This window comes from Ptychodera flava, chromosome 3 (assembly GCF_041260155.1).
Source record: "Ptychodera flava strain L36383 chromosome 3, AS_Pfla_20210202, whole genome shotgun sequence".
Lineage (NCBI taxonomy): Eukaryota > Metazoa > Hemichordata > Enteropneusta > Ptychoderidae > Ptychodera > Ptychodera flava.
Genome location: NC_091930.1, coordinates 44,572,554 through 44,644,642, shown reverse-complemented (window position 1 = coordinate 44,644,642; position 72,089 = coordinate 44,572,554). Strand labels below are relative to the sequence as shown.

General features: G+C 37.1%; 1 protein-coding gene across 1 annotated transcript; it reads right to left on the bottom strand.

Moving 5' to 3' along the window:
- Positions 1–34,638: 34,638 nt before the first annotated feature.
- Positions 34,639–63,059, bottom strand: LOC139126872 (QRFP-like peptide receptor). Its single transcript, XM_070692798.1, has 4 exons — positions 62,121–63,059; positions 42,616–43,020; positions 36,164–36,379; positions 34,639–35,694 (listed from the first exon to the last, which is right to left on the bottom strand). The coding sequence occupies exons 1-4, from the start codon at positions 62,586–62,588 to the stop codon at positions 35,527–35,529; spliced, it is 1,257 nt and encodes a 418-aa protein (XP_070548899.1). The 5' UTR covers positions 62,589–63,059; the 3' UTR covers positions 34,639–35,526.
- Between the last annotated feature and the right edge of the window lie 9,030 nt (positions 63,060–72,089).

Below are 72,089 nucleotides of genomic sequence, written 5' to 3'. Positions count from 1 at the left end.
GCTCATCTGTTATCCTAATCGCTTTAAAGGAAACAGTCTGACAAGACAATTTCTTTTCATATTTCAAGGACATGACAAAGACGATGTAATGTTAAAAGGTGAGAGAACAAAAGCAAACGAATTATCTTAGTGAAATAAAGTCACTGTGAGAATTATCCTAATACTATTACAATAAATGAATGGAAGGGCTTTTTAATTGTACTTTTTCTTTGCTATATAACAAGGCTTACTTCAGATTACGTTTTTAGTGTCTAAGAACTTTACATTATAATTCTTTTGAAACTCACTTCAGTGCCATCTTACAATAATCAGAGCTGTCATTTGCCCTTCTCAAGTAGCTTTTCTGCTCGATGGAATTTTTATGTCAAGCTTGGCGCCATTATGCGGGTGTAACCCATGATTTTTTTCTTACAGCTGTGGCATCATTTTGCCAGGGGAGGGAAGTATATTATCGTTGGAAAATCTCGTCTATTGCCAATTGCCACCAGTGCGGTTCATGAGATCCCAAGGAGACATTAAACACGGTAAAGAGAACAGATGAATAAAAGGCATGTCTGTACATGATTATTGATAGTAACAACTACAGCTTGTATACAGCAAAAGTGGAAAAACTATTCATAACATTGTAACAATAAGCAATTAAGTAAGATACCGACAGAGGGACTGTAGAAGCAAACGTGTACTTTTTTTTGCTTCTTCGATTTCTGAGACACAGGAAAATTTCATTAACTTCATTTAGTGGCATCGCCTGTTAAATCGTATTTGTACATGAGAATCAGATTATGGGGCAGGTACGGAAGAGACTTAACAGCCTTTATAAGGCGATTCTGTGAGGTGAATCGGTAGAATTTGATGGAAAGTGTCAACTTTTGTTCATGTCATTTAGTCGACGCAGTCATGGTGAATAATTTGACAAGTTCAGCTCATCAACATCATGATGAATATAGATTATTCCACGAAAGGAACCTAGCAAAATCTACCTGGTGAGATTTAGCAATGACGCAGACATAAGATACAGTTTTCCTGTGAATATCAATCGGGGTTACTGTTGTCAACTGAGGGTCATTTTATATCAAATTATCGGTTTGAAATCCTTAGCCTGTCCGTCTTGAATAAAGCAAGCCTTCCAGCTCTACAGAACCTTTTGTAATCCGGAGACATATACGGTTACATCGAACTGTGCTGCTTGTGGCAAGACTGGTATCCAATTCCTCTCACTGGGCTGTAGTACTCCACAAACACAAAACCTCGCACTTTACGAGTAACAAGAACTTTATATGTGAGGCTATTTCTGCCCGAATTTTGTTAATTGCATATAACATTACCTCAATCATTTGACACATAATATGTTTTACAGTTTTCTCACAGGATATGCAGAAATTACAAAACCGTAAACTTTGAGTGTTGAGAATTGCAAAAATAAGCTTCAGTTCGTGTCTTCCTGTTTTGTTGGCTGTCGCATCATCTCAATGGCACTTCTGCAATGAAAACATTGTCAGATATCAGACTGTGATGTATATAAATGTAAATGTTGCTTCAGTAAAGGCGCACTCTTATTCTCCAATGGCCTGATAGTGACGTGTTCTTGTATTAGACAGCCCTCAAGATGGTACATGTTACAATATAATGTATTTCAAATTACCTTGATCTTCTCCTACATTTTATAACTAAGCGACTTGTACAATGAAAGAAGAACTGATTATGCAGATGCTAAGAAAATGGTATTGCATGCGGTTCATTCCAAATTCTCCCCACAAATAAACTTAACAGGTTGGACCAGTCAAAATATTCTCAATGTTTATCTCGTCAATATATCTATCGCACGCCTTAGGCACCTTTCCTCAGGTTCTTGAATCTGGTTGGCCAAAATTTGCGGTTCGGGCGATCTTAATCACCCCTTTATTGAGTAAGTGAGTGATCGAGTAAGAAAATATTTTCAAAATTAAAGGAGATTCGCAGGTCAAGTCGTGTACTTCATAAAAAGAAAGATGTTTACGTAGGAAAGATCAGGTTAGGATACTCTCGGTCTTTTCCAATAACAGCAAGCTATCGTTATGTGTTAGCAGATTGCGGGGAGGGGGAGAGAATGCATACAATGATCTCTTTTAAATAATTCCTAGCAGCCTATTATGGAAAGACAAGGTCGCGTCAAAGTACCCGAAAAAATACACTTCATTATACAAGGAGTGGTTGGTCCTTGGCTCCATATTTTCATTTTATCTTTCAAAAATACAAGTGTCCTTTTTCCATTGTCTTAAATCAATCAAGAAATTCGTATCAAACCAGCAGTTGTTGCTGCAATTCATATAGTGTAGGTCCCAATAGCCCTTACCATATTATCCCAAGTGTTTACTGAAATGAAAGTATGAAAATAAGGCTAGTTATAGCACAGAATATACAACAATAAAAGTACGTCATAATTTAGAGAGAAACACGTTGTCCTATATTCGTGTGAGGGCTTTTTATCTCTAGACAGAATGCCAACGAGATTCAAAGCAAAATGAAAATGACATATTTCAATAATATTTTAAACTACAAAACTGAGAAGGAATTAGTCCACAACTGACACTATGAATGAGCCTGTTGGATTCCAGATAGTTATTTGTCACATGGGCTGCACAGATAAACTATGCCCTTTTCTAGAGGATTTAGGTAGGTGTTAGAAGCAAAATCTTCACATTGGTGATATTTCCCTTGTGGCAGAACCGCAACAATCAGATTTTAGGGTCTCCTGTCATTTCAAGCTTGTCACCAAGAATTTTCTACTGACAATGACTCCCCCATCTCACATTCCTGGAGCTGTTTGAAACCTTTCATCTCACCATTTCTTTTTCAGCCTCTTCAATCTGAATCTTGAGTGACTGATCTGTTTAAAGTGAACATAACCTGTACCGGTAATTAAACCGTGCCCTTTTCTAAGAGATTCAGGTGGATGTGCAAAATCATCCTTAACTGTCTGTTTTGAATGACTTTCCTTCTATTATAACTGCCAATAAAGGTTTTGATGCTGTGGACTTTTTACAGCTACCAATAAAATAAAAAATGGAATGCCATTCACTTTATAGTCCTCAGCTTAATGAATACTTTCTTGTTTAACGGAGGAACCTACAAGTTTGCAACTTTGCACCTTGTCCTCCCATGTTAAGTGTAGAAAGAGTGCAATAAACTCTTAGGCTCGTACAACGACCATGGTAGCTATGTAACGCAATCATATGTATTATGTATCCGAGTCTGATTTCAGGTAAATCCTGTGTGACGGAATACATTCTTTTGTTTCTCCAGCTAAGGTTATAAAGCATCTAGGGTAGCAGTACGGTTGATAGAGGTGATGACTTTTGAAAAGTCGCCAAAAAAACAGAGAAACAAAACGAAAAAAACAAAACATTTAAACATTAGTGTGCAATAATATCGTAGCAAAAAATACTCAATCATACCTGTCGGAGTGGCCGCACATTGGCTCTGGCTGGAGATGGTAGTATATTTGTTGACTAATTCTTGGTGTTATCGATGTCAGCGTAACTGCCATAGCTTGCATTATACAATATGCATCCCACTGGCATTAAAGGTATACAGTTACCTGTTATCTAAATATACCCATATATGGCCAAAGGGGCGTTCCTTGGTATTCAAAATGCCCATATGAGGGCGCTGTTTTTAAAAAGCGGCTACCCGCTTAAAATCTGTGATTGCTTAGATTTTCTCTTTCCATGGTAACAGTGGCAAAATTGAAATAGGTGATAGTATACCTTTAATAGAGAACACAACATCGAAGCAGCAAGGGACTGTGTCATGCAACTACCCATTTGCACCGCATACATGCAAGTGGAGCTAACCTGCGCAGCTGTAGAATTAATATAGTTTTGCATTTGCATCCAAAGATTGCCTCAGGCAGAACAAATGTGCATTCTAGTATTTTATATAACGACAATTTTAAACTAATGCTCGTTGCGAAAGCGGCTGAATGTTTTACTTAAAAATTGTCAGGATATTGTTGTGAAACAGGAAGGGCTGCCTATGACAAATATCATCAAGCAAAATTTTCTAGGCATAACAAAGTGTCAGGAGCAGTTTCATTCCATTTCTATGTAGCTTGTGGATTTTAGAAAGTACCGTTTTAAACTTATGTATTCAGGAAATAAACAAATTACTGGCAATGTTGTTGTTTAATTCACTTTTCGCTCAAAATTTTAAGTAAGAATTCATCTTGATAGTGAAAGATTGCTCATATTATCCTCAATGAAACTTTCCACTATTCTCTTTTGAAATCAAGAATAAAAAAAAAAACTTTTTTAACCTTGACAAGATATAAACTAGAGAAGCAAGTACCGTTATCTGACATTTAAGTTGGCAGCCGTCACTATGTTAATCCCATTCTAATTTTGGATTTTCAAGAAATAAGGACGATGAAATGTTTTCTTACTCCCAGAATTTTGAAAATTAGTTCCTGCAAGTGACAGATTAGTAAAGTATTTAGATAATGTGAGCGTCATTATATCTGTCTACGAGACACATTTCATCTTTTACATCAGTCCGTTTCGATTTCTTTAAATAGCAGCAATATTTCGCTTTCCAGTCCAGCATTATTTCTTTCAACCCCTTCATGTAATCGTATTTTTCAAGTTCCCCTTAAATCTCAACAGGGCATTAAATCATACACGCTTTTAAAGTCTGTACTTACAAGCGAATACTGATTAACTTATCGTGGATTTGAAGCAAAAGAACGATTATATGTGATCCACTGCATAAAGCATTTATAGGGATCAGTAAAGGTCGTAACCTACGTTAAATTAAAAACATTGTCACCTATTTTATTGGAGTGGCGACGATCATAGACCACTTTCCCGGAAGTGGAAGATCGCGGTTTTTAGATGCGCGCGCAGGGTATTTACATCAACATACGACGTACGCTAGGGTGTTCGATCGACGGTAAATTCTACACTATACTAACAAATGATACTGACAAGTTCTTACGGACAAATACTGCTAATTTAATTAAAATAAATATACATTAGGCATTCCGTATTTGTATTATTTGATGAAATACATTTGTCATGCAATCTGCACTAATTCTTGATCGTAAGCGCTGGGCAAGTAGTTTTTAGTCAGTGTGACTTGTTTCATACAACTTGCATGCTTTCATAGCATTGAACACTCGTAGTGTTAGAATTTATGTAATATTCTTTGGCGATTATGATGAAAATGACCGGTATGTCAGCCTTATATTTTGACATGATTATCATTTGATTTTTGAAAAGTGTAAACTTTTTTTCCTCCAACTCCCTCCGAAAAGCAGGTTTTTTCCACCTCAGACCACAGCAGCGCATACACCGGAACACCCCGGTGCGCGTAGTCTCGTTTTGAAGTCTACTTCCGGGAAAGTGGTCTATTGAGTTCGTCGGGTTTACCTGGGAACTGCCTCATCTGCATGACGTTCACAACGACAAAATATGCGTAGGAAATGACGGCAAGCGGCCCAATATACGTAAAAAGTATAATGAATAGCTCATAGATAATCTTGTGCTTTCGATTTGGCCATACGTTGTCACATATATAATAGATGTCACCAGATTGTATTACAAATTCTCGTCGTTTGACCCTGAAAAGCTGGACTAAACCAAGAAGGAAGGATACTGCACAAACGGTAACATTAACAAATGCAGGGCGCATACTTCTTAGCTCTCAGCGAATGGACCACAGCTAAGTAACGGTCCATTGCAGTTGCCGTTAACGTATAAACTCTGGCAGTCACAGCAACCAGAAAATAACGAGGTGATATCAGAGACCATAAGAAAAACCATACTTTTATAACCGCATAAATACGTCATTGAAGAAAACACAAGCACTCAACGTCTGCAATGTATACTGATGTGAGTCAAAACCGTTTTCATACCAATAACAATGCATACATAGTTAACGTTTGCTGAATATAGAACCATTGAAAAGCTACCAAAATATTTGCTACTAAAGCAAAACGCAGTTTTTTCATTGCCAATAAATTGTGATCCAGGATCGATAAATCTAAGCTCTATTGAATGACAACGATAGGCAAGTTGATTTTTTGAATGCGAAATTCAAAGTGCTTCACAATAAAAATCCACATGTCCTTTACAACTTTATTCCTTTTCATAATTTTCATTTTTGTCAATTGCAAAGAAGCCAGATCAGGCATAGCTATAATCATCGGTATAATTAGGAATGCACACACATGTACCTATTGAGCATTTGCTAATAAGATTTTCTTTGTAATGATGACTTTGTCATGTGTTTACAGTACCAATCGACAAGACTTAAAGCTGGCTGTGCAATTTATCCTATTTAAGGTGTCTTTTCGAAAGACAAGAACGCCGTGTGTCTTCGCGACATTGAAATTCGATACAATATATAATGGAATATGGATAAACGACGCCACTCTGTAGATATTTTGGATGGAATATGAGAGAGTGCAACGGCATCAGACAACAGTGTGTAATCGTTATTCTGTACTTGAGTTCAAAAAATGTCAACAGCGTAACAGATCACAATATAGGGAGAGGTCTGTGTTTCCATTATGGGATCGCTATTAATCATCTAAATAGCAGTAGCTGTATGTGACAAAGGCATAATTATATAGTGGGCGAACATATCAGGATATTTTTTTCCGAACTGGTTTAAATTGGATCAATACATAGGCACGTACCAGGTACTATGTTGTACTAACGTGTGACTAAATGCTTATACGCTGGTCTATACTGCGACATTACTTCATAAGGGTTACATTTTTAGTACATTTCTATCTGCCTGAGAGTAAACCTTACTTCTTGTACTGTGCATTACATCGGAAATAATCTCATTGAGCTTTACAGTAAACACAAATGGAAGAATGAAACAAAATAGTTTTTAAAATCAAAGTACAAAGCAAAGGACAAAAAAAGATAAAAAACGCTGCATTTTGAAGCACATGAAAAAAGCAAAAATTACGAATAAAGAGACGTAAAGGGTTAGTTTTCAGTCTACTTTTAAAAACATCAAACTCTTGAACCGCTCGAATATATAACGGTAGAGAATTCCATAAGCGAGTTGCACAAATTGAAAAAGCCCTATAAACGTCATAAGCTGTATTTCAAATAGGCTGATACAAATTAACAGCATCCATATATCAAGAGTCTATATTCAGACATCCCGCAGTGTATTTCACAGCTTATTACGAAATCTCCTCTTACTACATTCCCCCGTAAGATAATTGGACAGTGTTATTTACTGATACTGGGAATAAGGCATTACCACTAAGATGGAAATAACCTTTTGAGTGAAAGGTTCTCATTTTGAGCTGCCTGTTTTTATATGCAATCCCTGGTGTGAATCTTCGGTGATGTCTTTGATGTGTTGATGTTCATTATACTTTTTACTGCTTTCAAAAGTCGTAAACAGCTTGTAGTAATTAATCACTAAAATTGCCCGAAGCGAAACGATCAATTCTCATAAGTTACAATGCCTGTGGGGATTCCTCAGTCGTTTGTTCAAATTTTGCGACTGTTGAATACCCTCTTTTGCGACAGTGTTTTTACGTCTAAGATTGTAAGTGTCATAGAAGGGTTCAAGATAGGGTACTTTCCTTCTGTCTTTTGTCTGAACAATTGTCATTTTTTCAATACTACATAAGATACCTTATGTTGCATACAGTGTGGACATTTTGGAAGGAAACATTGTGAACGCACTTAAACATCAAGTATGAAACTACATGTATTATATCTAACTAACAGCAGCCTATCGCGATCGCGACTTTCTTGTCTTGTTAGCACGTTACTGTGTCGCTCATAATATACCATTGTAGTTTGGGAACTTTGAAGCATCTTCTGAAAAATTAAAACGGAGAGGATATCTGTCGAATTTTATAACATTTATACATGTTAAAGACGAGTAAATGTTCATAGTGTTTTGTTCACATGCCAAACTACACTATTTTTTTTTCTCAAACTAAACGCAAAAGTTGTTTTGTCAGAATTTTGATTCCGCTTAAGTCAGTGCAACAGTTACATAGGAATGTTTAAACTGCCGAATACTCTGCAAGACGTTTACTTGCATTTTGCTGTTGGCCATGTGCCAGTGAATGCCTTAGGCAGGGTATAGTCGATTTTAATCTTCAACCCTCTTTAACAGTGGTTATCAAGGCAATAAGAATAACATTAAGACCCATTTTTGGATAATTTTAAAGTCAAAATTATATATAAGATTTTATATTGATGTTGGGAAGAGCGTGCAGCAAACCCACGTGTACAACCTTTTACGAAAATACACTCACTTCTTTGTGCGTTTGTATGCGTGCGTCTGTTTGTACTGTTGTCCGTTTGAATTCCGGGTGAGACCCATTGTGCAATGTCGTTATTTTTTCAGTAACTCTCCACCTTTTTATCGCTGATTCTAATGGACAATGACCGAGAAAATCAGTCGTATATGCATTCCCGTTACCTCCATTGTGGTTTAAGTCGGTGAAAACTCACACCCAGACGGAACAGTTTATTCTTCTTGCCTCTCCTTTGATCACCTTAGCTTAATTTGATATGTTGAATCTCATTAAGCGGTAAACAAATAATTCAAACAATTCAATGAATAACTTGATTAAATGAGAGGTCACTTCAAATGACTTAAACTTTTTAAACCTTTTATTGTCAGATTAGCAAAAGCTGCATGGTTTAATTCCATTACTTTCAGTTATCAAATACTTTATCAAATACGCCATGAATGTTTTTCCCTTTTACAGTGCATGCTGTTTGGCAATGTTGTTTTGCCGTGCCGAATCAAAGAGTCAAAAATAACAACTCTATTGCCTAAACCGTAGGATCACCTGTTAAACAATCGGAGGGATACTGTACAACATGCTGAGAGTAAGCGTATGACATTCTCAATGTTTTCATTTATTATTTTAAATTTGTTTGCAGGGTTAAGGTTATGACCTTCACCAAACGGTTGAAGAACAATCATAATTAATTCTTGGTAATGAACACGTCATTGCGTAGCTGGCATTTCGATGGCAACTTGGCTCTAGCAAAAATGCTGCAGGCAGTTTAGTCATCGACAGCTGAGATGACGCTGGTGCCTTTGACGGCTCTGCGCGAATTAATTATCCGCGAAGAAGACTGTCTAGGAGTGAATTCCGATCGATCATTGTGAAAGAAAAAAAAACCCGAAAAATCAGCAAGTCAAAATATGCGACTTGTTCCTACCTGGCTCTCAAACATTAGAGGTGAAATTTGCCAAAGAGCTAGGCTGTTAAAGGCTTAACGGAAATTTCTGCCTCGGGGGAACGATGATGGCGACACTACGACTCGATAAATGATACACCTTCGGGTGAGTTGGATATAAAGTGACACGAGGAACGTAAATATGATGATGTGCATCAAATCACATCTTCTTTTAAACTGGGATTTTCTTTAACATGAGAGTGCCTCGACGGTGTATCGGTTGGGCTAAGATTAAGGTTAAAATGGACAAAAAACTACCACGCTTGAAACCTGTGAAATATTAGTACACATCCCGATGCAGCAAATCACTGTAAAACATTCTGTTGCTAAAAATCATTAAAACTAGGGGTCACATTGCCAATCCTTAGATTGTAGAAATCTCTCAATTTTAACAACTTGAATAGGAACATTTACATTTGTATTGCATTCTCGCAAATCGTACTTTTGGTAGGATCACGTAAGCGGCAGGCATTTATAAAAGTAGTCGAGTTAGACGAACGCTGCCTGCGTTACACCATCTGATGCTCGAAGTGTAATATAGTATTACCTTTTGTACAAAGTCAGGCAATTGGAATTAATACACTTCAGGTATACTTAATTTTTTTCACTTCGATTACGTAATATAATGTGTTTGAGGATACCATTAACAGATAGCTTCACAGAACATCGTGTCATGATCTTCAAAATTGGCGCAAAGAAAATCAATATTCCACGATCACAATACATAAGCGTCCTTTGACGCGATTTATCAAGCTGCAACCTTTCTATGTTTGGACTCTAACAATGCTGGCGCCACAAAATACCAGCACAGTCTCGACGACATGGTCTTGATCGTTTACACATTTAAAGTAATTACCAAGCAACTAATTTTTCTCATGAAGGTATTCTGCGTACTAACCCCATGTTCTATAATAGTTTTCAACCAATCATAATATGGAGCTGTTATTATCATTTTAATTTATTCATAGCATGGGTTTGAAACAAAAGAATGGTAGCATGCCATCCGGGAAAGTGTTAAGTTATACTTTTGTAACTTTTCTAATGTCGGCAAATCAAAGTATTGTCTTATTGTATTCGGCATCCGACATAGCCAAGATACGGTATAAATGGACACACTAACTCACATGAGAAACGAACTAGGACCGTTACTAGAAACTAGGACCAACTAGGACCCAGGCAGAGTCACTCACTGATGTGGCTGGGCCATGAGGCTTAGCGAAGGTTTCGTATTCAAAAATAAGTTCCAGTTCTAAGTCACCACTCGTCGTCAGTTGAAGTTTCTCTCTATAAGATATGACAATTGCATGAAAAATGTTTTCGAATGACCACATTCTTTTCTGCTTATTCGATCGACGGTATTGAAAATGAAAATATGTATTCACTCTTCTCCCTGAACTAAACCATGGTTATTTTATTCCACTGTTTTAAAACGTCTCACCACTGCTATCTATCCACAAATATTGCCTTACTAAGAAGATTAAGATAGAATGTCTCTCGGGGACAGAAAGTCGAACTCTCAAATTTCTCATTTCTTTTCTTATCCACCACCTGGGGGCGCTTATTTTAAAGCTTTTGGAGAAATAAAAACTTACACCGTCTTAGTTTTTCGAAAATCTATAATGTAATTTCCCCCATAGAGATAACACAGGAATGAAGGTCATTTTGAAATTCAAATATTGCAAATGTTGAATTTTGGGCGATTTGTTTTAAAATTACTTCTTCCAAACCTTTCAAGGTGACTCTCGGTTTTTACTATTGATTTAGTAAAAGAATGGTTGAAAGTTTTATTCAGGAAAGTTTTGAGTACAAGTTTAGGTCGTTCACTTTTGAGACGTATACTACCTTAAAGGGGAAGGTTACGGTAACCACGGCTGATTTTTACAATATGTGCTTGCTTTTTGGTCGCTTATTCCGGAAAAGCCATTTCTAGTCATTTATTACTCGCACGACTTTTTGCAAAAAAACGGATTAAAATAGTGGAAGAATTTGCAGTTTAGAGATCCATCTATTCAATGTATTTTGAATTATGGGAGAAAAGCGCAAAGCTTGGCGCTTTCATTACTTGATATGGTAAGGACCATTTTCTAATGGGTATGGTATTGTCATTCACGTTCACACCAGGCAGTGCGTGTTTGCATAACTAGTGTTTATGTTATGCAAATACTCACGGCCTGGCGTAAACGTGAGTAAGTTGAAAGTGAGAATCCTGTCTTGCTTCTCAGATTTTAGTTTAAACACGTTTAGGTGTGGTGATCGGAAAATGGAGCCATTCATGACTCATTATCCGCGACTATGATCTGTTCGTTAACTATACGCAAAGGAGCGATTAAATACAGTTTTCTTCTGTAAGTTAAAACAAATGGCGAGTGACAAAACATCTTCAGCATCAATATATCCATCGATCATAGCGATCACTGACCCCGGAAAAGGCAAAAATTATGGTATTGCCTTTGCCATCATATGCTAACGCTTAATTATTTCTCTCCGGAAGTAGGCGCTGAGACATTATCAGTTCTAAATTCAAATTTAAAGGGGATTGTAATTGTAAGCCAGTACCTTCAATATGCGGACTGTAAACCGTCGATACCTTTTCAGGGGAATTTGTTCGTCTATCCCTTACCAGCTTAGAATGATATCGCATTGCACAAAGGCTTAACACTAATTAAGCCAGGCAGATATGGTTTCCTGGGAACAAAATTTTTGCACATGAAGGAAAATTTACTTTATTTAGATTCAAGGCGCTGGCTTACAATTATACATGCGTTCTTGTTCTGATACTCACCATATGACATTTACTAGTATATCTGAGGGCAAAACTTAATATGTTTGTTTGCAGGCATAGCTGCTATAATTACGTCGGTGCATGCTGTCATTATAACGATAGATATTGCCCTTGTTTATTATGGTTCTGTATAAAAGAATGTCAACTCGTAATGTTGCAATGAAAGCACGTTGAGTCGATGCCGTTGTGTTAATGACGCTTTCACTGTGAAAAAAATGCAAAACAATCTTCAACGTGTAATACGCAAATAATTTAGGTATTCAAAGTATATAATTATTCAGTAATTTTAGTCCGTTAAAGTATCCTTCATTTCTATCGTTTTTATTAATTTTAATAGATTTCAATTAATTATACTTTGCCAAATTCTAAGTACCTGAGACTTGACATTATTAACAGTATATACTGCCAGTTATGGTACACCATCGTTTCAAGGGTTATGTCTCTTAATTCAAGGGCGTTTCCTTGAACACGAAGGCACCAGTCCCATTTTGATGAGCCATATTGGTACGGCATATAGGAAGCGGGCATTGCAAGAGGATATGTGTTTCCTTTGGGAGGTACGATTATTGGTTGTTGGTAACAGAAAGACACACGCGTAAAAGGCAATCCCCCGGAACTTTCTAAAATATAGTAGTTTTCTATCGTCATAGATGATATGGGAAACGCCAGGCGTTTACAAAAAAAGTGCGAGACGACTTAAATCGTTTTATTTTATTAGTATGCGAGGATACTTATTCTTTAAGCAGAAAGTTGGCACATTGTGCACGTCCATGATAGCCCGGATCAAATATTTCCTTGCGTGATAAACACCACTGAAAGATTTCAGCAAACAGTAATTTTGCTTAAGGTAGCACTAAATGTCACCATTAGATAACTGAACTATGATATTTATGGCCCCGATACGGGTTTTATTGATCATTTTTGCACGTTAGCAGAGCCCGTATGCACAACCGAGGTCCGTAAACCTCGTGTCAGGGCCGTAATGGTTTTATCATATGCCTCGTGGAATGACAATTGAGGTTAAAATAATGTTCTACAGAGTTTTTTTTTTGACGGTAACGGAATTGCGCTTACAATTATATTGCCTTCTAACTTTATATGGTGATTATTAGAGATGCCACACACTATAAACTTCATACATGTATGTCACTCAGTCACGCACTCTGAAGCCTGTAGTACAGCTGGTGTGTCAATTTTTCTTGCTAGACCACAATTACTCACATCATTACTTGTGAGTTTTGACAAGCAGGAAATTCAAACTATATTAGTTATTACTTCAACCATACAAATGACTCTCCGAAACCTTCCACAGCTTGTCTTTACAGTTGATTCAAGTGAAATCCTTAATGTGGTATTTCTTACAAATATAGTGTATTATCATACATTCATACTCTTTGCGAATCACGTTGCAATATGTATTAACGGCGCTGTAAATTGCACTTAAGCTAATAAAAATGCACGAGGCCTCTTCTTAAGGTGTATTAGCGTAATTGTATTAATTAGTTATAATGCAAAGAGTATCCCGGGATTTGCACAGGCTAGTTAAATACAAATAACTTCATTTTGGATGAAAGTAGCATTATCTTATGTTCTTAGGTTTCTGGAAGAAAAAAAGAGACAATGGTTAGAACAGAGAAGACATACACGTACTTGCAACTTGTTTTAAATACAATAGTCATGGGCCATATATTCACATGGGGATGCGAAAGGTGGATTGTAAAACATTTTCGTCATCGGAGTGCAGACTAGCTTAGATTTCATTGATGTCAAACCTTGCCGCCACACACGATGGCTTATGATTTTGAGATCTTATTATAAGGAGACATAAGGAGATTATTAGTGAGACAAGCTCAGTTGATTGATGGCACACACCCTCTGTAAAGAAACGATATCCCATTTTGCTTCAATCGGAAATCCTCCTAAACGTGATAAAAAATGTTAATCATATACCCATGCCCATCTCGTTCAAACCTGGTGACGTTTACTGTAAAATGCCAGCAGTTTTATTTTACGGTGAGCGTCGAGATATACCTGATAAACGTCATCGATTTCGGAGTATTCTCGAACAACATTTGCTGTTTGATAGTCAACGGCATAGAGTCAAACAAAATCACTTCCATTTTCCGCCAAAGATGCGATGTTGTCGACATAAACATATGAAGGGCTTTGAGGAACAAGGGTATTTGGTGGAATGAAATGCGGGAATATGATGTTCAATATTTTAATATTTTCCGGTAATTACTCAATTGAGTTTTGGTTTTCTAAGATAAGCTCTGGCACAAATTCTATATTTAGCACGGTCTAACTCCGAACTCGAACAGGTAAAGAGCACGTGGCGTGATGTCGATGTCACGCGCGCGACACATGTTGACATGGCAACTCTCAATGTAAACAAAGAAAGTGGCCGCCGCTCTCTACGACGATCGAGCACGATCGAAAAGTTATTCCCTTACGAATATTTTTGAGTATTGGTATCTTTTCTTATGGTGTTCAATGAGATATGAAGGGTTTCTTGTCTCTGAATGAAGCCTGTTTACACTAATACTTCCATATTTATGCGCATAGCTCTCCTATCCTTTGGAAATTCTTGACATCATAAGGTATATAATAAATTGCTATCGTTCGCGTCATTTGTGCTGCGTCAGCCTCTCTACTTCGTATCGTGTATGACGCAGCACAAACGGCGCTCATGCTGATACGACACTGGAAGAGATAATATTTATGGTAATTACGAACACGAAGTTTAGGCGATAGCGCGTCATACTTGAGTGATGTGTCAATTATTAATGCAAGTCAAATGCGGACAAATTACGAGAATAGCGACGAAATCAACTGAACTCGACCTTGCTTGCTCGTCGCTTACTCATAAAAAGTTGATTGCTAAGGAGTGATGGCAACCTTGTCTTTCTTGATATTATTATATCGCTGTTGGACCATTCCACTTCAAGGGAGGGTTTATGGTACACGTTTAAAGCGAACAGTTTAAATATTCACAGGTTTTCCAAACTTAAAAAAAATGTTTATTTTAAAGTTAGAATGGCGGTGGATGCATGTAAACTGAGTGTGTTTTCGTTTTTGAAACATAACGTCTTCCCTTCGCGAAAGTTATGAGTCCCTCTAAAAATCAGGTCAAAATACTCGAGCCGCGCCAGCGTTCGATTTCAAGCTCGATCGAGTATGAACAGCTGATCTGAGAGCATAGAGCAAGCAGCTCTGCGACATACATGAATGCCAAGTGGATATAACAGCTGTATAAGTCAGTTTATCTCCAAGAATTACACATGTCCTTAGAATCCTTAGACGTCAAATATGCCGAATTTGCCATCTTAGAAAGGGATTTGTGAGCGGACTAGGGTAAACGTGAAGTGAGTACACTGTACGCTGTATCAGAGCGTCGTAACTCATTGAATGTACATTTTGCTGCTGTACGTATAAACCATTTGAACGGTATTTCCATCGTCTGCTCGTATATTTTCATGACTGGCTTGACTAAATACAATTAGACTTCTTTTAACAACCTAAATGAAAAATTGACTTCCTAAGTATCTTAAATTGTATATAAAACCCACACCGGACATTATCATGACCTCCGAATTTCGCTGTACAGATCGAAAATATAATACATGGTCCTTCTCTGTCGCAAGTATTTTTAGTGCGGTTGGATTTTTTGGAACTAATTTATGGCTGTAAACATTGTAATTTACCACCTAGTTACTTAATTTCGTCAATAGGAAACTTGTCTATAGAGATTATATCATGATGCACTGTCGACTGGGACCGTAATCGTCAGCAGAGTAGACGACATGAAAACGCTGCATCGTACGTGTACCGTATGTGACCGGCCGATAACGATGACGGGTGTCTGTTGCGAAAGATACACATTTTCAATGCGTTCGTTTGTATGTTTTTGGTACAACTGTACTTGTACCTAAGTGCAATGCCCATGAACTGATTGCAAACAACAAAATTGTAAACATAATTATCAGTTACGTTTCGGAGTGTCATAATCCCATTCGCTCAGCTGTGTTATGTACGTATGAACATACCACTACCAGCGCCGGTAACGCGTTCGCGTCCCTGACAGTAGTTCGGTTACAGTGGAAATATAATTCGTATTTTATCATTTTAAAATACGGGTTCATTTCAGTACCGTCTAAAAAAATTAAAGGAGAGTGGCTATATGGGCATAGCATGTATGATAATGGGTAATATTTAGGGGTTATTACACGAAATACCGCGTCGTATTCAAGTGATGTGTCCGTATTTTGACGAGTTGCGCAGCAACTAGTCAAAATTGGGACACATCAAGAGAATACGACGCGGTTTTGCCCAAACTTCGTGTAATAACCCCTTTATCATACATGAATGCTTTGCTTATGACTGCTTTCCTACGGACGATCCGAAATTAGCGACGAAATCAAGTGAACTCGACCTTGCTTGCTCGTCGCTTTACTCATAAAAAGTTGATTGCTAAGGAGTGATGGCAACCGTGTCTCTTCTTGATATTATTATATTTCTGTTGGACCATTCCACTTCAAGGGAGGGTTTATGGTACACTTTTAAAGCGAACAATTTAAATATTGAGATGTCGACACAGGTTTTCACAATTTGACAAATGTTTATTTTAAGGTTAGAATGGCGGTGGATGTAAATAATAGGCTGCAGTGCGTAAAATGAGTGTGTTTGTGTTTTGAAACATAACGTCATCCCTTCGCGAAAGTTATGAGGCCCGCCAAAAATCTGTCAAAATACTTGCGCGCGCCAGCGTTCGATTGGAAACCCGATTGAGTAGCTGAGAGCATAGAGCAAGCAGCTTAGCGACATCTATGAATACATAGTGGATGTAATAGCCGTACCAGTCAGTTTATCTCCAAGAATTATGCCTGTCCTAAGTCGTCAAATATGCCGAATTTACCACCTTAGAAAGGAATTTGTGAGCGGATTAGGTAAAAGGTGAAATGAGTACACTGTAAGCTGTAGCGTCGTAACTCTTTCGTGATTTTGATGCTGAACAAATAAAACATTTCAAAGGTATTTACATCGTCTGCTCGTATATTTTTATTACTGACTTGCCTAGAACTAAAAGTCTTTTAACAACCTAAACGAAATTTTGACTTTCTCTAGTATCTTACATCGTATGGGAAACCCGCACCGATGCCATCGCACACGATCATGACCTGTGAATCTCACTGACAGATACAAATCGGAAATATAATATGTGCACCTTGTCTGTCGCGAGTATTTTCAGTGCTGTTGGATTTTTGTGGGTTATTTACGGCTGTAAACGATGTAATTCACAACCTAGATACTTAACTCGTCAACAGGAAACTTTTCGTATAGCGATTCTATCATGATACACTGTTAACCTGGACCGTAATCTTCAGCAGCGTAGACGACATCAAAACACTTTACCGTATGGGACCGGCCGTAAACGATGACAGGTGTAGGGTCGGCAAAACATACAAATATCCAATGCGTCCGCTTGTATGTTTTGCTACAACTCTCCTTGTACCAAAGAGCAATGCCCATGATGAAATTACTGCAAACAACAAAATTTTGACCAAAATCACAATGACGTTTCGGAGTGTCATGTCTTATTCGCTCAGCTGTTTATTTACATGTACATGAAGATACTAACAAAGGTCACGCGTAGCTGTAAGTAGTTCGGTTACAGTGAAAATATAATTTGTATTTTAACATGTTAAAATACGGATTTATATCAGTACCGTCTACACAATAGGAGAATGGCAATACAGGCATAGCATGTATGATAATCTCTAAATATCGCACTCATAGTGCAATCATAGAAAAACGATATAATATATCTATATATATATATATATATATATATATATATATATATATATATATATATATATATATATATATATATATATATATATATATATATATATATATATATATATATATATATATATATATATATATATATATATATATATATATATAATCCTTTTACCGAGAGAAGACAAAATAAACGAGTCTGTAATTGCCAGACGGTAAGAAGAAGAATCAGAGTTATTTGGAGGGAATAGGCACGTTGAGCTGAAGATGTACAATCTCTATATTCTATATGTATCTGCACTACACACCATAGATGTTAGATGTACCTTTACATATGTACATCTTTGTGGCTGATACAATCACGGAGCAATATTGAAAAAAACGCGTAATGCTAATTACTATTTGCAGGGGAAATCAAATGCTGCCTGCAATTAGATGGACTCTCGTGTGCATAACGATAGGTTCACATTGACGTTTGAAAATAAATGCTACACGTTCTTAAAATTGTACCCATAAACATGATTGAGTCTTTCAGTAGGCCCGTTTTAAAATACATAGTTTTATTTCAATTACAGCCACAGCTAGTCAACATTCACAATTGCACTGAATTTCGACGATGCCCTCTTACAGATAATAGCCCTCATAACGAAAGCTTGGGGTATTCAATATCCTTTTCAATTCAGTTTATTCAGTATTTTTGGCCTCTAGCGAATACGTACAAACAGTAACAGATGTATTGATAACAGATCGCTAGTCAATGCAATAATTGCATCCACAAAAGGAGAAAAAACAAGTTATCTACGAGTAAGTAAGCGTCAGCGAAAAAAAACCCCAAATCTATGCTCAACTTACGCATCGATTGTAAGTTCCCGCCTTCTTGTTGTTGCTACGAAAATATATTTACTCGGGTTGCAGTGTCGACCAAGGTACGAATTTGTTGGTGCCAAAGGAGAACTAGCGGCCACACTAGCAGAGATGGATGAGGAAAAGATCAGAAAGGAGTTTCTGAAAGATAACTGCGATTGGAAAAAAAATTGAGACGAACATTTCACACTCCAGTCATATGGGAGTTGTGTGGGAAAGAATGATTAGGATGTTTTGATCTTATTGCTGCTGTAAATTTGAGAAAGGATTTTTGATAAAGTTTAGCAAATACTGTGTACTCGGAAATCGTACAAATAGGAGCAGCAATTGTACTAGAACGTTTTCCGGGAATTTAACCTCGTTACAAACACATAACAAAACAATCTTCTTAACACTTCACGATAAAACAACACCTCAGAAACCCCTCAAATTGTAAATCAAGGATATCGTTACAGCATTGGCTAAGTATTGTGCTTAATGATTATTGCAAGCCCGCCATACTCACTTTGCCATTTGCGACTTCCAAATAGTGTGTCGTCACTGATCTAAACCCCGTTGCATTTGTTGTTATTTGTACACATAGCCAGAACTTATAAAGTAGATTATTTAGACATTCGGTAAAGACAAAATTCACATCACATTTTTTTTCCTTTGAAAGTTCGACAACAAGTGACACACTACTGAAAACGGAAGCCTTCCTTATATCAGCACTAAACTAAACTGTCTTTTAATACCAAATAGAGCTAACAAGATTGGAACTAATTTGGGATAATTGGACGGTGAAGCAATCTCGATTTCATCTACAAATGTAACCTCATCTGTTTTAGTTTTTACGTTACACACTTGTTGTTATGAGTAATTTGTAATATTGCAACATTCAACTATAGCGCACCTGAAAATTTTAAGAAATTTGAAAAATATGAAGATCCAATTATCCCAAATTAGTTCCAATCGTGCTAGCTCTTAAATGATTGGTGATGAAATGAACTGGTGTATATCCCTGTAGTCGTCATAACACAATGGACAGATTTATAACTTACTTATAAATTTAGATAACCAATGGCATATGTGGTTTAATTTTCTAAACGGAAATGTAAATCAAATACAGATGATTGTATAATTAGAAAATGTGTATGCAACTCAGACTTGTTAACTTCTTAAACTCTGCAACCAATAAAATACAGATTTATGATATCCTTTACACAATATTGATCTCTGTTAGATGTTTTACGTCCGACAGCCTTTGAGATGAAGCTCTTCACAACATTCGTTTTAAATAAATCTCAGAATGTTATCGGCTCTCATCACTTCATTAAAGCAGTGTTCACAACCCCGATGATATTTTCATGTAGTTTCCTCACATTACAGAAAAAACCGAACTTATTAGGTTTTTCGTGTGCGACCTCACGAAGCATTCAAAACAATTGTGGAAAAGCCTATTATATCTTTCGTGAAGTAGAAATTAATCAACATATACATCACATCACATTTATTTGCTTTTGTCGTGCGCGTCACTGATATCCAGCGTAGTAACCTCCATTATGTGAGGCCGGCATTTAGTATATTTGCCACATTGCAACAAGAACTATCAGGTTGATTCTGAGTCCCAAAGAGATTTCATTTTAATAAGAGAAGAGAAAAAATTCTTGTTATAGACAACAAAAATTGACTAAAAAATTCAGCGTCAGTAAGTATCCCTGATGGATACAAGGCACTTCGTCTATCTATCTATCTATCTATCTATCTATCTATCTATCTATCTATCTATCTATCTATCTATCTATCTATCTATCTATCTATCTATCTATCTATCTATCTATCTGTCTGTCTGTCTGTCTGTCTGTCTATCTGTCTGTCTGTCTGTCTGTCTGTCTGTCTGTCTGTCTGTCTGTCTGTCTATCTATCTATCTATCTATCTATCTATCTATCTATCTATCTATCTATCTATCTATCTATCTGTCTGTCTGTCTGTCTGTCTGTCTATCTATCTGTCTGTCTATCTGTCTGTCTGTCTGTCTGTCTGTCTATCTATCTATCTATCTATCTATCTATCTATCTATCTATCTATCTATCTATCTATCTATCTATCTATCTATCTATCTATCTATCTATTGCTTTCACGGAGTAAACTGATTGATATACGTCCAGTATATGGACATGTATAAAACGCAAAATTAGTAGTATACTTAACGTATATAACGTAACGTATATAGAAAATATCACTCTGTAAATATATGTAATGCATAACTACGTAGAACAAGCGTATATGTAACGCAGATCCTTGCACACCATGTGTACATGTGTAGTTAAGGAAACCAGATAAAAATATTGATGGACAGCTTCAAATGCTAAAATTGTGGTGACAGTATCCGACCCAGGAGTTTACATTTCCCGGAACCCGATAAAAGTCTCCTTTTTCTTAACAATAATATTATCCATGGTTATCATATATGATGATTAACCTTACCCCTAATTTAACTTATTCAACATTCGGATGAGCATGATCTTTACTTAAAGATGTTGTTAAGAATCCATATTGCTCTGATAGGCGTATATATATATATATATATATATATATATATATATATATATATATATATATATATATATATATATATATATATATATATATATATATATACATACATATATTATATATATATATATATATATATATATATATATATATATATATATATATATATATATATATATATATCATATGAACTTACCGTATCTCCACCTGTGTGACGTACACCAGCACAGTTAAGAAATCTATACTACCCCTGTTGTACGTCATCAACCGGAACTTTTTTCCTGCAATGGTACCATTCGTACGTGCACGTCGCGACACAGACCGATTTGTCATGATCGATGCCGTGCTCTCATGGCATTTTGACAAAAAGGTGACCCGACAAATCCAGATACGGAAACATAGAAGGCATGCCCAACGAAATTTCGAGTCGCTAAAGCTTTAGCTATTCCCAAGAATCGAATGAGGATACCGTCGAACGTTTGGCTCAGTAACGTCACCGCTCCAGTCGAAAGGCTCAATATGGACGTCGTCGTACCTGGCGATTGCCAAGCGACGTCGTATCTAGCGATCCCGGTTGGCGATAAACCCGAAAGATAAACCTCAACGAAAGTTCAACTTAATAAATGAATACCGTAAAAACTTCGGGAAAGCGACATAGAAGGCACAAGTATCGACGAACAACGATGGATTTCGCACAAATTATTCCGTTGTTTCTCGATCGGAATCAAACCTAAGTTTACAGCGCTGCAGCCTGTTAGGCTGTAGTGAAGACATAAGCTGTCGACCTGCAGTGCAGCGCTGTAGAATCAGATGCATTTCGAAAGTTGACTCGGACAACACTCACAACAGAACAGAGTTGCCGTCAAGTAACAAAATTGGAAGTACCTACGGACGATATGTACAAATATATAAATGAGGCTAACCCCAAAGTTTCAAACAGTATGAACTCTAGCTGAGAACGCAATCGATCAAGCGATCTTCGTATCGCGTACTGCATCACACTCCACGACATATATTTATTTTCACAGATGCATAAATAATCGACAACAACAACGTGGTGTTCAGTTTAATTGCGGTTTTATTCACATGTTGTACCCAAAATCAAAGTTTGACATAATTTTGAAAGGGCATTGACAAGCCGACAACTTCATGAGAGAGTATTCGATCCTTCGGATTCGATCGTGCAGTACTGTATAACTAGCTAGGGTAGATAAATCGCCGCTATGTATGGCACGGCCACTATAAATTTCGAAGCATTTTTTGACAGTATCCCTTTACCTTTACATAAATGCCGCACCTTACGATACTAATCATCTCCCTTTCACCTATCCTTCGTTCATAACGGCTATATCCATTCAAATTTTGCAAGAATATCCGACGGAGAAAGACCGTTTGGAAATACTACTTCCGCACTCTGACTGAGAGCGCGTGTCCGTGACCCGAATCAGCTGGAACCGAAAAACTTACACCACCACGCTGACACAATAAAGTCGAAATTACATCGCATGGAACAGTAATTTTTATCAGGAATAAAAATAAGTGGGTCTATGTATGTGATAAAGATATGATCTCCCAGTATTCCTCGACTCGTGTTTCCCCTAACATACCTGAATCCCTCCGAGCCGGAAGGCTCGGAGGGATACCGCCACTATGTAACGGGAAACCCTCGTCTTCGATGACGTCACACTCGTTCGCAATACCGGGAGATTATATATATATATATATATATATATATATATATATATATATATATATATATATATATATATATATATATATATATATATATATATATATATATATATATATATATTATATCTATATATTATATATATACTATATCTCTCTCTCTCTCTCTCTCTCTCTCTCTCTCTCTCTCTCTCTCTCTCTCTCTCTCTCTCTCTCTCTCTTCTATATATATATATATATATATATATATATATATATATATATATATATATATATATATATATATATATATATATATATATATATATATATATATAATTGCAGCAGTGGTAACTGCACCAGTTACTAACAGAGATTTTCGAGACCAGAAAACTTTTATTTGAAATAGTCTAGATGTATAGTTATACTGGAAGTATGGGATCAGTAATGGCTATTAGGCACAATGTTAAAAGCCTTTCACACTGACATGAAATTCTTTTCTTAGACAAAATTGTTGCTCAGGTCGAAATGAGGAATGGAAAGGAAAGGATTACAAAACGGAAGATGATATTAAAAAATACCATGAACAACAACGGGGCGTTTATGATTGGAAACACAAGAGGCTTTGCCTAGCACAAGTGGCAGAGAGGGAACTCACTCAGACAGGTAGTGACATGCGGTTCTATGTTTATTGTCAAAATAACTTGAGTAGACGCAGCACCACTGATGATGAAGCCGGAATTATGCAGATTATTCAAGTTTTACTCATTCTTCGAAAATAACATTTTCAATGCTAAAAAATGGCTTCTTGTTACTTCTAAATGATATGATATAAATGCATTTTAGGGATGATATGCGTACCCTGCATGAGATAGTATACATTACAAAACGCGTAATAGTTTATTGGTGCATGGCATGCTTGTCATATGTCCTTGAAATTTCAAACGCTATCGAATTGGTGATGAAGTTTCCAGACATTTCTGCGGAGACGCTCTATCAGTGTCTTGTATCCATACAGGTGCCCGTCTTGCAAACGCTCAAGGGCACTCGTGTAACAACCAGTGAATTTTTTGTAGGCATTAAACAGGAACAAAAGTGTTCTATTTTACAGCTTACAAGGCAGTGGTCCCTGTTTCACTTATCAAACATTAAAATTAGTCAATCTTGGTACCGTCAAAGCCTCTTAACAATGTCAGACGTTCCCGTGATTGCTTCTCGAGAAAAAAAAATATACGTTTCTATTTTACCACGGCTGGCGCGAGCTCTCGTGTTTTCAGAACAATCAGTTGGCGTACTTGACGCACGTATTTGATGAAAGTATAATCTCTTTTTTCTCGCGACACATTTTAAACTGCTCCAGCGTCATTTACAGATGGCAACACGGTCAAACTTTCACGAGGCACAGCTCCATATCGAAAAAACAATAACAATGTCACCTGAATATATGTGCGAGTTAACGATATATTTTATCAATACATATCGCTACACTAAAGGAATCTTATTCACAAAGATTGCTAAATGGTAACGAAAGCATTTTTTTTAATTTCAAGAGGAAACCGTAAAACTCAGCTGCACCTAAGTAAAGATAATACGTAGTTAATTCTGCGGGCACTCAAATATCACCTTTTCATCAATTTTGCATTGCCAAAGACGTGTTGAATTTCAAAGAGCTCGCTGACCTCCGAGCGAAATCCTCTGCAAAATTACATACATGATCAAAGAACGCTTATCTTTGCGATAAAGGTATTTGAACTTTGGCGATTGTGTTTTAATACCGATTATAAATATTTGAGTCCCACGCCTTATTCGCATTTGTAAAAATGCTGATAATATAACTAAGGGTCGAGCAATGGGAATACATAACCTGCTTCAATTTGGTTTTTTGAAACAATGATCACGTCTTTGGCTGATTAATTTTACAACATCCTTCCTGTAATTAAAATACTACGAGGTTGATAAGAAGGGTCATTAGCGAAAGGCAAAATACTCATTCAGAAATATGTTCAGCTGATTTATGATTTTACACAAGATATTAAAAAAAAATTGAAGGAGTGACGTCTGGTTTGTTCGAGGTAGTTACATTTAAATTTTACCATTACAGAGTGACTCACTGTTTACGATTTTGTGTGCACACCATAGTGCATAATAAGTCTAAAACCAATCATGTTGAACATTGTGCCGGCAGTATTCCTTCTTTCTTTCAAGGTATATTTCATCTAAAATGTCTTAGTCGTCTGCGGCGTAGGCATTTCTGATAATAAAACAAGTGAGAAGGGACTTGTATAGCTGCGTCAGAATACTCAGATGGATGACTCTCATGATACGCGGTACCTTTTTTCCGCTCAGTGAAACATCAAGAACTCTGATACTTATATTGAGGAGAGAGAGTCTATTTGCTACTGTAATGTATTGTTCATCATCAAAAGCAATACTTCTTTTCTAGTTCACTGCATTCCAATTGCCGTCAGCCGCCATGAGATACATTATAAGGCAATCATGTCGGTCGGTGTACCATGATGAATGACGTTAACAAATGGTTACGATCAGAGCTATTTATTAGAGCAGTCTTATCTGTTGCAAAAACAGCGCGAACGGACACATTGCAGCTCCAAACGGCCATTTTTCAAACGCTAGATTATTAGTCGTGAAAGGTATACACATGATTGCAATCACAAGGTCCGATACGGGTAGATTAATCAAATAGGAACCTAAATTTGTCCGCACTCGGTTTACAAAAGCCAGCATCGTTATCTCCTGGATGGTTCCGCTAAGAATACGCTGAGAATACCAAACGGATATCTAAATGTGTAGTCAGTCCCAGGGTGTAAGCTCTGTTAGGCTTCGGGCAGTGTTTGTCCATGAAAAGTTTCATCCATTGCGTCATAGTCATAGCAAGAAGTTCACTTGGAGTCCTAATACTTCCCGATGTAATTTGTATGAGCTGTGTTGTTTTGACAAATTCCACACAAGAGGCAATAAAATTAACTATAACTGGCGTACTAAATCCGGATTTGTCACGGCGTAGTCGTAGTTTCCCATTTCTGCACTTAACCGTACGGTGTTTTAAGTATGTCGTGAATTTTTTTTTAAAACAGGCGGGTTTTTGCTAGCGAGGCGGATGAAGAGTGTATCACAATATTTTACTTGTAGACAACTATTAAGGGATTGTAGTGCTCATTCCGGTACCTTATGCGTTTCACACTGTTAGTCACACATGAGCACACATTATCAGTTTCTAACGAAGAGCTTTCGAGCTTTAAACATATGACAACTGTAAACGGGCTTATTAGAATTCCACATTAGCTAATGTAATGAATAATCAGAGCACTCGTCATTGCGTCATTTCTTATTATCTTGCGAATACGATTTTGTATTGGCGAGTTGAGGGCGAGCCATTATATTATTAGGGGGAGTCGAAGATGAAATTAAAGACGTTGGAAGAACATGAAGAATTGTGAACCTGCGAAATCATATGGCAGCTGAACAATGAAAGATCATTATTCCTCGTTAACTGGAATCACAATTTAGGTATGAAAATTAAACATATGCCGGATACATTATCCCTTTGTTGTAATTTTTGAACTCCATGAATTATGAAAAAAAGGCATTGAAAGGCATCTATAAACTTCAAAAAGTGCTGGCAGGGTTATTTTTGAAACGGGATTACGCTTTATTAGGATGTCTTTATTGGCTACCAATTGATTTTCATGTCGATTATTTTTTGCAGTCAATGCATTTTAAATGCTACGCGGTTTTACACCTGATTATTAACAGCAGTTTCGCTATGTTTCCTAGGATACATCATTTTTATATTAGAAGTTGTCCGAATGCTGATAAGTGTGCTCAAACTTCCAAGATAGCAACTGGACCGGACATGTATCGTTTGTCTACCGTGCTTCAAATACTTGGAATAATCTACCTTCATTGATTGGGAATATTGAGAGCTTGTCACAGTTCAAAGCGTGTTACTACTTTTCTACACATCAAGTTTACCAATAAGGGCTCTTTACTCGATTAGGTTTCATCTGTTAATTAACATATTTTACAGTGAAGATATTTAAATTTTGTGAATACGATTGCATTTATGCAAGCACTTTACGAGCTCTGATACCAGTGAATTGTCTCCCAGATTACCTTCGTGAAATGAAATGAAATGAAGTGCAATCATGCTACCTTTCATTAGTTGTCAATATGTGAAATGCAATGGCAAATAGTGGATTGAGGTAGAAGTAATACAGCGGATATTGAACGAGATAAATAAGGTCTTAACAACATTAGATTAACAATTTTGAGAAAGCCTAGATTAAGCCATTTATTAAAAGTTAGGTTATTGCTAAAGAAAGTGCAGTATTGACAAAAGATTGCCTTTGGAATGACTTTTGCGAACAGTTTTAAAGGTAATACGAGAAGGTAATTATGAGGAATATGCGCCTCTGATTGCAAGTCAAACTTGTGACCGATATACAGGAGTAAAACATCATTGGTTCATTGGTTCAGAGAGAACAGAACACTGTTAATAGATTTAAAGTATAAAATAATAAGACATGCATTTTTGTTAAATTATGAATATGAAAACGGAAATCACGGAAAAGCCAATTAATTAATGTATGTTCATGCCCTGTTTCTGTAATAGAATGGTGTTTGGTTCCCCTAATAGATCACAATTTGTGACAGTAAAGGGATCTTAACATGAAAGTATATGTGCCAATGCTTGAGGTTGACGGCGAAACACTCAGAAAGAACGCACGCGTCTTTGTGTAGATCCGTCTCTGGCATAGCGGACTTTATGCAAACACTTCCTGTAAATGTCATGTCTGAAAAATCATCATGATCTTTGAGTCACGTCACACAGATATGTTCGCCAAGTGACCTGACAATGTGTTATTAAGGTAACGTATTCCTACAAGACTTTCGAAATACGTCACATAAAGGTTAATGTATATAGAGGTTATTGACACCGAAATGTTTCTATGGATACCAGGATCTCAATAATACGTCAATATGTACCAATCCACGGCGACATCCACAAAGACTTTAATAAATTGCAATATCGCATGCTATTGTCTTGATCAAACTCAATAATGGGCAATGATCATTTTACGAGAGGGTTTTGTAACGTATCAACTGCTAATTCAAACGTATTAAATGTTGCACGTACAAAGTGGCAGTGATGTATATGATTAAAAGGTATTTTTATACAACCGATCATACACATAAATTTTAGCAAGATTTCATATAGATTGTTGCTCATATATATATATATATATATATATATATATATATATATATATATATATCGTAGCATAGTAAAGTCGGTATGGATGTGTATGCCGGGATATATCCTTTTATCTTTAATGAATAGCTATTTTATGGTTCAGGCAATGACCATATGCATTGTTTAACACTTAAGAGTTTAGTTAATACGAAACAGGACGACTACGATTCCACTATATACCAGGGCATATCAAGCCATGGGAGACTACATGTACACTAAGTGTGACAGTTTTCGGACGACCTGAGTTTTCGGACATTTAATGACATGCTGTTCGTTGTACTCACTTCTCTTTGTATTGATAGCGTTAGTCATGTTACCACATATTAAGTCAGGAGATGCTGCTGTCCCGTTTTGGATAGTTTTTATCCGGTCGAAGCTATTTCGGGCGGTACAGACTTGGCGAAGTTAGCCTTACCGTACGATACAAGGTGTCGAACGCAACACACAGAGACAGCCCATGTTCGATATCTAAGCGCCTTACACGTCGAAATATAGTTGCGTCGTCCATGGATTTATCGTAATCAATTTATCACATATTTTACAAACAGTTTTCTAAACACATTGAAATTGAAAATCGGGAGTTTGAAATTTCAAAATATCAATATTTAGCCCCTATAATCACAGTCCAAATACGAAGTCCGTTTACTGCGATGGCAGTCAAATTACTACGCACTCAACATGGGGTCAATAATTTGGCGACTTTGACCCCCTAAATACCACTTCCGTCCCGTTAACAGTTTGAGGATAAACCTAATAAAGTTTCGAAGGGTATGGTAATAAGATTTCGTACTGCTCGTCATTTATGATACGGCTTTGAGCGAAATTCACTACTCTGTCTGAAAACTGTCTCACTGAGTGTATATCTTGGACGATGACCGCTAAACGATTGCCTACTTCGAAAGAAATAATATTTACTATTATTTGAAACAAAGGTAATGTCTTGTATAGTACATATTTTCAATGAAGAAAATACCCAGTACATATTTACGACAATGATGGCAAGATGAACTAAATGCGACGGCATGATCCTGCGGAAATCGACAAAGTGAGTAACAGACTCGAGTACAGACTATTGTTGTATATCTGTGCACAATGTAACAGGTAAATAGTTTTTCTTTCGGATTTAGATTGTTTTTCTGAATTGTCAGCTGAACCTAGCAGGAAGGAAGATCACAAATACATAGCTATGAAGCGAATACAAGACAAAGAAGACCGATGCAGTGAGGTGCGCACGTCATCGACACCCCTGAGTATTGTATAGAAGATAGATGGATCAAGGACTCCGCGCACACTAATTACAATTGACCTCTCGATTAACTCCACAAAAGACATAGATACATTCACTTTTATCTACAATAGTTACTACGGCGATTCTTTTGTACTTGTATTGGATGACATGTATTTTTCAAAACCGACGCCAACCTGCTTATTTAGTGTAATGTTGGAAGAGGGATTAATTACATGTGAGGTAAAAGATATAATTTTAGGAGCTGAGGTGATTGTATACAGAATTGCTTGTCCTTGTTAAATATTCACATTGTCCTAAATACAACAGCAGACTACGATCCCGCAATGTTGACACACCAAGACACTTTAAAACACCTCATCTTGAGCGATTGCATAACCTGTCTGCAAAAAAGTAAACACTGTAGTTCAAACGCATTTAACGTCTTCATTGAGTAAATTCATCGATCTTAAGAAGATTTACGCACCTCTCAGCCAAATCTGCAAGTTTCTTGCAAACACTGACTAAATCTACCTACATCCTGTCTTTCAAAAGTTGACTTGAACATCGGAAGACTTTATCAATTGTTTTCCCTTACATTTTAAATGAGCAGTTTTTCCTAGTTCAAGGTAATTAATACGTGAACTACGACATTAAAGAAACACAGCGAACAAACAACAGTTTCATTTGACTATAGTTCTAAACTTGTTGTATTACTAGTTAATATTCCAACTCAATTGAAAACACAGTATTTTCCATCCCGAGTTGATAGCTCTGCTGGTGGACAGAATTGTCCTCGAGGCTGTCTGTCTCCCAGTTGAAGCGATGTATTCATTGCTTCGATAAAAGTTTGTATGCTATGTGTGATAGCGAGTATGTAAGTGCGGTTGCTCCACGAAGTCTACAGCAGTGTTGTGTGGTCGTAGTCAGAAAATTCTAATAACTTAGCTCGGTTATTGAACCACTTTTGTTTTAACAGTAGGGATTTGGCCGAATGGTTCCCGTCTATTGCTTCTGCGTTAGGTGACTGGTTATCGTATATGGGTGAGTTCGAACCCGATTCACGAATGTTCGTGTCTCCATTCTTCATGTATTTGGCTATCACAAGCGGATGTTATCTCAAGCTTCTGAGTGAAAACAGATTTTAGGCAGTTTCTGAAAGCTCTCGAAAGACATTTCTACCTTTCAAGACTTCCAAAAATTCATCTCAAGGCATTATTGATATCATTGAAAATTCAGCTTTGACTTTAAGAATTAAGATTGTGTCTGACAATCCGTGCTTCGGAATAAGGAAAATCTCACAATATTGATTTTTAATCCTCTAAATATTCATTCTGGTGAACCTTGCACATCGTAATGCTGTTATTATTATCCTCTCACATTAGGTATTCTGTTTGTTCTCTTAAAGACAATGCATTCAGTAGTGTGCCTAATTACCCGATTCAAAAGCAGGGCATTACAAACGTAAACATAACGCACTTCAATGACACAGTAATAATATCAATTTATTACATTGCAGGCAATATGTAATTAGAGGAAAGAAATTGTCGCAAATATCTTTTAAAATTTTTATTCGGAAATTTTTTTTTTAAATGCTATATACTCTCGTGTTCGAGCTTTGACCATATGCACACTACAGATGAATATAATACAGCAACGCTGTAGACATTTAAGGTACAATTTTAAATATGAATAAATCTGGGAAAAAACCTGCAAAAGATGTTCAAAATTGTAAGAATTCCATTTCAATTACCTTTTCTATAGATTTGATTTTTCTGCAATGTACATTTCCACTTGAAGCCTAGCATTTGATTTCACATGGTTGTAAATGGAATATGATTCTTTATTTTATTAATGAACACAGAACGTTTATCAACAACATTGAAAGATCACCAAATATATATGTACATCTAAAATGCTAGGAGGTGCATAAAGAGCGACTCTCCTTAATATAAGAAAGCTACTGTATATACACGGCAAACTAGCGTACGTTAGATTCCTTATCACACATTCAAAATGTATATGTTGGTGTTCAAATTCGAACAACTAGTGTTAACATTGTTAAGGTAGCTATGTACCTCAGAGAAACTTTTAAACTTTTATTTTTTCTCAGGTATAGCAGACCGAAACCCTAATAAAGTATATATACTCGGAAAGCCCTAAAATTGGAAATTCGACCGTGCACAGTACTGATGTGTTTTATCATTTCAAGGCTTGAACACCCACTGAACTCCTAAAATTAAAGGTGTCCAACAAGAGCATATAGCCTTCAAGACACCTTTCCTTGAACGGCGTCTTTGCGTTTAAAAAGTGTTACATTCCTTGTACGCGTACGTGTGTTAAGTGTTTAACACACTTCTACTTGCAACGTGTGTTCAGCCCAGGAACACATAGCGTTTAAGATAATGGTTGATGACCGCGATTTGTTCAAAATTATCTGCGTAAGTATGTTCAAAAATTAAATATTGGTTTTAAACATGATAATTACTTAGCTTTAAAATATCTGAACGTCTAGACGCGTCGTAATTGGTGTTCTGTTCTTGAAAACAGTACTATACAGTGTAATTTATCACAATCATCTTGAATAACACAAAATCAACAGTAATCCAGTGAAGCTCTATGTACTTAATCACTGTATAAAGCCACAAGTTAATAATGCTGCCATGCATCATTTGTGTAACAGATATGTCTTTTGTTCGGAATAAAGTCTCAGTTTCCCTCTAGAAGTATTTAAACGACCCTGAAAATCTACTTATCAGGTAGCCCTGTCTTTAAGATCTATCTGAATAATGGCTATGAATAGGAAATAATAGTGACAAATGGCTACTCGGTTTCTATATTTGATCATTTCATGACCTAACCAGGAACTTGTGCATATTATTATTATTATTTATTTATTTAGCCTTTAAAAAGAAGAGAAAAAATACATAATATACCAAAAATAACAAGATACAATACAACAAAACAACGCAGAACAGAGCTAAAACGGCATCAGCAACATGTTAAGAATGTGCCTATTATGTACACCTCTTGTCAATAAAAGATGACGTATACTGTCCGTTAATCCATCCGGTGTAGGAAAAGTCTTCATTCTTTTTAATACAGAATTTGAATAATGTTTATCGAAGATGTAACAAAAGAAAGAAACATTATGTTTTGCACAAATCTTATTAAAACGTGAGAGTAAATCCGTGTGACCGTTCAGATTACCACGAAAATTCATGTTCAAAAGATGCAAATAAAAACAACGAGCACGTGAATTGTCAGCGAAGATTGATTTCAGTAGTTCAAGAGAACTTATCTCTAATGATTTTTCAATAGTCATGACATTGAGCGCTTTTAGGAACTGAGTGCTTCTACAAAATTTGTGAATACCAAAACCAGCTTTGAGCAACTTAGCTTGAGTCTTTTCAACCTCACTCAGAGAAGATTTGGAAACATGTACACAGTTAATACCGTACGTCAGAACTGGCCTAATGGCAGCATTCAATACATAGGCAAGCATACCATATTTACTATTACCATTATGGAAGCCGGCACCATGAAAACCATAAAATGCTCTTTCTGCATGCATTAATTCTATTCAAAATATGTACATTGGTATTAAGAGATGACAATGTAACACCTAGATAATTCACACTTTCACATTCAGCAAGTCTTACTCCATCCAGAGACCAAAATGGACGAGGAGTAAGACTACACCCCCAAAAATAACGCAATCTGTTTTCTTTGGATTAAAGCGTAAACCATGTTCTGTAATATATCTCTGAGCAGTATTAATCATATTTTGAAGACCTGTGCTGGTTAGACTAGCTAACATTATGTCATCAGCGTAACAAAAGACATTAAAAGAAACATTACTGATATTGATGCCACCAACACACGCCGTGAGTTCATCAACAAGACCTTGATAGAACAAATTAAAAAGAAAGGGTGATGATAACCCCCCTTGTCGAGTGCCTACAGATACCGTAATTGATTCGCTCAATCTAGAAGCCCATTTAATTTGTACATTAAGATGCCTGTACCAGTACACCAACATCAACCAACAGTGATTAGGAATCACATCTATCGCTTTACAAAACAAAATGTCATGAGGTACGGCATCAAATGGACCTTCAGCATCAAGCGAACAGGTATAAACAGGTGAACCTCGTTTAGTACAGTATGAAATGACATCATTTGCGAGTGCAGCAGCAGTAGTGTTCCTCTGCCGGGTATAAACCCAAATTGTAGATCACTAAATTTGCGATTCCCAGATACATCAAGAATATACAGTTCAAGAATCTTAGAAAAGGTATTTGACAATGTTAACGGCCTATAATGGTTTGGTAAAGCAGGATCTAGTGTAGGTTTCTTCAATAATGGAATAAGTAAGCCTTTCAAAAAAGACGTAGGAACAATACCAAACCTAAAGCATATTGAAAACATCGCACTTAGATGATAAATAATCATATGTCATTGTAAATTATGTTTATATCAGCTTTGAATTAGATTTGGCCAGGCACTCCAGGTGAAATCTGTGATCGACAGGACATCATAATCAACATGCTTAGCTTGTTTATTCTCGTGTTGGTCAGGCTTTAGTTATGGTTCTAGACATGACACATGAAAACAAAATAGGTCTTTTGTACCAATATGGGATATTATCACGTAGCAAACCAATGTGCACATGTAAGTCCATGCCCTTGTTCAAAGTTTGACAAATACATGTTTCCTAGCATGGTTTAGTTACTGATTTGGACACAATATTGTACCAAATTACCCCTGGCAGCTATATTTGACCATATTACATATGTAAGACACACTCGAGCATGACTATTACAAGGGGAAGCGGACATATATCACCATAATAGTGGGTGCCTGGACCTTACATTTGGACGGTGAAACATCAGCAGTGGCAGTATTTTTACCATATGAAATGTTCCGGTTCTAGAGAGCTATATCAGAATACATTTCAATGGAATCTTACAATATATATTCGAATCAATGAGGTATCCATCAAAATTCAGCGATTGGAATCCAGCACTAGAATACATAATGGTTTCCCTTTGATTCCATATTATTCTAATAGAATCCAATAGGGATCCAGTATAATCTTTTTTTGGATTCAGCTTTTTCGGGCATAGTGAAATTTAAGAAAAACATTATTTTTTCACTTTTTCACCATAAAAACATTAACGATAGCAGTGAAGTGATGTTTCTGATACGTTCAAACGGACCGCAGTTTTCAGTAAACGTACAATGCAAGAAACAACATATATTCCAATAATTTGTATATTATCTTTATTTGACACAATAGAGCAACAATATGGGACAAATAACTCTATTTCACCACACAGCTGTTTTAAATAATCTACTATTAAAGTGAAATACACTTTTACAGCATTATGTAGCCTGGAATTTACGTTTGGTAACTTTCGACAACGAGCGGTTGGTATTGTTCACAACAATCCCATGGCATTTACAATACCTTGCTGTTTTCAAGTGAGCCCATACGTTGGTTGCTAATATTCTGCTGTAAGTACACAATGTAAATGTAAACTTGTCCGTAACACTTTCGAAGCATCAAATAGATGGTGTTTATTATCACGGTAAGCTTGAGGTACTTGGCGCATCCAAACACAAAACACGATCGCAAATCTCTCGCAGTTTATCACGTCTTCATATTGTTATATTACTCTCTTGAAATAGCAAAACGGAAAGGCAAAACGTATAAGATATGACTGAACATTATTAAACCGGCCATACTATCAAGCCGATGACATAATCATTATATATAATAATATACCATATCCCGTCTACTGACTTCAAATTGACTGACATTGTCTATACTTAAATAAAATATTTTCATAGACATCACAACGGGTCCAATAATGAGTAACTATAATCGGTACTTTTTGTGAAGCTCGATACACGCCACAAATATTTACTAATCCATATCTTGTGATAATTTTCAACATTGTAACAAATTTTCGGCTTTTTAATGATATTCTCATAAATAATCTAGTCCTGTTATAGCCGGCAGCTCTCCCTGGCCGCCAGCTTATAATGAAAACAATAATATGTCAATACATCAAGGACCACATGCGAACATATTTAGTGAACGGCATGCGCACTGGTACAAATGAACACATGCATATATGTGGAATATTAACGTTTGGTTTCAGAACTAGATCGGGATACACCACGGCTTTTTATCGTTGTGGCGGTCTTCGACCGAATGCTGATTGTTGTTTCCACCCATGGAGGTGTACTGATTCTCGACAGGTAACATCTTCCAGATCGTCGGCAAAGAGTGCAAATGTTACATAAATCTGTCTGTAAAATAAGGAAATAAAACAATCATAACAATTTAATCTATAATTCATTTTATTGCTGTTAAGAAACTTATTCCAGCCCAGCACATGTCAATGACTTCTCTTGCCTTGGGCTGCATTCACTGGAAGTAGAGAAAGGCCTGCTGCATTTGGACAGCCAACGATGACATTTGTATACATAACGTTCAACATTCATACCCACGTGTTAGGAGTATGTAGCAAGATGCCGTCTGCCAAAATTAAAGTTAACGTTTGCACGGTTTAGAATTAAGGTTAGTAATGAGGTGCTGTAAATACATATTTATAATATATATTAATCTATCATATTAAAATGAGGTTGAGCTCGGGAGGACTATTTTCGGAGCTAGTTGTTGCAGGTCAGAACACAGAAATAGTTACTGATTTAAGTCAAGTCATTACATTCCACTATAATAAGGGTGACAGGGGAATTGATGATATTTATAGCATACCCGGAAACCTTTATGGTAGATGGTATACACAAAAGGATTTATGAAGCTATTAGCCATGGCCAGCCAATAGAAACACATGTAAATCTTCTGGACCAATTCAAACGTTTCCCTTGAGCTCCTGTGGAAAGGTGTGCATGTTGTCAAAAACATGAGCGTATGAAGAGGCAACCAAAACAACGCGAACAAGATCACCACGATGACAGCCATCTTTGCCACCTAGAAAGATAATATATAAAGCGTTGGGATGAGAAGGAAGGAATTACATCTATCACTGCGTCAATTACGATATTGAGTTTAATTTATCAAATCAGTAAACTAGTAACACATTGAACATTTCTTGTAGCTTTGTAAAGGTAGATATTTCTGATAATATTACATTAATTTAACGCTGTATCAAATTGTAAGGAAAGTGCTCATGCTGTTTCGAATCAGGATTAAGGGGAACTTCAGACCATAGCACGCGTAGATGGAGTAAATATATAGATCAGGCGACACAGGAATTAACGTTGCGCTCGAAACTTTATTTCCCCACGTCAGCCTGATGGCTGCCTGGGGCAACCCTTAGCTCCGAGAGCCTGGAGATATGCTCAATCCAAGGCCCCCAAAGTCTGACTCTCAAATTTACAATACTTTGTCGACAAGAAAACTTGCCAATGCTAATTTCACAATGATTAATACGTAGTATGCATGAGACATGTCACACCACCATTGTTTTAAATCCCAGCTGTGAAAATATGAAAAGCGATACTTAACAGCTACAAATCTGATAAAAGTTCGACTACATTGTCTTTCTATTGTCCAACATTGCGTGAGACATTTCATGCATACTCATGGTATTCACGAGACACGCGGGTGCCTGGAATGGCGCTGCCATTGAATTTAAACAAAAGAGACTTGAAAATGTAATTTGCCGCCAATTTTGTAATCACACCTCCCGTTAATCGAGGGAATTCAAGCTCAAGTGGCGAAATGTAGAAATTTGGCGAATTACTAAAATGAAGATTTACAGTAACCGGTACAAATTATAGAAACATGACAGCTGCATCGGGCAAGAAAATTCAGAGAAGGGTAAACACTAAAAAGAATTTGAAATCTATTATGTACATAGGTAGGACAATAAGTGTGCCGCGTCAAGAGTTATGACACACTAGAAACAAACATTAAAACATGACTGTTCAATGAAAGAAATGATGCGAATCAATGGATTCAGCTGAAAGATAAGCCCCAGTCATTCCAGCATTTCCCTAATTTCTTAGGCATCAATTGCTACCTCGTGCGGAAAGAGAACCAGTCTGCGCTATTCAATCGTCACGTTCTCCTTTAAATTGCACTTCGCAATCTGGGTATTGAATATGCACGCACGAAATCCCCTGCAATTTAATGGTCAGCATTTCAGACTGTACTTGGGAAAATGGGCAATGACTTCACTTACAAGCCAATGAGAAACAAACAAAATGTAGTCTGATTTCTTTCCGGGTCATTTTTGTGCCTCTCACAAAGAGCATTTCACTACTATAATACGTATTACACATTGGAGCTTATCTACACAAATTTTTATAAGCACAGTTACGCGTCAAATGTTTTAGCTGATCATCGTTTAAATACGGTCACCTTAAGAGTGCTCTTTTTCTGATCTGTCGTAGGTTTTCGATTTTGTTTGCCATACAATTTAGTTGGAGAAATAATCTAAGCAATAGAATATCATATAATACTGTTTTGTTCGATTGCTCTAGACAGAAGCATTCTTCTCTTTATCAAGTGATGAAAGCTTGCTCAACAAGCACATAAAGATATTATTAGTGAGGCACTTAAGACAAGCGGATACAATGACCAGTTGAAATACACATGTGTTCTACAGCCGTTGAAAGAAACAAGAAACCGACAACGTTGAAGAATATCAGTATACGTTTGACAACCAAAGTCAGAAAAAAAAACATATTCCGTCTTCTTGTGAAATGTTTACTGAAAAAAAAAATCACACAAAGTTCTCGACAGAATTGCAGTGAAATGGAGCTGCGACAGCATGCCAAATATGGACAGTATTATCAAAAAAAGAAACAGGTTAGCAAGCACTAGGGAAATTGAAACTTCAAGCAGCGCCGGCTGGGCAAAAAGAGGCTGGCTTGATCGCTAGAAAGAGCTGGGTAGTAGCTTAATAATTAAACACAAAGCTTTGGTACCGAACTCAGTCACTGTAGCTGAGATGGTCTATGTTTATTGTAGGCTTTTTTGCTATTAAAAATATGGCTACCGAATTACGAGACCCATTGAAAGACCTTTTGCATCAGTGCAATTCTTTAAATTCCATCTCGACCATTACAATTACAATATCATATATTTAAATGTGATATATATATATATATATATATATATATATATATATATATATATATATATTATTATTATTATTATTATTTATTATTACAAGTTTAGGGGCTATAAGTATTATATAGAAATCTAATAACAATTCATTGAAGCTGTGGGAATTCTGAAAAAAAGGAAAAGGTGTTGTTTATTTTAATTTTGTCAATAGGGGTGACTTCTAATTGTCGTACGTATATTCTCTCCGCCCAGTTAGATAGGTGTTTCTTTTGACATCACTACCCTTATGAATATTCATGTACTTGCAAAAACCAACAGTCGTTGTCTCTGGCAGCGCGCGCTCACAGCTGCTGAGCTGCACAGCGTAGCCTTTGATCGCAGGCCCGTGGCAGTCGTGGGCGCCCACAAACAAGGCACAGCGACTGTGGAGAGTCTATGCCAGTGGAATGTTAAATGTATCTTCAGCGTGGCATTTGTAGTTGTGGCGAAAACCATAAACCCTCTCCCTGTGCTGACGTTGTTGGGTTTTATTTTGTTCATGTGCATTTACTCTAAGCGATCGAGGAAGTTTTGGGATGGAAATAGAGCAAAAGCATGAGTTTTTCCGCGAAATCTGTGCTGCAAATATTACTTCACGCATGCGCACTCGTTTGCCAGTGTAGTCTGCCAATATGCGCGTGAATGTGTCGTCTGTACACTACGTCTCATGCTATTATCTTGTCGTTGAGCTTTGCATGTTGACAGAAACTGGAATTACTGCAGAGAATACTTTTCAGGAGATCACAAATGAGTCCCTAAAGTAACAAGTAGGACGTTTAGGAAATCCTTTCAGAAAGTTCACGCCGCCTGTGGCCATTTTGTGGAGTATAAGCTTATACGAACCTGGACCGGAGCGACGGTATATACGGTATTTCTACTGTAAATATTGCCAGATAATATGCGATGGAATTTTGCGTTTCACGTCGTTCAATCATTCAGATGGAAATGCCGGCCTTCTCCAAACTTTGAAAAAATCAGGGTGACAGACTTTGGCTAACTCTTGTATAACAATGACGTAATTTAATGAGAAGACCTTTGTATTCGAGCTCGGCAACATTTTTTGATTTGAGAACTCTGATCATGACGGATTCACTGAAACAGTGAGTATTCAACAACTTTTTCCTATGTCCATGTAGCACTTGTGCAAAAAATAAGCGAGTCCACAGGCCTTTGGCGAATCAATAAATGCGTTTTTCACCAAGCTGAAAGGTTGAAAGATGCGTCCGTCACTTTTGGACGAGCTAGATAAATGCAGTCAAACCCAGCTGGGCGTAAAAATTTGCCATAGTATGACTTTGTTCTAGAGACGACCGGCCGTGCGGTGGAACTTTGCAACAAAGTTTCCATATCTGAACTGACGTACTTGAATGACAGGCACAGGAAACGATGGCCAATAAAAATGCATTCTCGTTGCATTTTGATAATAATGTATCAATCACAATGACACGGAAATTATGCCTCCTCCCAACAGAAGGGCCAAGGTCTATTTTTAGCCCTGCTACAGTATATCTCAGTGCTGAAAATGCCATATTGTTGTCATGTTGTCATGGCGACTTTTAAAATTTGCATACAACTGTGAGAGTGAAACGGGTTGCTTATAGGTCACAAAACTTTTGAGTCCCACTGTCGTCCATTACACCTGTTTCCTTGGGCATTAAAGGTGTGCAAGTATACACATCAAAAGACTTGAAAATTCACTTCATGGGCAGAAACTTGTAAAATAGCCCTTTCTTGTCTGGTTAACGAAAAAAGATACCCCTGATCTAAAATATGCATGGGCTACCAGCCAGTGTCACCGGCCTACCACATTCAGAACATGGTTGCCCAAGTGGACTACCAGGGAAAAAAAGTTTATTTCGAGCCCTGGGCAATATTAAACATGAAACATTTAACTTGTAATATTTCCCCTTGTCTTGGCCTGCTGGGTTTAAAAAAAATGTTTAAAGGTATACAGGGACCATGTTCAAATTTAGCCATTGCTACCATGGAAAGGGGAGATCTAGCTAATCATCAGAATCATAGAGTTTATGGGGTCACGCCAGGTCACACAAAAAATAATGCACCACTACATGGCCATAATTTTACTTTAGTTAAAGAATCAGAAATAATTTATCTTCATTATTCTTCCTAGAATGAGGCAAAGAAATCAAAATAAATAATTATAAAATGAACATTATTATATGTTGTTAATGATAAATCCATAAAATAAATAAGTACCAGTGAATTATGTTTTAAATAAAACAAAAAAAACTGTTACTGCTTCTGATATTCAGATAAATAATGGTACATTGGGTAATAAGGGGAATTGGGTTCATAAAATTAATTTGAGATACAAGTAGAATTAATTTTCGCACATAAAATTAATTTTAAGGCATAAAATTAATTCGATGAACGCATAATAAGTTGGTACTATATAACACTTATTTGGGATGACTGCATGAAACAATTAAAAATGCTTGAAAAATTTTTTCTGGTCTATATAAAATTAATTCAAACACACTAAAATAAACGGAAAACAATTTTGACAAGAATGGCCTCAATGTACATTATCTTTATTATTCTTCCTAGAATGAAGGCAAAGAAATTACAATTATTATTATTATTATAGAACAAACGTTAAAAGTTGTTACTTAGAAATCCATAAAATAAATAAAAAACAGTGAATTATGTTTTAACATAGACCCACTCAAGGGTCTATTGTTTTAAATAAAAAAAGTTGTGGTTCCCAAATAGGTTACCATGGCAACATAAAACAAAAATGAACATTGAGTTCATGCTGTGATAAATACACTTAGGAGAGCATTTGCATAGTTACTAGGATTACTTTTAATGGAATTCTGAAAAAAAATGAAAGTTTAAAACGCAAATAGGTTGCTATGGAAACACTGGAGAGGTAAAAATGGATATCATATTATGTCTTTCTAACCTAAAATAACCCTTTGGTATAATATTTCTGTTGATTTAATGGATTTTTACACTGGATATTTGGTCTTTCTAACCCAAAATATCCCTTTGATATAACACATTCTGTTGATTACTGGATTTTAGGTGGAATCTTGAAACATCGGTAATTTTTACTCCTGAATGGTTGCCATGGAAACATCTCACATTAAAATGAGTGTGATTTTTATTGGTGTGCTAACCAGAAAAACCCTTACTATCAATTTTTTACATCAATCAATAGTTCTTTAATAGGAATTAGAGAAAAAGTAACATTTTCAATCCCAAATTGGTTACCATGGCAACTCGAAACATTAAAATAAGTCTGTTTTTTTGTGTTGTCTGACTCAAACTCCCCCACTAGATAATTTTTATAACAATCAAAGTAACTTTTCATGGAATATTAGAAAAACTGGAATTTTCAACCCCTAAAATGGTTACCATGGAAACATGGGGCAGTGAAATCGATATCATATTTGGTCTTTTCGACCCAAAATACCCCTATGGTGAAGTTTTCATGGAAATTGAACCTATTATTATTCGTATTATTATTTCTATATAATACTTATATTAATTATTATTATTATTAAACTTTATTTCAGACAGGTATAAGGACCGTCCATAGAATCAAAAAAGCTACACAGTAGACCAAAAAAGCACAACACCAAACTACAAGAAAGTACAGACAGATTACAAACACACATTAAAAAACAGGAACCCTGAGAGACAATAGAAAGCAATTCTAAGACTAACGATACAGAAGCTGTCTCCAATAAGATTGCAATCCAGAATACCTACAGTCTGACAAAAGTGTAAGTATATATATATATATATATATTTATATTTTTATATCTTAAAAGCTATATCTTTTGCTCGATTTTTGCAGTAATGTTCCCTAGAAGACGATAGTAGCAGTTTGAACATGCAAAGATTCAATGAGGATTAATATTTCATGTCTATCTAAAATCTCACCCTTCCTTCCGTGATGTTTCGGAATAGAGCATATAGTAATATCTTTTCACCAATGTGGCCCTATCACCAACTTCTGATCAATGCCTTTGTTGAAAAAAATGTATATGATTAAACCATTTTAAGCGATTAGGGAAGATCAAAGCTACATAAAGTGAATATAAAATTAAAAAAAAGATTACCTTTCTTTTTGATTTTGAGTTCCGCTGATCGCGAATTTCGTCGGGGTTACCTGGCAAATTTCTACTCCACAGGGACTTGACTACGGCACAATATGAGTAGGAAATGACGGCCAGTGGTCCAATGTACGTAATAACTATTATAAATAGCTCATAGATAATCTTGTGCTTTCTATTTAACCACACTTCGTCACATTGATAATAGATTTCACCAGATTCTATCACATATGCCCGTCGTTTGGCCTTGAAAAGCTGCACTATACCAAGTAGCATGGACGCCACCCAAATCGTGATATTAACAAATGCTGGTCGTATTACAGAAGTCTTCGCCCTCAACGGATGGACCACTGCCATGTATCGGTCGATGGCGATGGCCGTTAACGTATAGACACTGGCAGCAACAGAAACCTGAAATAACATGAAGAAAGTGGGCATATTAACTACACTATGTCGGATGAAATAGTTAAATACTTTTAAGGATAGTGAACCATCACCTCCTACCTAGAGCAATTTATTATCCCAAGGTATTAGTTCATACCTTATAAGGTGCCCAAGTTTTTTTAACGATCAATACTCGTTAAAGCTGCCGATGGAAAGAGCTTCGTTGAGCATTAGAAAGCATTTAAATAGCCTTTATGTAGAAAAAGAAAGATTTAAAGAGTATGGAATATGAATGGAAAAGCATTTTCTCCATACAATGTCTTTCATTCTTCTAATATTACAGTAGAAGAGGAAATACATGTATGATTTGCCGACAACATAAACATCATGCTATACTCATACAACATAAAACATCATGCTATACTCATACACCCTATAACTCTAAATGTAAAGGCAGCTGTCAGAAGATTACTGCAGTATATCATCATTAGCTGTTTATTTTTCATGACATCTCTTAGCGTTTTCGTATTCACGTGCTCACTGTAACCCCTCATTCTGATCCCACAACTTTGGCAAAGATATGAGCCTTAAGTAACTATTGCTCCTTTCAACGCTATGGTTTATGCTGCCATACCGTTTACTGCAGCCATCGATTGATTCGAATAATATTTTATGTTGTTTTCTGTTCGATAAAATGTGTAAAAGCAACGACGCCAGTAAGCATTGACTCCTATAATCAGAACCCTCTTCAAAGTTGAATATTTTTTCTTAAGATTATATATGAAATAGTCAATAAATATAAGATAATATTATATATTCAAAAGATGTCTTGCACCTATGTCCATATTCTTCGCCTTATTTTATGACGAGTAGAGAAAACAAGGTCAATGTACAAAAAATTAATGATCTAAAATTGTATTTTACTTTTTAGCTTTGGCATGACCCTTTTCGAAACGGCTTTTGCAAAATTGCTTTATTGGCAACTTCGATCTCTGTGTCTGTTTGCTACAGTATGACACTTGGGAAAAGTGTCAACCAATAGCAGTGAAACCGTCATTATAAAAAGAATGTTATTATTGTTCCATAGCTTCCCAATCTGTTTTGCCTTCATTGTTGATGCAGGTTGTGCACTGACAGCGTTTGTGTCAGGGTTGGTAATTTTGCTCTTGCCTCTTATTTTCTCTGTTGTTTTTTTTCCGCGTCGATAAAAGAGTATTTTTCCTGTTTGTCTGCCAAATAGCTAGTTGTTTTGGTCTTCATATTACTACATTATGCGCTAAGTATTTATTCATTTCCATTGCAAATGTTTGGTAGTAATGGGGCGAGCCTTGAGAAAAAACCAACCAAAGCCCTTCAAATACAGGGTATACGGCACTACCAGTGACAATGAATTCATTCTGAAGGCCATCAATGTAATCAATAAAGATATTATAAAGCTGCCATACGGAGTCAACTATGAGCCTGAAGCCTATCGCTTTACCCAGTCGTGACTAAATCATCAAGTCATCATTAATTGCACATTGTTGATGGTACTTTTAATACACGTCCTCCGAGAGTATAGAGTCCTGTTCATTAAGTTTTAAAAACAATTTCGGCTCAGCCCCTTGACAGTTTTCCGAGCGTCTATGATTTTAAGTCACCATTTATCACAAGCCCTTTTTCATCGAAATCTTCCCTTCACTAGTACGGCTTGTCTCTGACGTGAGTTGAATAGAAGCTGCTCTGAGAATTTTTATAATCTGTGATAATTTACATATGCTCGTTTCGTATTATTCCGTACCTTTACACGCAGTGTGCACGGTGACAGAAGGAATAATCTACTCACCTCAACTCATGGGGTTTACCAGGTAATCTAAATTGCCAGGGGGCTCATGTGACAGTTAATGAGTATTTCATATAAAGTCGAAACACCTTGTTGTGAGGCAATCTCTGGATTCCGACTGCAAATTCATATAGGCTATCATTCATGTATTTTCAATGAAGGTTTTATACATTTTAGGCAGTGGGGGAAACGGATAATTATGACGTTGTAAGCTGTAAGAGTGTGTAGGCAGATAGTGTATATGCTGCTTGTCATTATTCTGTCATGTTTCTATAATTTGTACCGGTTACTGTAAATCTTCATTCTAGTAATTCACCAATTTCAACATTTTGCCACTTGGGCTTGAATTCCCACGATTTACCGGAGGTGTAATTCTTCAAAATTGGCGGCAAATTACATTTTCAAGTCTCTTTTGTTTAAATTCAATGGCAGCGCCATTCCAGGCACCCGCGTGCCTCGTGAATTCTTATGATTATGCATGAAATGTCTCACACAAGGTTGGACAATAGCAAGACAATGTAGTCGAACTTTTATCAGATTTGTAGCTGTTAAGTATCGCTTTTCATATTTTCACAGCTTGGATATAAACAATGGTGTTGTGACATGTTTCATGCATATTACGTATTAATGATTGTCGACAAAGTATTGTAAATTTTGAAATTTGGCGAATTACTAAAATGAAGATTTACAGTAACCGGTACAAATTATAGAAACATGACAATTCTGTAGGCAGATTGCATGACACAGGGATTCATGTAAATGCCTGCGAGGGTCGGACAGACGTTACAGGAACCGACAATGTTGGTATAGTGGTACTCATAGATTCGAATCAAACATCTTAATTTAGTCAGCGCAGCACATTGACTTAATGTGCCAAGTATAAATCATAAACTCAGAGCACAGTAGTGACTATGCTTTTAATGTTTATTTTTTTCAATGCTCTCTACCTTACACGTTGTACAGTGCATGCCAAATCGTTATATCTCTTCAAATGTGTTATCAAGACCACCATCGCAGAAAGAGAGAGAGAGAGAGAGAGAGAGAGAGAGAGAGAGAGAGAGAGAGAGAGATTCATTACAATGTTGCCAGCTGAAAGCTAGAAGCTACAATCGAGTAATCTAGCATAACCACTTGACGTCAGTACTTAGATGGCTATAAAAACTGTCACATTAATCATAGCGTTGGCGGACGGGTACGTCAGTAAGAAAAATACTATCAGTCATTTGATTTGCGATGGTACCGCAATAAACTAATGTCGTTCTCTACTCTATGCAGTGTCTATCATTCTCTGTTAAACATCGATGGCTGAGTACGGACCATTGGACATTAGCGCAATTTCCGATTTCTGTATTCTGGATCTCGGTCGATACATGCGTGTTTGCCTCCCAGATCTATTCAACAAATATGTACTCTATTGACGGGTTGATGTCATAAGTGTTGATATCGTCAACTTAAAGAGGAAATCAGATGAGCCATACCAATGACGTCTTTTTAAATAGGAAGCTGTGCATTTTGTACTTGTCAAGATTTCTCTTCGAAGAAAGTAAGCTCGCTTGAAAGCGGTTCTGCAATTGTCACGTAGTTATAGGTTGATATTTAATTTTTTTCCCTCACAAAGTGTTATCGGCGGAATAATTCTCAAGAAGACAAAGTAAGAACTGTCTTACACGCTTGATTTTTGTCGCTAATCTGCAACTGAAAGAAGCGACTCTGTTTGAGGTAGTATGCGCCTCGAAAGTGAGAGACTTATCGTTTGCTCAAACTTTCAAAGGAATCTGTCATCAATTCACCTTCAAAATCAAAAAACAATGGAAGTCAATTCCGTTAGTAGAGAAAGAAGCTATTAACGATTTACCTATATTTGAAATTCAAAATAGCCAACGATACTATCCCTGTGTTAACTCGATGGGCAAAATCTAATTTTCGAGTTCCGAAAAGTAAGACGTTAAAATTGTTGCTTTTTTTACATTAAGAGGTTTAAATGAACCCCAACGACTGATAGATCAGAAAAAGAATAGGAGTCCAATAATCTGTACTCCGAGGTGCATTCCACTCCAATAAAAACTTCATCATACTGACAATCGCTGTCTAAGCCAGCATGTTTGCATATTTTGATATAAAAAACCCTGCTTCATCTTAAACGAGGACAACGCTCTTTTCGCAACCCGGTTCTCCATCGGGAAATCTGAGCGATATTGCTGAAGGTAGTTTGAATAACCTAGGGTACATCTCTGTTGTTTCCCAGTCGGATCTAGTATTAATAAGTAAGATCATTGTATGAACACTTTAGTGCATATATATATATTTGAAGCATGGTATAGAAAAAGCCTTAGGACTCGAAACCGACGATGTACAGTTGCCTGCAGGCCTCATCGAACAAAATTATGAAGAAAAGACCAATGCTCTTGCTTATGACATGCCATTGTTTTCCTCTTGTATTTGGCAACACAGTGTTTGTAACGACACAGGACAGAAGATTGCTTTTACCAGCCACTCATCCTCACGTACTATGATGCAATGTGATCACATTCCTTTGAGGATGAATATTGCGTGGGTCTCAATCAAGATCACTCTCAGCAATGATGATCATACTAGGTTCCATTATTCATGTGTTCTGTAGGGATTTGCGTAGAAATAGAAATTATCTAGCAGTCTTGTGACACTAAACGTCTTCAGAAAAAAATCGTTGCAGTATTCAGCGTATTGGAGTCGTTTGTTCTCTTGAAGGTTGAAGCACGGAAAACATACTGCAACCCCAAAACATTTCGGCGAATCTTTCAGATTGGCATTTGCCTTAGGAGTCTGGCAGATATGAGTCTAGAGAAAGCATTTCTAAATGTCATATTTGATTAACGACTTCTCTAAGCTGTGCTTTTAATTGAGTCAATTAGTATGGATACGAAAGAAGCCCATCACGTCAGGTTGTAAGCCCAACTGCAAGAGGGTTTCTTAACTATTGCCATGTCTCTTACATGAGAGAAATCAATGCTATCGTCCGAATACACCACAAAGTGCACAGTTCCCTCGGTTTTGCTCGTGGAAGCTTAGTTTATAATGTACAACATGAAGGAAGCGAATGTGTTTGAAGAACAAGCTTGTACTGCCATAAGCTAGCTAACCCTTGAATATATAGGATAGCTTAAAGAGGCACTCCCACTTGGTAACATTTTTAAAACACATTTCACTAGACAAAATGCTTGATAGCGCTTAGCATATTTACGTATATTGATGTATATGGAACAGAATACTAACTGCATATGCAGCGTATATCTTTGTATATGGAACATTCCAATACGTGATATGCGTAGCGTATTTCTATGCAGATCATGAGTATATGTAATGCAGATGTTTGCACACTAAGTGTACCCTGAAGTTTTGCATTTTATTAGCATACGTACTGTATACTGAATGTATTTGACACATGTACAGAATCAGTATATGTGTATATATTGTTGTATATCAAGCATTTTGCCCAGTGTTTTTTTAATGCAAACGGTCGATGTTTGACGTGGCGACTGCACGCGGATCGCGAGATATCAATAAAACATGTCATTTCCCGAGCGTATTTTTCACATCCCGAAGTTTTACGATCGTTTCTGATTTTGACCCGAAATCCCCCGAAGGTTTGTTGTTGTGCTGATTGACGATCTTCTAGGGAGTCTACAATAAGTTCGAACGACGCAATGAATTTTCTTCCCATTGCAAAGACTGCCAATGTACAGCATTATGCCTTTACCTCAGGTAAGTTTTTTTAAATTCTCCATAGTATTTGTCGTTTTCATTATTCTAAACCAGTTGTATTATATTTTTAACCAACACCACATAAACATCATTTTTTACGTGTTAAATATTAGCCGCTTCCGATGACTACATTTAGTCGTCTGCCACAAAGTACGTGTGGTTCGCCGCGCGCGTGGTATGCGTCTATGCATACCACGCGGCGGCCGCTATGTATCAACCGCACGTAACTGTGCTAGTCACCTATGCGAATTCTGGTGCAATCAGCAAAAATTGTTTTTCGTTTTTTCGCCAAGTCAGTAAGACTCAGCTTTGCCCCGCGGGGCATGACTGATCACTGACGCAAGTGGTACTGTGGCGTACAGAAGCGTCAGCGTAGATTCGTACTCCATAGCTTAGTTGACAATGGCCCCAGTGCCGAAAGTTCGATGTTCGGAAGCTGAATTTAGGTGGGCCACCGGAATTCAAAATTTTACGTTTTTGAAGACATGTTTTTATCGATATCTTGCGATCCGCGCACAGTCGCCACGTCAAATATCGACCGTTGGCATTAAAAATGTGTTTAAAAATGTTACCAAGTGGGAGTGCCACTTTAAATATTTCTTTCCTCGCTCACTACCAAAACGTTTACCAACATTTGGAGGACACTGTTCTCTTAATGACCAAAGACCCTCGCAAGATGTCTGAACTAAACACCATAACGTATACCGACGATTTTATTTTTCAATCTTAACATAAGAAAGGCTGCCATTGTGAATTTCACAAATCTGACAATGTTGTTTAGATTGTTTCTTTATCCAATACCAAATTTGCACGGCATACCCCCACCAACTTTTGTCATCGATTTTGAAAGAGAATGTTTGAAAAGTTCCGAGGGAAAGTTTAAGCTAAAGTTTAAGGCTTTCGCTTTCGAGGCGCACACTACCTTAACATACCAAAATCGCGTATAGTGTATCGGTATTTGCCCTGTGTGATGCCAAAATAATAAAGATATATGAAATAACAGGTCGCTATAACATAGTCTTTATACCATGGCCAGTCTATGTGTCCATGTGCCCACGTGTGTGAACACGTGAGCTAATGTCATAGCGATGTCTGTCTGTCCGTGTGTGTGTGTGTGTGTCTGTGTCTGTGTGTCTGTCTGTCTGTCTGTCTGTCTGTTTACACGATAATTCAAAAATGCCTGAACAGATTCAAGTTAGATTTGATAGACAGGTACAATATGCTACTTGCAAGAACTTATTACATTTTGTGGCTTTGTGTCTTGCATAATAATGAAGTTATTCGACATCATTTTTTTCCGTACAATGGTTTCCCTATGGAGACGGTAATGGCAGTGTAGACATATATCAAGGAATAATGCACTAAATTCCATGAAACTTTTCACAGATGAAAATCTCAGAACATTATGATGATAATGTGAGTGTCATGTCAATGATCATCTCATTTGCATATTTAATGAACTTTTGTAATTAGTGAAATAACTCCGAAATTCCTGCGCCAATTTTGACCAATTAGGTTCAAGAATCTGAGAAAAGGCGCCAAGAGCGTGAGATAGATATATATTGACAAGATAAACATTGAGCACAGTAGGATTAAGAGAGGTGTGACTAGTCCATCCTCTTCTCTTTCTGTGTGGGGAAAAAATGGAATGATGTTATTGGAAGTGATGTTCAAATTAATAACATTAAAGGAATTATATCCTGTCAATTTCATTATCTATCAATGTGTGACTCCATTCGTGTATGTTATAAAGTTGAAAAAACGTAGATGGATATTTGTATGAATCACCTTCATAGGGAGACCCAAAACCAGTTCAAACGAAATTGGACGGATTTTTGTATGAATCTCCCACGATAGAGCATAGGTTATGGAGTTTAATTGCATTTTTCCATTTTGATGTTGTTTCTTAAAGTACACTGTGAATTGTCTATCCCATGAAAGCGCAGGATACTCGCTGAAGGTCTCAATCCGAAACTGGAAGCCAAATGTGCAAGCTGATGGTTCAATCTTAATCAATGCTTCAAGATTATGACGTCATAGCTACAGGTTGACGTATGTGGCAACAGTTTAGATACTATACGCTGGAGATACGGTAAGCACGAAACAATTACATTCGCTAAATTGCTTTGCAGCGTTGAAGTTGTGACCTGCACCAACAAGGTTGTAAAAGGTTCAGAAAACCTTTGGGATTCAACGACTCCGCGTATTGTTAGCCTTTGGATAACACCTTTGATCATACAAATGGACATCCAGACATAAGGCGACAATAGTTGTCAAGTCGGTACTTTTGAAGGCTCTACGGGGATTGTTGTATCTGTATCTGCGAAGAAGAATCTCGTCCTACGGTGAATTTCTGTCTTTCATTTTGTCAAAGAAAAAAAAAGGGAGAAAACGATATATAAACATAACCGGCTTTCAAACACACACAAAAAATATTATTCCAAGAAATTGTAAATTTGGCATATTTTCGGTTGCCCGTCTAAGGTTTTTGGTCAGTCTAATTTTTCATGTCATCAAAAACGAGAATGCGTAACTGTGTATTTTTCGTAATGATGTGTAGTAAAAAGGTGTAAAATCGAAGGTTTTATCATACCTTCTGATTTAGTTTCAGATTCTTCTATAAGATTCCGCGATATTTTATTGCGTGACGTCCGATTTCGCGAAAACAGCGACATGCTCTTAATTCAGTGTTGTGTAAGTGATAGGTGGAAAGGTTTTGTTCGGCAACGCTCTCAAATTAAATTTACATTTAAATTAACTACAAAGGTATTCCCGAAAATTGAACTACTAAAAGAAACCTATACAGGAGTTTGTGTACACCTTCACTGCTGAAAATATCGTAGCACTGACAATATTTGCCTTGTGTCAAAGAGCGTTTGATGACATTGCTTTCATCTTTCCCGCGGGTCTTACTTAATCGATATTTGTTTGTCTTAAATCGATGAAGATATGCTTGAGCGATGGGCGACAAGTAAGAACGTGATATGAAGATGATTCGTTTCCATTGTAGTGGCCAAAAGGGTCCCCGACATTGGCTAAGGTCTATTAAAGTTCCATTAGGCAGCTGCGTTAACTCTTCATGAATGCACCCTATGTGAATGCGGTATCCTGTTATTGTTGAAAACTACATTTTATTCCGGAATTGAATTTCTTCGTCAACAACGCCATCGAACGAGGTACAAGTTGTGCAATACTTACAGAGCAGAATAACAAGACGGTGGCATTTTTTTTCAGAAATATAAGTAATAACAAAAGACATCAAATTATTCTTACTCCAAATGGCTTTTTGATGTCGAAATGTATTGCTTGGTAATTGAGCTCCGCTTTTTGTGCGGGAATAATTGAAGACCAACTGCACTTACGTACATCGTTGAACAGGGAATATAGGCGCCGTCACGTCAAGGTCTGCAATATTCGGTGCTCATTTTTAACTAATTACAAAAAGCACTGTTATAACTTTCTCGCGATGCCATACCGTAAGCATTAAGATGTAAGCCTTCCGGAAGACAAATACTCTCTTAATTAATATGATTTCCGGGATTTCATCTGTCGATATTATCTCTTCGAAAAGGTATTTCCCGATTCTTTGCAAGATTAGAATGAAACAATGTCGCCCAAGGGTTTTACCGAACTAGTTAAGGTAGTACGAGCCTCGAAATTGAAAGACAAACTCTTTCTCAAACTTCCCGGGAGGAATTTGTTTTAAAACTTCTGTTTCGGAAGCAAGGGAGAAAAAAAGTAAAGATAAGACATATAAAGTTTAGTGCCAGAGAAAATAAATCACTTAACGTTTCCGAATGGCCGCCATTCCTGTGTTTCCTGCATAAAGTAAATCGAATTTGCGATGTTCACAAAACTAAGTCAGTGAAAAATTCAGATGAACTATGTCTTGTAAAAATATAAGCGTCCGAACGTCTAACCCCGAGGAGCCATTTAACTTGATTTGAAGAAAGCTGTCCTAAGGTCTCTGCTTTATTTGAATTTACGACATACATGTAAATGTGAAACGATGAATGCAGTGTCGTGCTTAGAATCCTTTCTTTCTTTACACCAGCAAGCATAGCCTGATTCAATGGAATCAATTTTGGATACCAACGTTATAATAACATAGACACAATGCATTATGGTTTACAATAAGAAATTGAAAGTACCCTTGCTTTTCACGATTCTATATAATTCTATATAATATATTATTATTCACATATGTCTATTTTGTCTTACAGTAAGTTTCGATATTAAGGGACGTGGAGTCCAATAACTTTGACGCGGAGTCCATTTTCTTTAAGTGTTATTGGACGCTATTTGACCTTTGACCTCAAAACACCTTTACGTCAACACGAGGAAAAAGAAGAGAATATTTTACATTTTTTTACAAAAATATATGCTACTTAACATTCAGTACTTCATTAAGTAAATCATGGTCAGTCCAAAACCGGTGAATTTGTGTGAAATTATGCTGCTGACGTAAATTTTCTACAACGCGCACTGCGCAGCCCGGGTTTCTATTTCGTTCTGTGCGCTTTGCGGACGCGCTGAACGCGTTCCCGGTCTGCTCGCGATCGCCCGGTGCAGTGCGCGAGAAGCATCCGAAAAACGCCTAAATTTTGACTTTTATCAGGTAAAGTTGGACTAAAAATGTGTATAATAAGGTTATTCACAAAATACCGGGATTTATGTCCTCGTACATCGTAAGCTACGGTATTGTCCGAGACGCGTAGCGTCGAGGACAATAACTCCACCGCACGATGTACTCGGACATACATCCCGGTATTTTGTGAATAACATTGCATTATTATCGATTGACTTATGAACATGCCACTGTACACAAGCACAAATCAGAGCAGGTTGGAGTCCCTTTTAATCCCTCAAATGTCTAAAAGATTAACAGTTTCGTCTGATTATAACAACAGGAGTGAACGTCCTGTTCAACGCACTGAACCTCTCCAGGAGCACTTGTGTAACCGACACCTTGATAATAAAAGATAGTCCTGTTTGACGACGACGCTTTTGAAACCTTGCCATGATTGAAATGTTTAATTGATGCATGGTATGTTTCATACCACGCCAACATGATATGAAACGAGTGGCTTAAAAGGCAATACATAATTGGGTACAACTATTTAATTTTCTAGATTAATAAATAGGGATTCTAATTAACAATTGACAGTACACAATGTTAATTTGCTAGACGAGTACATCTTGTTAATTTTCTACATTAATAAATATGGATTCTAGTTAACAATTGACACTGAACATTGTTATTTTTCTAGACGAATAACAATGGATCCCGATGACAGTAAATATTGCAAAAGTAATTTTCATGCAAGAACCTTCTTTGGATTTTAGATAACTGGCTGATTGAGTTGTTTTACGCCACTCCGTGATCGAATAATGAAAAGAAAAGAACATAATGGCAATTCAATAATGCCAAGGCTTTCTCCTTCAGCTTTATCATTACTTACATCGCAGTTTGTTGATTTATGATTCTTAACAACTGAAAAGTATTACATGAATTTTTAATGTTTCAAATGGTCAGTACCTTTTTAATGTTTCGGTGTACGCGTTTTCGCGAGTGCGCGTTGCGTGTTGCAGATTGATTGATTCATTGCTTCGGATCTCGACAATATTGTGAGGCAAGCTATAGCATGCGTCTGTCTTTATTTTTAGCTGTCAACAACTGCTAATAGTCCAAACTCATTCTCGACATACTATCTGAAGGGAAAAGTATCACATCGCGGAAAAATAATTTTTTAGTGCCATGATACTTTTTTCTTCAAACTAATCCGAGGTTATACATCTGTATAAAATAGTGAAAGCAAACAGGAGGTCCAAAATACGAAAATAATGAAGATACAAATATTAAAAATAATAAACCTTCTGGACGAGATCGTGCTAAAATTTATAATTCGTATATACAGTATATATCGAACTTACTGTTAAGCAATAAACCACACTCTACGATTTTCAATATATCTATATCTATATCTATATCTATATATATATATATATATATATATATATATATATATATATATATATATATATATATATATATATATATATATATATATATATATATATATATATGCAAGAGCGATAGCGAGTGCATACATATGAACACTGTTGCTGGGTGTGATTGTTTGCTGTTATAAATGGAACGTCAAAACAAAGATTTTTCCGAGAGCTCGTGCATGTGCCAACCACACTATATCGCGATTATATCACATGATGGTTATTTACACGCCTCGACCAAACGATCGCTGTATTTGCGCAATCGATATACTGGTATGATATATAATTCAGACACTGCATCACTGATCGTTGTGAAGCTTCACGAAAACACGGATTGATTCCGTATGTAGTTAACGTTCCAGGCTCTGAATATGGTGGTTTCATACCGGAAAACCTAATAGTAGGTTAAGGACGCATGTAATCCGCTCAGTAATCAATAGTCGAATTTTCTTCTAACTCAAACATTTGAAAATTATATTTGTTGACTGACGAGATTTAATCTGTGTTTGTATAAGGCAAAACATCTTAAATAAAATTTTCACACTCCATCACGATATAAAGTGATTGATTGGTTTGCATGCATTTGTGCAATCGATTGTAAAGTACTTAAGTCGCAAGAGGTGGGCTGTCAAGCATTTTACTCAACTGTGATGACTGAGTAGCTCCGGGTTCACTGACTTCAAAACCTGCCGCTACACTGACTCTGAGTAGGAGGTATTGCCTGCTCATGGGTTGATCACCTGTTTTTCAAAGACATGAAATTCAGACATGCCCAGCTGACGACCTATGCCTTTTAGTCAGACACGGTGACCTTCTGATCAGAAATTCCAAAAATAAAAAGGTATCCAGAATCATGTATCCGCGCTAAATACTAGCTCACCAAATTGAGTGGAGCATTGTCAATCGTTGAACCAGCAAGAAACATGTAATATATACATTTGTATCTTCTTACGAACCTCTAGTTGCAGGACAGGAAAAGGGGAAGGGTGAGAGTGTCTTGAAGGGATGGAGCGATAGAGTTATAGCTATAGTTTTGCAAGGCAAGTCAAAAGCCAACTTACGTTACAGAAGACTGCCTCTACTTATACCTTGAAATTTGACATGACCGTTTGGTAATCATGGTTTTGTATCCTTAATAATAACATACCCTTCCTTTGTACATATCCTGATAGGAAACAGAACCTTTCATGATGCACAGATTTTATTTCAATTACAACCACCCCAGTCCTCCCGCATGTACATACTTTTTCAATGCCATGTGATTATTTTACATGATGCTCTCGTATAGATGACACTTCAGATCAAGGGAAATGAGGAGCCTTCAGAGGCTAAATTTCAAAGAGCCGCTGGTATTTGAGCAGGATGTAATTTATCAATCTCAGGGACGCCTATACTGTACTAACTACCTATGCCCTAAATGCACACTACACTATATCAGTTTTTCGTTTCTCACAATGATGCAATGTTATGAAACAGTTTCCCGCTTCCTGCCAATAGGAGCACATCACGATATCAGCTGAATGAAAATATTCAGGCAATGGATGTTACAAGACTACAAATTGTGTAAAAGTTTATCCATTATAACTTTCACCGAGTGCTATGAAACCTAAACATGAAATGTCAGCAGTGAAGGAATGGGGCAAGACTCGACACTAGACAAAATGTTTAATATATGTTCTGTATAATTACGTATATTGACGTATATGGCACACAATATTAATTGTATACATAACAAATATCTTTGTAGATGGGACATTTTAATAAATCGGTATGCGTGGCATATACCTGTGTTGATCATGGGTAACGTAATGCAGATCTTCGCACACAAAGTGTACACTGTACTAATGCATACGTACGTGTATACTTGACGTATTCGCCTCACGTAAAGAATCAGTGTATGGGTATATATTCTTATATATCAACCATTTTGCCCAGTGTGATAAGCTTTTAGCTGTTTTTCTGGCTCTAAATTTGTCATTTGCTCTTCTGTATTTCACTTTTGAAATTGTCGCTGTAAAACTTTCAACGGGCATTAAAGAATGAATGAATGAGTGACATCGTTCAAAAAGCCGAAATGGGTTTCTATTAAACCCAACTAATATGTTATAGAACGTAAATTCGCTCGGGTTACGCTTGTGAATTCTGTAAATTCTCTTTGTAAATTCGCTCGGGTTACGCTTGTGACAAGCAAACAATGTAACTGTGATATCGTAATACTCTGATAAGACTCTACGATAAAAGTTATACTTCAAACACGCCTAACATTTGAGAGCAAGGAAACTGTTACTTTATTTGTAGGTTACTGCGCATGTTGACTTTCCATTTGACCGTAAATCAAACATAGTCGTCTTAAGCTTGCATAGTGTCATATCATTGATCAAAACACAGTTGCATTTTATCGGTATTGTTTGCAAATAGTTGTTAATTAAGAATTAAGTAAATTAAGAATTATTTAAACACGAAGTGAAAGATATTTTTACATCATGTATTCCTGTAAGGGATCTAAAACGAGACGAACTGCTTGGAAGAAAAGATTTCATTCTTCCGTTGATATATTTACAAAACTGTTAATAACAATTTATGCTAGCGATTTGGACTGCTGCATTTCTCTGTAGTTACCATAGCACAATTTATGGACAATTGTATAACACAATGAATAATTTCGAAAATCAGGAGACGTGATGGCTTCATTTTCTAAAAGGCAATAAATAATTAAGAAGAAATATTTACGATCTAAAACAATACCATGTAAAATATTGCTCTGAAAAAAGAACAGTTCAATGCCTTCCTTGACACCAACTCGATCTTTAATGGATCTGTGGTTCAACAACGTTTGCGATGGAAGCTCTCCTGTGCTTTAAATTGCTTAAAATAACCTAAGTTCAATATATGCACATTGCATTTAACTATAGTAGTTTTAATAATTGTTGACGGTATTTTGTCATTCTTCTTCTCGGATTTACAAAAGCATACGTTGTTGTAAGCTTTATTACTCCTATGTACATTGCGTTTGAAAAAAAGTACTCGCACGCTGGTAAGAGAGCGCCCTTGTTTACGGAGCCAACTGACCGACTCATGAGTGCGATGGCACGAGTAGTTCAAAACCTGCTTCACAAACTTTTCCGGGCTGCAGAGTTTTATAAATATCGTACAAGTCCAGGGTTCGGCGGTAAACTCCGTTTCGTGATTTATTTATTTATTCAATGCATTATCCAACGGGCGAAAGCGCAATTACAGGGTAGGATTAGGTACCCCCTACCTACTTTCTAAGTAAACAAGGAGGAGTAAATTCCCTTGCTCAAGGGCACAACACCGCGTAAGTCTCGAACTCACAATCCTCATCTAGTGATACCGGCACCCTAACCACTGCCCAACGGTGCCACCCGTAATTACACTGAATACATTTACGATATTCTGGCAAGAACTATTAGAGTAAGTCCCTATTCAGAGTTGCCGAGAGCAATTCATTAGAGACAGAAATGTCATTTGGAAAAATAATACCATCCAGATCGTCAACCAGAGAAATGAATTTGCTCCTACACATTCAGAGATGGAGCGAAACAAGCAGAGCAGTTCTCTTCGCTCTAGATGTCAGCTGACATTAAAAGTCTCATCGACAAAGTCCAAGTCATACGGTGTATGGTCATTTGCCCACCCGGTTCCTTTCTAGTAGATCCAACTGCATCAAGAAACGATCCTTGTTCCAACATTGAAAAGCCATAAACAGGCAGAAAAAATCCCCCTTTCCCCATTAGTGCGATCGCCTGTCTTTTAAACATTGGCTCGGTTTCAATGTTTGATTTGCCATACAAGAAGCAATACACATCGATCACAAACATTTGACACTTCAGTAAATCTCATAAACATACTTCTGTTATGATCGCAGCTGACAATATTGAGATAACCGGTACATTATCATTCCAGTAAAAAACTGAACATGAGTTTATTGCCAGTGACCGAGTTTGGATGGAATAGTATGAACGAAAGAACTATAGAAAGAGAAACGTTAACCCTTTGTTCGGTGGAACTAAAATACGACTGATCGTGCAAAATTCCGTTGCTTAAAAGTAGTGGATCGCTGAAACGCCGCAGATGTACAGCCGACAGGTAGTGGCGATGGCGTATCGACGATTTCTCGAATTTGTGTTTGCTATAGTAACTCACAATTTGGTAACATAGACAGTGTGACTTCTACCGTCTGTCTTGAAAGCATGTGAAAAGGGGCGAGCAAGCTTTATGCGATCCCGGCTCGTTCAGTTGGATGTGAGGCAGAAAAGGTAATAATAATAATTAATAGCCCTTTGCACCTTATGTGGGTGGTATTTTCTCTTACGATTTTGTGTGGTTCCACAATTACTACGTATGATCTTGCTCACAATATTGAGTTCGTTCGATTAGGCGCCAAACTGTTTGCCCGATCGATCAGACCAGCCACGCCATCATGTGCATTGCCCAGCACAGGATTTACGAAGATGAAAGCATGGTCACTAACATGAAGGAAAATTTCGAAAATTCGACTAACCTTTTAATATCAACTAATTATTTTCTTCTCGCAAACATATTTTTCACTTAAACCTCTAAAATACGACCACTAGCAAAAATGAGAATCACTGCAATTTAAATCGCTTCCAGCATGGGCCCTGAAAACAAAATTCTATGATTCGACTTCGTTAGCTAAGCAATCTTAAATTACATTTCGCCTGCAAATAGAATCGTATATCAAAACATTGAAAAATCGAGTGGATCTGATTGGAACAGAGCTATCGAGTCAAATCTCAAGAAAGTGTGAAAGTTATCATTCGGTTAAGTGAATAGATTTGGAGAACGGGAAAGATTTATATTCATCGATCTCAGCTGTATTGAAACGCAAAGTTACAGGACCTGCGTCACCTTGTAAGCAATTATGCGAATATCTTATCTCCTCGGATGAGGTTTACTGATTTTCTCTACGTCCTTGTCGATCGATGGAATAATTTTTAACCTCGATGCCATCTCCTGATTTGATCGACAAAAACATACACTTCTGCAGTACAGTCCGTACTCTAATTTACAGCTTTAGCTGGCGAAATCGACATGATATCTCCCGTCTTCAAGCTGAATTCGAACTTGCCCTGAATGCATAGGTTTGACACCGGTTGGCCTAAGCCAACGTCGTGCGACATACTGCACGCACAAAGCGTCCATTCTCGGGAACACATTTTGAACGACCCCGTTTTTGGACCAGTGTATCGTGCAAGAGTATTCATGTATGTGTAACTGATTATTTTGATCATTAAAAATATTAATAATAATAATATACGTAGAAAAATGTACCGACAGGGTGGATGAAGTGCGTGCTTCTAACATGTAACTGGAGACTGTAACTGCCAATCAAACGGTAGATCAACTGTTCTGTCTCCTTATCTCCCTTCATGTTGATAAAGTATTCTTTGGTGCATGTAGATCATCAATGACTTTTTTTTATTTACGCAATCAAAATGTATGGAGATTAGGTACACAAACGACTACTCTTCACAATCATGAGATTTGCAGCGATTTTCGGCCAACATCTCCGTAAACGTACAGGATGCAGAAATCACGAGTCTATAATGGTATTGAAAGATATGCCACTGATCGATAACGAACATATTTACGATTACATTTTGTGTGAATAGATTTAACTTTGCGATTGAAAACGACGTCGGAAACGGTCGAAAAGGCATATTGCTGAAAGTGTATCACTTTATACAAGCTTGGTATTTTGTTTCGGATAAGATTTTGTGATATTTCTATCAGGCTCTCTGCCGGTGTATCATATGTCAGAAGGACTCATTCGAGCATCTCTGCAAGCCGCTCGGGATGATTGAGCACTTCCTTCAAGGGGACGATTGTGGAAAGACGGGCACAATGGTAACAAGTGCAGTTCATTTCGTAAGAACTCACAATTGATTCGAACCCGATAGATTACAAGTCAAAACTTGCTTAAATCGCCCTGTCCTATTTAGTTTATCTGTGCACGTCTTTGGAAAATGTGACGACGTAAAAGAAGAGGATACATATCCCGCTATTGGCATATGCAGAAGTATGTCTCACTCCGGGAGAGGTAACCAGTTCAAACAGGTTTTGACCAGTCGTGAACCAGTTCTCTGGTCACCATGCCAACTACTCTACCAATGATAGTAAAACATGATCATGTGTTCGAAGCCGAAAGAAGTTGGCAGGGTACATCCGACAGAAAAACAATATATCACAAATTCAGCTGGCACAGACAAAACTGGCGCCGCAATGGGGTTGATAGGGATTCAGTGTGACCAGTCGGGTGACAGGTGGTAGAATATTTGTTATCTAAAGAAGCAAAATACTATACCTAGCGACAGCATACCACGAGATTTTGACCAGTGCACATCATATGTGCACCAGCGATAACGAGTCAAAAGTGGTATACCGTCACCGGGTGTGATTTATTCCCTTTATATCATAAGAGTGTATTGGAATTCTAGCGTGGATCTTGAAAAATGTCTTTTAATTTTCCGAGAGCTGGTTTGCAAATTGTGGTATATCGTAGTTATTTTTACGTTTCGACCAATCAGATCGGTGTTGCATATTTGCCAACGCAACCTAACAGTATTAAAATATTGGAGACGTGGGTCAGTGAGGTTGAAGTTTCGGCTGACTCGCAGCGTGTTTGCAAGGTTCTATCTGATTGGTCGATTGTCACTATTCACAGCAACTTAGGGAGTTTATTTGTATTATTTCATTATAACGGTACGATTCTGCCAACCAATTGGATAACAGCTTCGAAATCGCTGCAAGCCGGCCCTGAAGTTTTTCCCGTCAATGAGCCGTCTCTTCTTAGAAGTTGTGCTGATCACTGATTTCGTTTCACTGGGCTTGATATAATTGCGACAAGCACTGGACACGTAAAGACACATTAAGCACTTCTCATTGGACTGCGCACTGTGACTCTCTTGTGAAGCGAGCAACTTGTAGTGCACGTACATAGTAATATCCCGATGATGGGGCCAATAATTATGGAACGTTTTAAAAAGAATTGATTTAAATGTTAAAGTACAAAAACGGCAACTGGTTTGTAACGTAGGCACAACATTCTATGATATGTATAAAAACACTGATACACGGTGACTCCGAAGGACAAGCGCCGAGCGTACTGCCTGTAGATGTTCCCTTTTTCGGACAAATCGTTTTATGTTTTATCTTTCGTCTCGAATTTCTAGGCCGGCAGCGCGATTGGCATTACGCTTAATTTCAACCATGAGCACAGAAATAAACACTTGCAACTTATCTGAAGACTACAGTCGGACGGCTCTCATGATAATCATACCTCTTTTTGCATGATGTACCATTTTGTGATATATCGACCTGAGGTCAATCATTTGGTACAGCAATATTCCTATTCTTTACTAGGAGCGAATGTTTACAAAATGCTGCATTCAAGTAAAATTCAGTTTACATGCATACATAGGGTAAACAATTATGCCACGTAAGTCAGTGTACAATAACTACGTCAACAAATTTGTTCCGTTCAGAGATGTTCATTCGATAATAGTCTTACCTGTTGCAAATAGACGACTAACGGGCACATTGCAGCCCCAAACGGCCATTGTTCAAGCGCGAGGGCAATAGTCGTGAACGGCATACACATGATCGCCATCACAAGGTCTGATACGGCTAGATTTATCAGGTAGGAATTAAAATGTGTTCTCACTCGGTTTCCAAAAGCCAGGATCGTTATCGCCAGGGTGTTTCCGCACACAGAAAGGAACACAGTTACTGAGAATACAACACCGATAACCAGACGTGTAGTCAGTCCCACGGTATGGGCTCTGTAAGGCTTTGGACAGTGTTGGTCTATGAAAGCTTCATCCATTTCATCATAGTCATAGTAAAAAGACGACTGCGAGTAATAATAGCTCCCGATGTAATCAGTCTGAGACGTGTCGTTTGAACAAACACCACACAACAAGCAATATAATTGACTAACAATTTCCGGATCTGTCGCAGAGTAGTCGTAGGTTCCCATTTTTTCCTCCTTTCTTGCCGTGTGGTAAAGTAATGTACGTTGTAAAACAGGCAGCCGTATGCTAGTGCGGCAGTAGAAAGTGTTTTCAATGCTCTCCTATTGATTACCTTTCAAGGAATATCAGTCTTCATGTGCCTTTATCCCATGAAAGTATCACAAGCGAAGTATTTCCAAATTCGTTTCTGGGCATTGGAACCAACGTGGCTGTGTCTGTTTCATCTGCTCATGCGGTCGTCGTACACGCTGTTAGTTACCAATCGGGGCTTGCGTCATTGCGTTACGTCGATAAAGATTGACGACTGGTGTCATCTTGCGAATACGATTTCACATTGTCGAGTTGAGGGTGAACCATTATATTAGTGGGTAGAGTCGAACTAGGAAGTTAAGATAATTAAAAAAATTACAGGATATCTTGAGCCAAGGAATTCAGCTTGACATCGATAGACCATTACCCTCACTTTTGATCATGGTCTAAATAAAACAAAGGATTGAAATATTTTAGAATGCAGCACCTCTCTGAAGTCTATTTTGCTCGCATTACCAGTGAGCGGTAAGGGAATTATATCTCTTATGAAATCAAGTAAACAATAATAAAATGCCAAAATAATTCATTTTTCATTTAGGCGATTTTCTGAAGTATAATACTTTGAGGAAATTAGTTCATCCAGGACAAGTGGACTTTATAAATGGTGTTTTCAACCGGGTTCGAACTCACAACCCGACGGTATCCAGTCACCTAGCAAAAAGTACAGACACAAACGATCAGCCAAATCCACACTCTCAAAAAGAGTGGTTCAATAACCGAACTTAGTTATTACAGTTTTCTGACTGCGACCCCTCCACACGTTTTAGAGTTCAGAAGCACTTGCGCCCGTACACTCACAATCACACATCGCACACAAACTTTATCGAAGCAATGAATACATCGCTGAAACTGGGCGAAAGACAGCCTCGGGATCAATTCTGTCCACCAGCAGAGCTATAATCGGCAGACTCATTGGATTATTATGCACTTTAAGAAAGAGTTCACAAAGATGACTAAAATATTTTAATAAATATAATGTAATAGCTGATATTTTTTTATGTTGCCAAAGAAAAATGTTAAATATGAAAGCTCCATTTCATTGACTTATTATGATAAATATAAATGATGTTAACATAGTTTAGAATTCCTGCCTCTCATCAGTAGTCCAAGTTAACTTGTGCAAATTGCGACAATGATAAAGAATCAGGGATATGGGTAGAATACGTGGAAATAAAGGCTATTTGACGAGATAAACAAAAACTAAACGTCATCAAATAAACAATTCTGGTAAGCTCAGAAAATCCTTTTTATATAAATAAGCTAAACTTTTGTTAAAGTCGATGAAATATCAAGAACAGCCCGCCTTTTGAATTTTTTTGGTCATCTTTTCAACTTCTTTCTGAAAGCGCATTGTGATCCAATGGGTCCCTGATTATAAGTCAAATGATTGTGACAGATTTACAAAAAAGAGTATTTTAAATGCTTTGTTTTAAATCTTTAATACAGTGGCTGTGAAAGAAATAAAGGTTGGTTTTTTTCACTTGTTAATATATTTTCATCATCATATATGGAAGAAGTGTGTATTGGGCAAGGTATTACAGAGCTTATTCATTTTGCGTCACTCTGCCATCATTATGTTATTGGTACGTATGTGACATTTCGCCCACTGCGATTGTTGCTTTTCATCCCAAGACCAATAAAAATCAAAAACACGTAAACAAAACATAAATGGTAATTCTATCAATGTAGCAGTGTGACAGGGCTTCATCACACAAGATATTCACATGTCCAGAGGGTGATATGAAGAGTTTACATTTCGATCGTACAGCATTGTAAATAACCTCCGTATATAAAAGGTATGTTTACGAATACCCGGAGGAAAAACAGCACCTGGCAGTATGTAACCAGATGTATAAGAAAGCAAGGGAGTTATCTTTGAAAACTTCGAGTCATTAATCTTTTCATATATCCCTATACGTCCTCTTCCTGGCTTATCCTGGAAGGAAAATGGTGAATGCAATGAATGCGATAAGTACTAATAGACAAAAGCAAGAGCTTTTGAATTTTGCTTTTGCTATCAAATATTAACCTTTTATTAGAATAGTTCAAAGTCGGACTGAATAAAACGAAACGTGTCATATAATGTATAAAATTTACTGTCATCGTTTGGCAGTTCTTTGTAAAAAGGGGAATATTCTTTCTTTCTTTTTTGTCTTCAGTGAAGAAGTTAAGGGTACGTAGGATATTTTTCTCTTGCCGTTCATTCGACAGGTGGTATATTCGTAAGGCAATATGTGCAGTCACTTTGGTCTGTATACTTTACGAACAAATATACATCTTGCGAAAAAGAACGAGTTTATAGAGAAAGCAAAAAAGTTGTCAAAGAAGGAACAGAACTTTAGAGATTGACGTTGTCTATAGTATCCAGGCAGGCCTTGGCTGGCAGAATGACGATTCGTCTCCGGAAACGAAGGCCTGATGAAGTTGAAAAATTACATACCCGGTAGAAAGACCCTTCGAGTTTGCTCGCTGAAACCGCTTTTATGTCATGCTTTCTTCACATGTAAATATGAAATAGTTAAACTTTTAATGAACAACCTTAAACAACATCCGCATGAACCATAGTTACACACATAGTCATAACTTAACATGGCACTTGCAAAAGTGGTTAGCTTAACAAACTGGCATACATAACGGCAAACTTGGGTAACAACGAACTGCGCGATTTTGGTTAACTGTCATCGATATCATCTCAAGCTAAATAAAGTGCGAAACGTGAGTATGTCTGGTGTAATAGTATTTACGTCGATATGTGCTGACTGCGGGTATTTCATTTTCATTTGTCATTTTTAGCTCACGTGTGTAAACACGTGGGCTATTGTCATAGCGATGTCTGTCTGTCTGTCCGTGTGTGTGTGTGTGTGTAGGTGTGTTAGTGGTGTGTGTGTGTGTGTGTGTGTCTGTGTGTCTGTCTGTCTGTCTGTACGATAACTCAAAAACGCCTGAACGGATTCAAGTCAGATTTGGTACACAGGTACCATATGCTACTTGCAAGAAGTGATTAGATTTTGGTTAGTGTGGCCTGCATATTAATGAAGTTATGCAATATCGTTTTTTTCCGTACAATGGTTTCCCTATAGAGACGGTAATGACAGTGTAGACATATATCAAGAATACTGCACAAATTTCATGAAACTTTTCACAGATGACAATCTCAGAACATTATGATGGTACTGTGAGTGTCATGCATATTTAATGAACTGTTGTTATTAGTGAGATAACTCTGAAATTCCAGCACCAAACTTGATGATACTGGCCACAAATATTGATCTGATATATATCTAATTATACTTTGAAGCATTGGGCAGTGTCAAGTTAATGAATAGGTCATTTGCATATTTTATAAAGTTTTGTAATTAGTCATATAACTCCAATATGACTTGACCAAATATGATGAAATCTGCTGCAGATACTGATCCGACTAATATCTAATTGAAGTGTAAAGCATTAAGTAGTGTGAAATTAATTAAGTGTTCATTTGCATATTTAATGAAATTTGTAATTAGGTATATAATTTTGAAATTACGGCACCGAAGTCTTTGAAATTTGAGTACAGATATTGTTTTGATAAATATCTAATTGTACTGAGAAGCATTTGGCAGTGTCAAGTTAACAAATAGGTCATTTGCATGTTTTATGAAGTTTTGTAATTAGTGATATAACTCCAAAAGAACTGCTACAAATGTGATGAAATCTGCTGCAGATACTGATCCAACAGATATTTAATTGTGGTGTAGAGCATTTACTTGTGTAAAGTTAATTAAGGGTTTATTTTGTATTTTTAATGAACTTTGTAATTAGTGATATTACTATAAAATTACAGCGTTAAATTTGATGAAACTTGCTACAGATGTTGATCTGATAAATATCAATTGTACTGAGAAGCATTGAACAGTGTCAAGGTAATAATTAGCTCATTTGCATATTTCATGAAGTGTTATAATTAGTCATATAACTCCGAAATAACTGCATCAAATGTGATGAAAACTGCTGCATATACTGATCTGACAGATATCTAACTTTGTTGTAAAGCATTTAGTAGTGTAAAGTTAATTAAGGGTTCATTTGCATATTTAATAAACTTTGTAATTAGGTATATAACTCTGAAATTACGGCACCAATTTTGTGAAACGTGCTACAGATATTGATTTGATAAATATTCAATTGTGCTATGAATCATTAATAGTGTCAAGATAATTTAGGGATTACTTGCATATTTAATGAACTTTGTAATTAGTGACATTACTCTACAATTACAGCATTAATTAAATGAAACGTGTTACAAATGTTGATCTGATTGATATCGAATTGTTCCATGAAGCATTGAGCAGTGTCAAGTTAATTAACAGCTCATTTGCATATTAAATAAAGTTTTGTAATCAGTGATTAAAATCTGAGAGTACTGTGCAATGTTGAAAAAAACCTGCTTCATATAGTGATAACATATATCTTATTGTTCTGTGAAGCGCACTACTATTAATGAACCTGTTGTAAAACACGTGAGCATATTCAGTTCATATCTGGTCCTAATTAATCTTCGAAACAACTAACGTAATCGCAATTCATTTTAGTCCCATGGATGTTCCCCAATGATAGTTACTTATTGTCGACTGCTGTGCAGTCTCAAACAATATACAATTCCTTTTGAAATTGAACATTATTTGTAAACTATTACCATGTAAATTAGCCTATACATTAAGGTGTTCAAATAAATCGTTTTGCTCTATGGACACGCGAAAACCACATGCAAAATATAGATTAGCAAGCAAGTCATTCTTCTCAGGTAAACATACTACAGAAAGCCGACGTCATGGCAAACAGTGTCAATAGTCAGAGTGGCCAAGTAAATTGTAAGCTCCTTTCCTAAATTACGGATTCAGTGAGTTTTAAAGAGAAAGTAATTGAATCTCAAATGTCACAATTGTGATCGATCGCTTTGAGAGATACCGCTTAACGGACCTACATGTTTGTGATAGCAAAGAAATGACACAATCTGACCGATTTAATGTTGAGTGTGTGCTGGGGGTCAGATAGAAACAGATATATATGAGAGAGAGAGAGAGAGAGAGAGAGAGAGAGAGAGAGAGAGAGAGAGAGAGAGAGAGAGAGAGAGGAGAGAGAGAGAGAGAGAGAGAGAGAGAGAGAGAGAGAGAGAGAGAGAGAGAGAGAATGAATTGTTTTGGTAATGATGTGCATCTCAAGTCGATCGTATGTAGGGTAAAGACACAACAATATCGTATTTTGCATACTAGGGTCAATTCGAGTATAGAAAAAAAGCAATTGCACGTGAATGTCCGGCTACCTTGCCGCATATACATTGTGTACACTCAGTATTATGTACATTGCACAAGTCACGATTTCAATAAACAAACAGACTCGTGGACGGAAAAAAGACAGACGGATAGTGAATGAGATTGATGGATAGATAGGTTAGAAGGGAGTATACAGATAGGTACATCGATAGACAGACATCTAGATAGATAAATAGATAGATAGATAGATAGATAGATAGATATGTTGATAGATATTTACAAAAATTACTTCAAGTACAAAATAATAATATAATTATGTTACTGAAGTTTCATGCATCCTGCAATCTTCAGGCTGAAGTGAAAGGATTCTTATCTCTACACTCTCATTTTTACGTTTGTGAAGTACCATTCTATTTGTAGGTGTTGTTAACAATTGACAAATTAAATTTTTTGAGGGGAAGAAATTTTGAAACCAACTCAGGGCATTTGTTTAACAGCGTAGATTTATCAGCCTTTGAATGAGTGTGCAGCTTTTACCAAAAAATCACAACTGTGGATCTCCAAACGCACCCATTCGGTAGATCGTCAGAGCTCGTTTAAACGAGTCTGTACGCAAGAACCAGGACATTTCAACCAATCAGATTTTAGGGGACTTAAAACTTGGGTATGGATATTCGCGATAGGACCAATATCTGCAAGTTAAAAAGCAGTGGTGTGATTGGTCAGTAGTTTCTACTGGCACTTGCTTGCCGTCCGAGGGCGTATTTTACTATCGCCTTCCAAAAATGGCGATCTGTGCGCTTGTGATTTCAAGGGTCCAATTTGACAACTGACTGAAAATCTATACCCTTTACACGTGAAGTTGAATAGGCAATCAGAAACTCTTTCAATATACTTAATCATCAGTAGAAAAAATTATTAACATTACACGAAAACAGTCACTGTTCGGTTCATTTTGAAGCCCTAGGCTAGAATGTAAGATGTAAGATAATAAGATCACACTTGAATATTTGGGTTCGGCGATACAGTAATCTCCGAGCATCCATTGGAGCGGTAGTTTTGTATTACCCTCACATGTATATGTTAATATTATTGCATATTGGCCTATACATATGCAGAGTACGATTCATATTCTGTGCACATGCCAGCCCGTGAGGGTAACTGTATGTAACTATTATGTTATGTAAGTCATTTTCCGTCGGTCATTTTCATGACCTGAGATTAATTAGTCTAGAACATTCTTGAGGTCACTGTCCTTCACAACCTCACGACCTTGAATTCAATTTGTTATATTTGGAACCTTCTAGAAATTCAATAGTCCTGTGTTACTTCAAGACTTTGGAAACTCCATCAGCATTAATTTCAAGACTTTTCAAGACCTTCACAGCAACGCTTGATTTATTCTGCGGACTTTGTGCAACCTCAAGCCTGCAGGTAAGGACTGTTCACTTTGCCTCGGTGTCTGATTCTGGAGCCTAGTGCCGTCCCAGCTGTCTAGTTTTATTTTGCATTTCAAGTTACTACACACGATCGATAGTCTCCTGAACTACAGTTAGTAAATTATCTTACACTTTCAGCCATACCGTATGAAAACATACAAATCTCAGTTCCACACAGCTACAGCCCACCAACACACAACCCGTGACACACCCTGAAAGTAGTTCGGTAAACCGACAAACAATACACAAAATAATCATTAAAAAAGTCTATAATGCCGGCTAGATTCATCGGATAAACTTGATTTAAACAAATCGCAATCTTCACACCTTGTGCTAAGTTGTCACCAACTGTCAGCATCTGCAGTGCAGAAATTCACCTGCTTAAATAGTTTACGAACACATCTGTGGTGTCTATCCACCCCTCCATCAATCCATTATCTATCCTACTCTACAGACACAGACGATGCCTACAGCACCGTTGACTTCGTCAGACTTGATAAAGAGTAATTACAATTAATTTTTGACTCAAAATATGAGAAAAACACGGGGAGAAAAGATCACTTTTTATTGATTTCAGATAATATGATCTACAAGCAACAGTGCGAGGCGGCTGCTTAGAAGTACTATCATTTTCACTTCAATTTCCGCAATCGTTGCGTGAGTATTTCTCACGCGTAATGAAATAGATGTACTTTAGTCCAAACTTTAATGCCGTACACTTAGCTTGAGGGTATTGAAATTTGTAGCCCCATGCATCCTTCTTTTATGATGATTGCATTTGGGGTTACGATAGCTGGCATTCGAGATAAGTTGTAAATTAATCTTTTATGTGAACATTTTGATCGAAAGTGGGTGCAGACGTATCATGCACGTCATGTCACGTGTTTTTTCGAAAGAGTGAACTCACCCTTCCCAACATATGGCACAGTCCATGCATCAATCTGCAAGTTGAATAGGCGATGGTCCCAAGATAAATGAAAATATTGCTAACATTTGTGGCGGGGTGCGTTGTACAAAACATATCCCTTTTTTAAAAAGTTGTATTAGTCATAGACGCCGCAAGGAAATACTGTCTAAAAAGGTGACATTCTTAATTTTTACATCCTATGGTTTGTTATTGACAATTCTGTCTCTCTAACGTCGAAACTGCCGGTCTGGCAAAAAAGACAACCAGAAAATCGAGACACTCACAGCAAGACTAAGTCTAAATGGACTCAGTAAGCTCTTTAATGTAATCATGGTGCTCAAAATTGAAATTGGTGGAAAGTCTGAAATTTAGTGTATGTGATGGGCACAGATTTCCTCACTTCGGTTAAGGGAATATCAACAGCGCAGTGAGAATGAGCACAAGCCTATTTCACAGTAGAGAGAAACTTAATGATATCAGATTATCTTCACAGTTGTTTGTTCCGCAATTTAGCCAAAATTTATTGCAAACGCCTACATCCACCTTTGTTGAAGTCACACTCAGCTTGGTTCACGAGCTAAAATTTACGCCTGCCAAATGGTGCCGAACAGCGTATTGCTGAATAGGACAAGAGTCCTATTCAAATACACTACGTGACCGCTTGACCAGCCATCACTTGAATGCGATATTGTTGCACAATTAAGTACAGGTGCTGTACTTTACAACTTATATTGAGGTGACAATTTTGGGGAAAAAACCATTAACTTTGTAGTCAAACACCCGATTAGTTGCTAGACAACTCACTCTAGTTTTCCCAGTTATGTTGTACTTTCTTTTATGTGACTGTGCTTGTAAGTGTTTTTTTTCACACACTTTTCTGAAATGGAAATAAAGTGTTATTGCTATTAAAGTATTATTATAAGCCAAATACAATTCTTAAAACCCAACTCAAAACATCGCTTTTGCGCAGTTGTCCTTTTCTAACGAGCGATAATAAGTTAGATGAGTTTACAAAAAACAATTTTTGATGTCTGATGTCACATTCAAACAATGCATAGTCCAGTTAGAACACCTCCGACCCCAACCCTACACCAACAGGAAGTTGAACCAGGAAAGAAATTGCGTCGTGTAGTCCGATGCTGAAACTTTCGGGCATATGATGGACTCTATGCATAGCGGGGAGCAAGGGTGTATTTCCAATACGTCAAGGGCTGTAAGTTTTTAGATTTGCTAAACCTTTTACCGCTTATTCAGCAACTGTTACCTGGAAAATCGGAGCCATGCATTCGGCTGACGTCGATAGTGCGGCAATGAAGTCACGGAATAGGTGTTTTACGCTCTTACAACTGTAGCTCGTGGTTACATACTCGGCGAAGGCCTCTGTGTGCATTAGAAATGTAATTCGACACACCGCCACGGTCACTTTACCAGAAATGTAGGAAATTGGAGTACAGAATTTATAACTGCGGTCGTACTTTTTAAATTACCGGTGCTGTGATTAGCCTTCTACTGTCACTCCGCAATAGGTCTGGTCCTACGACCCATTTCTACCGCTGGCTGCGCTGCTCACGAAAATAGGGTCAGGTATGGCCTATTGTAATCATGGCTGTCAATTGTCAATGTTACGAGCGCAGTGATTGCATTGAATTTACTTCAAAGTTGCTGTTACTTTCGCATTAGGAGGGATAGTCTGTCACGTCTGATCTAGAAAACAAGACATAGGCGATAATCGTCATTTCATCACTAAACGCCGTCATCAAAGAAAAAAGTCGGAGACGTTAAAGCGAAGCCTTGCAAATAACTTCAACGTTCGATATT

Excerpts from the sequence above, each read along its gene's own strand:
- LOC139126872 (XM_070692798.1), bottom strand. The coding sequence starts at position 62,588 with ATGGGAACCTACGACTACTCTGCGACAGATCCGGAAATTGTTAGTCAA. Across the intron at positions 36,380-42,615 it reads ACTCAAAATCAAAAAGAAAG|GTGGCAAAGATGGCTGTCAT; the intron begins GTAATCTTTTTT and ends TTATCTTTCTAG. Across the intron at positions 35,695-36,163 it reads TCTACCATAAAGGTTTCCGG|ACAGATTTATGTAACATTTG; the intron begins GTATGCTATAAA and ends CTTATTTTACAG.